This window comes from Protomyctophum parallelum (genome assembly GCF_964188405.1).
Source record: "Protomyctophum parallelum genome assembly, chromosome: 1".
Classification (NCBI taxonomy): Eukaryota; Metazoa; Chordata; class Actinopteri; order Myctophiformes; family Myctophidae; genus Protomyctophum; species Protomyctophum parallelum.
In genome coordinates, this window is record NC_139697.1 from 38,719,143 (window position 1) to 38,780,620 (window position 61,478).

Genomic DNA, 61,478 nt, shown 5'->3' on the forward strand with positions numbered 1-61,478 from the left:
GTATTAATTAATGAATGTGTGTTTTCTCTTTTTGTGTGATTCTTTAATGCAAAGCGCTTTGTTTTTCTAGTTTGCTTCACTCTGTGCTTTTTCTACATGTCTACTGTATATCTACATACACATACATAAAGCACTTTGACAATATATTGTATGAAAGGTGACAGACAGACCCACAGACAGATTGTCTGTCTGCAGGCAGGCAGGCAGGCAGGCAGACAGGCAGGCAGGCAGGCAGGCAGGCAGACAGACAGACAGACAGACAGACAGAGTCTAGAGTTTGAATGGACAGGTATCAGTCAAAAGGGAGACATCTATGAGGAAGGACGGGTGGCGAAGGATCAACATATGGAATGTCAGAACAGGTCAGCTCCATATATGGAGATCTAAGGGTTTGAGGTTTGAGGTCAGATGTAGAGTTGCTGGACGGCTCCATGATGATCCAGTCTTATCCATATATGGCTATCCAGGGTTTGATGAGGTCACTGTTGTGATCTTCATATATGGAGCGTCGATCATATATGGTGGCGTGACGTGTCACGAGGCATAACGGACTGACGACCATATATGGTGGCGTGACGAGTGACGAGGCGTGAGGGACTGACGGCCATATATGGTGGCGTGACATATAACGAGACATGAGGGACTGGGTGGCGTGACGGAAGGGGCGACGAGCGGAACGACGGACTGACAGGTTTTGAAGGTTTTCATAGTAATCTGCGACATACAGTCGCAATTGATTGATTGATTGATTGATTGATTGAAATATTTATTAACAGTTTGTAGAATTTACAGTACATTTTAAGCACAAACTCAATACAAAGACTGTTAACTGTGAGTGGACGACCCAATTAAGCATTACACTTGTTTACAACAGGGTCCACATTGTTCAATTCATCAAAACATTTAGAGACATACAAATAGACACTTCTATGTAGCTAAAGAACCAAACAGGAATTCATCATATAGGAAGCAAAAAGGGAAAAGATACATATATAGTGAGGGGAAATGGGGCGGGGGGGGGGATTCAGATTTTTACAGAGGCCAGTTTCGAATTGCAGCCATCCGTAGGTGCCCTTTGAGAGCGGTTTTGAAGGAGTCAAGGGATTCACATGTCTTAATGACTGTTGGTAGGGCGTTCCACATTTTGGTGGCATAGGAGCGAAAATAATTTAGTCCCTTGTTTGTGCCGAATCTGGGTTGTACATGGTTTGTTGCACTCCCTCTGGTGTTGTGGGTGTGGACTTCGTTTACATTAAGGAAGTATTTAGACAGGTACATGGGTATATTGGTGGTGTAACGAATCTTGTGGACCAGACCCATTGCAAGATGCTGTACTCTGTCGTCGACCCTAAGCCATCCCAGCCTGTCAAAGTGGGCAGGGGTGAGGTGGGTTCGGGGGGTGAGGCCAAGTAGGAGCCTGACCAGTTTGTTTTGGGAGGTCTGGAGCCTTGTTTTAAGGGCCTTTGAGGTGCTGTGGTACCAAGAGGTGGATCCATAGTCAAAGAAACCTTGTACGAGGGCTCCTGTTAAGGTCTTCAAGGTGTTTTTGCTGACCAGTGAGGAGATCCTGTAAAGGAATCTTGTTCTTTGATTGACTTTTTTGATTTTGATTACGTTGGTGGCCATTTTATCACCGCATTTTATCACCGCAACAAAACAGAATGTAACATTCAGACCAACACCAAAAAAAAGACAAGAAAAATAAACAGAATAAAGATTATTATTATTGTTACTATTATCGTCATATTATTTTGGGTTCCATAAGCCACAGTGCATTGTGAAGGTGTTAGCCGTGTGTCACACTAGACCGTAGATTGTAGCGACGGGGTGTCATGGATGGAGAGGGCCTCGTCTGGCTCCCTCCAACGGTTGCACCTCTCCCTCCGGCTCGCCATTTCAATTACATGTCAAAGAAGCCTCATTCACTTAGCACAGGTGTGCTGACGGTGGTGTCTTAACCACTTGAACCCCAGCGTCCAAAATCTACAATGTGTCGCCTTCGCAACGCATTGTGAGCTTGTAGATCGAACATTTTTGGGGGCTATGAGATTCGCTGTGGACAGAAAAAGTGGTCAAAGTAACTCACGTCCAGTATTCTAAGACTACAGGAGTTCAAAACAAACACTACTTGGTTTTGCGATGTTCTATATTGTCTGAATCAGCTTTGTTTGTGTATGTTCACGTGCTAAAAGAGTGACGTTGAGAGCTGTATTCAATGTAAGTGTATCGTTGTAATGTCAACAAGAAGCAAGTTTAGAATTATTTCTAATTAATGGAGTTTTTTTTTCGATGTCTTGTCCACCTTTGTAGAACATCATAGTTAGCAAGGTAACGACACAACCCAAACCTCTACCAAAGTGTTAAGAAACTGTAAAGAACGCTCATATCATTGAAGGCCAAATGATCAAGGTTATTAAACTAAACATCTATAGACCAAATCAAAGGGCAATACAATTATACACCTCCAAATACAATGTCTCTACATAACGGTGGTACGTAGTATACTAATTTTGGGATTCTCATGGCTATAACCGCTATGCATGTACTAATAGAGAACATTTGCTTGATTTAAAACGAGCATATATACCAAAATATCTACTGTTGTCCAAATATTATATACTTTGATAATGATATATACTATTCAGGAAATGAAAAGATAACATGTTTTTAAACCACACAATACTGCCTCATTTGACATTGTGACAAATGTCAGATACTTACATGTGTCCTTACAGGTAGGCCTATATTATCATCACTTTACCCAAATCCAGCAGCTTAAGTGGAGTTAGGAGGTTTTTGACCAGTGAATGTGGAGATAGTTACGTCCATCATTGATTTGAATGACGAAGTCAGACGAGATTACAATTAAAACCTGAATGGAGTTAGGTTTAGTCAGAAGCGCTTTTAAATACTTTTCATTGGTTCAATATTTGTAAAACACACACACAGACGTAAAGGGTGTTCAATAGTACTGATTCATAAATAGAAATGTTGAAAAACAGAGATAGGAGGTATGCGCCCAACAGCGACGACATATTTGTACATTGGCCTAATGTGTCAAAAGGATACAGAAAAGAGATTTCCATTCCATTTATACACGTTGCCATCAGGTGGAAAGTGCGTACATTCAAAACCGTTTATTTTATTCTTTTTAGAAAGTTTTTTTAAATAGTGCAAATAGCAATATGTACAATCTAGTCTGCTATTTTCGCTCCAAAATTGGTGCTATAAGGTGTATAAATGTTTAACTGTATTGTCATTCTCAGTAGTAAACTCTTGAATTTAATTCATTTTCTGTTTGTTGATCTCCAAAATTGAAAAGGCGTATAGTTTGCAATGCATTGACATGCTTCAAGTACAGTTTGATGATGAAATGTTCAGCGTGTCTTATGATCAGGTTAGTGTGAAAAGAAACTGAAACAGAGAGCAAAACTTTTGTGATATCTTTTTTAATTTATTATTAAATGACATAAATAAAACTCACATTGAGTTCAAATACAAATAGATATGTACATGTGTTAAGCGACCGGAGAGATTCTGTGAAGACACTTTGTTCTTCCATTAAGACCATAGGAGGCATTCGTTTGTTCATTCATTCATATATTGCAAGCGAAAAGGCACATTTGAATGGAACAACAATGAACGTGGACATTAATTTATTCTATATACACACATAATATACAAGTTTATATGTTAGCACGGCCAATTACTTCATATTATATATCTTTGAATAACAACAAAAAATAATCATAATAGTCAAACATAATGATAGGCCACTTGCCCACTTAATGACTGGGAAGGGGTATTTACTAAATGTGTATCTGGTATAAGGGTTGGTGAATATTTAGAGCAAGCAGTGTGACATTGTTCTTGATTTCACATGGCTGGTATAGTATAGATGATCAGTTATTCACTGCAACAGAATACATGTCCTTACTTATTAACCACTTAAACCCTATATATGATATATGACCGGTGTCGCCCAGGTTTCTATACTGGGTCCACTAGTATGTCCCTCTATCTCTTTGCTGACAATAGCCGAGCTACAATGGCCATTTTCATGTTCGCTTAATTGCACTTGCTCAGCAGCAGATTTCAACTGGAAACACCTGAGTATTGTTTCCAGTTGCTGAGCCAATCAAAAGAAAACCCCGGACCACCTTCTGGACAACTACAGTCATGCCCAGAGACGATAGGGTGGCTAGGGTTCAAGTGGTTAACTTTACGGTTAATAGAATTTAAGAGTCTTGATTCTAATAATGGAACTGTCTCGTTCGCACATGAAGCCCGGACCTGATCTTCTAGACATTGGTTCCAGTCCACCGACTGTGTCATCCGGGGCCAGGCTTTGTGTCCGTGCAGCTGTGTTGTCCTTCACACAGTCAAAGAGGAGTCGAGGCTTGAAAAAAAAGCCACGGAGCGGAGGCTTCTTCCCAGCTATAGCTCAGTAGCTCTGAGCCACTGGTGCCCAGGACGCTGTCAGCCTGGCGATGGAGCTCTCGAACTGGGTCTCGGGGACGCCCACCTCAGCCAGGCTCGGATCGTACATGGACGGCGAGGAGACGGGCAGCGAGGAGGTCAGGCCTGTGTAAGAGGAGCCTCGCAGGAACTGGGAGGTCAGACCTCCCGCGATGGAGCCGGAAGCGGAGCCGGACGGGGTCAGGGTGGTACCGGCTACTGACCACAGGCTGGGGTACTGGCTGTGGAGGGGAACACAACAAGTCAGATCTAATGAAACTATCCCACTCTGTTGTTGGTGAATAATATCAGTGGTTATTAGGTGCTGTAAATAAGTGCTGTTTTGTTGCTAAGCTACATGAATCGCCAAGAAGATATACGACAGTATAGCATCGCACATACCTGGAGTTGGATGTAGAGTTGGTGGTGTGCGACAGAGTCCCCATGCCCGTAGAGTTTGGGATTTGAAGAGCGGACCAGCTGTCGTGAGTGGGCAGAGATGCTGTGTTGTCCATGTAGTTATCTGAAAAAATCACAATGAAGAGCCATCGTTAATATTGTCACTTTCCCAATGCTTTATCAACCAATTTTCCCCAATTATTTGTCCTACTATTATTCTTCCTACTTCCGGGCCCCTTCCCTACTTTCTTCACAGGTGTTACCGATGATACAAATTAAGGCTCTGTTCTATTCTGTTCAAACAGAGTCAAGGTGCTGCTATTGTGCATGTTGGCTCACTGGAAACACTCTGCTACACCAGTGGCACTCAAAGTGTCCTTGAGTGGGTTCCAAATGGCCCTCAACGCGTGTGTAAAAATAAAATTAAAAAAGTTTGAGAACCACTGTACACTAAATAGAACAGAGCCTTAATTAGTATCACCGGTAACACCTGTGACAGAAGTATAGGGAAGGGGCCCGGAAGTAGGAAGAGTTATTCTGTGTGCATAGAGCCCATTTAACACTGAGGCTGTGACTTACTGGTGCTGGCGGTACGGTGTGGGTAGTGACTGGGGTACGGCGAGGCTCTGTGGTTCCTTAGGCTGGAGTAGCGCTCACAGTACGAGCCCGATGAGTGTCCCCCCGTTCCGTTGAACTGTGGGGGGCTGGTGCTGGGGCAGATGGGACTTTGACCTGGCAGGAACCATCCTCCCACTGATGAAGAAGAACAAGGGTAAATAGAGATAATGTTAATTTGTGAACCCTGTGAAAGCAGGTGGAGTGAAAATGCCACCGTATAGTTAGGTTTTGTTGTTGTCGTTTTGAATGTACAACTCACGTTGTGAATATCCAGACTGTTGGCTGTCTGTGCTGTGATGATCAGGAATGTCTTTATGGTCGCTTCTTTCTTTGGCGTCCAGGAATGCCTTAGCGAACGGATTGTGTTTGATCTTCAGAGCCGTAATCTGTGGAAAAGAAAGGACGTCATTTCAAACACTCAAAGTGAAGAAAGTAAGTGTTTGTGTGTTTGTGTGTGTTTGTGTGTGTGTGTGTGTGTGTGTGTGTGTGTGTGTGTGTGTGTGTGTGTGTGTGTGTGTGTGTACGTACCTCTTCATTCTGGTAGGCTGTAACAGCGATGAACTGTGTCTCTGGGAAGGACTGGCTGCTGATCATTTTCTGGATGCCTCCCACCTTCACAATGTGTATCCTTGGCTCATATTTGTGCAAAGAGTTCAACATGATCTGTAAATGAAAATGAATGTTAGTTCATTAGACTAGACAAACCATTGCATCCTCTATAAATGACCTGGGTTTCTAATTAAAACAAAGTATATCCACCCCAAACTTTTAAACTGCCAATACAATGTTGTCTCTGTCGGTTGGAACCCTCATGTCCATAACTGACATTTTTCAGGATTCAAATTCAAATCTACAAGCTTGTGTACATGCTACGTTTGATGCTAAGTAGGGTATTAATTTAAAAAAAAAAGCACAAAAAGTTTCAGATAAGAGGTTTCTGCCCGACAGCAACAATATTCTATATTCAATCAATGAAAAGAAATGGCTGGTGGTTTACCTGTCCTCCTCCGTTGAGTTTGTTGGACAGTTTGACCTTGCTGAAGGACACGGGCGCCTTCATCCAGTGGGCTCCGAAGTTGGGCGAGTCGGGGTGGATGTACACACAGCTGGGACTCTGGGGCTCGGGCTTGCCGCCGGGAACCCACTCTCCGTTCACGTACTTCCAGCGGTTGTTGTCGGCCGCCACAAAGTCCAGCAGCACCGAGTACATGGCGTTGGGGTCCAGGCCCGATACATTGGCCCTGAGCACTGGAAACATCCTCCTATTGAGCAGACAGGGCAGCAGATGGTTAAGTTACAATACTCCCCCCAAGTATTCAATAGTAGGCCTATTCATTTTCTCTAATTGTCAAAGCATCGATGTAGTGATATTTATGTTCTGTTATGTTATATGTTCGAAAAACATTGCAGAGACAAATAAATCAATTCAGAAGTAGAAATGATTAGAACTGTTCAAAAATAATGAAACTAAGCAGATCTGCTTATATCTGCTATTTTCATTACACTTGAAATATGGCCTACATGGTTATCCTATATTCAATACAATTTAATTCGATTTAATTTGATTTATTTAATTGCTAGCAGTCGTCACACAATAGAGGGTTTAAAAGATAATCAAGAATAGAAACACATAAGCCTTATTTCCATTGTGGTCCATCTTCTCACATAAAACAGATAGTCATAAATAAGTCTGTAAGTAAAGGCTAGCAAATAATACATACTATAACAACCAACAGCAGGCGGCTTGCTTTAAAATATCAAAATATATAATTCTAAATATACTCGTTTTTACACAACGAAATAGAATCTAAATTATAAAACATACATTTGGTGTGTTTGTTAGCCAAACAAGCCAGCTATCAGTATGCCCTATGCTAGATATAATAGGCAGGCCCGCAGGTGTGCCAACGCAAATTGGCCAACTTCACTTGTTACTGTAGAAAATATGGCGATCATAATGTTTGTAACTCTGAGTGTGCATAATAATGTAATGTAGGCCTGACTCTCAGAGTTAACCGAACGCTCCGTGGGCATTCTTAATTAGCGAGAGAACGAATTACAAAACTATTCAACAGAAAATAGTATCACGGACCATCTGGCAAGAAAACAGGCCAAACATCGTGTGCGTAATCACCGATAGCAACCAACAGCTTCGTTGTAAAACAGGCCTGTAGGCCATAATAACGAGCGGGCCTCGCCGGGCGGGACCTTACCTTCCAGTCTTGGTGACAATCATCTCGTTGGTCAACTCTTTGAACTTGGTCCACAGCTCGGCGTCCTCCAGACCCAGTTTAATATCCCGCTCCGAGGCGTCGCCCTTCTCGCTGCCCTTCTGGAACTCGCTCTCCACGGCGCTGAGCAGATGATCCAACCGCTGGTCTGGGTTTGAAGAAGACATGTTTTGTTGTGTTGTGTTGTGTTGTATTTCCAAGAGGGTATTTTCTGAACACAGACGGAGGCTGCTGGTGGATTCACGCAGACTGGCTATTAGCTGCAGTAGTGCTGACAGTGGAAGGTAGGTAATGCCTGTTGGTTAGTCTACTGTGTTCTGTGTGTGAGACCTGCGGCGTCCTTATCATTTAAGGGCCCCCAGGGACCTCATGGGGATCGTGGGCGTGGACTTCTGCGCGCAAACCACGCCCCCCATCTCTCTCTCATCTCCGGGACCGGGACCTGTTTCCAATCCTATACACACTGTGAAACAACTTAACAAGTGCTATTTTCTAACTCTGAGTGTACAAAATGGAACCAATTAATCTAGCGTACATTTAACTCTCTGTCTCTGTGTTATACATAATTAGGACATTAATGTGTAGAGTAAACAGCCAAGCCCAATATAACACAACGAATCGGTCTCTCTCTCGAAATTATAACATTGTTTTAAAATATATAGGCTATGAAAGAACATAGAAACATAGGATGTAATAATCTATCATTGAACCGCATTGGACGCACGCACGCACGCGCGCGCACGCACGCACACGCACACACACACACACACACACACACACACACACACACACACACACACACACAGGCCAATGGGTTCCCGTTTGATGTCTTGTTTGCTTGTTTGTGCAGTCATTAGAGAGATGCGCATGAATTCAACTTGTAGAAGGAAATATTATAAAGGTGTATAACTTCAAGAGTGCATATCCTATAATGTTAAACTTTAGCTCATAATAAAGTTTATTGGCTGGCTAAAACGTGGAAAAATGGACAAAGTGGGCCTGCTGTATTGAAACTGTGCGTCTTGCGCGTAAAACCAGATGAGAGAGGAAGAGAGGGCACCCGGCGCGCTGCCTTTGAACTCAGTTGTATATTTGCAAATAATGTGGATCCATTGTTGTCTCAAATACACATGTGAGAAGCGGTGTGTTTACTGGGGGACGAGGGCCATTAGGCCGCGGCTATTGACGGCTCCATTTTCGTGTCCTGCCAAAGTGTGGATGGAGCTCAAGTGATGTTTGAATTTGCGTAATGGGGGACTGCATGTACTCGCGCGTTGAAACACTGCGCTCCACTCTGTCTCATCATTATTCACCCTGCATTCATTCACATTGTTAAATGTCTGCAAGGTTATTTGTTCCCTATATTCTATTAGGGATATCCACTTCATCATTGACAATGATGGACTGCACTTAAAGGGATAGTTCAGTTTTGTTTTACTCAAGCTGTATGAAATACTTGCCATTAATATTGGTTGCAACTGTATTAATTGATTGCCTGAGTCCCGTGGTGTGAGTTCTGCTCTGGTTTTGGTGAAATATTAAGTAGTTCCGGTCATTTTTGGGGGGGCACTGCGGGGGCCACGCATTAAAAGTAAATTAATCCATTTGTATTGTTGACCTATATATATAGTGGTCAAAGTTGAACGATTGATTGATTGATTGCAATATTTATTAACAGTTTGCAGAATTTACAGTACATTTCAAGCACAAACTCAATACAAAGACTGTTAACTGTGAGTGGACGACCCAATTAAGCATTACACTTGTTTACAACAGGGTCCACCATGTTCAATTCATCAAAACATTTAGAGACGTACAAATAGACACTTCTATATAGTTATAACAGAACAGGAATTAATCATAAAGGAAGCAAAAAGTGAAAAGAAACATACTGCGTGGCCCCTGTGCCCCCCACAAAATGACTGGAACTACTTCATATTGACCAAAACCAGAGCAGAACTGTATACCACAGGACTCGGGCAATCAATGAATACAGTTGCAACCACTATATTAATGGCACGGTATTGCATACAGCTTAAGTAAAAAATAAAATCTGAACTATCCCTTTTAATATTTTGAGTAGCCTATATGCCTACTTTACTTGAGTAATTTTATTTGTATTTCTGGATTTTTATAGGCTAATCACTGCCAATCCAAGACAAATATTGCACACAAATATTGCTGGAAAGTACATTATGCCTAACGATGGTACTATTTCAAATATTTAAAAAATAAAAATAGCCGATGCACACAAGGCATCACATTGCCATGCGTTGTGAGCTTAGCTCAGCTATTAAATGTCAGATTTTTTTAATGTATATGCTATTTATTATTATTATTATTATTAAATTATTATTATTATTATTATTATATTTCTTTGGGGGGGGGGGGGTCTAAATGTTAACACATACAGCATTGATATATAAAATGTAGCCTAACTTTATAAATTGTGAATATTTACTTACGTACGTCTAAAAGCAATTATAATATTCAAGTATTTTTAGTACACAACATACTGTCAAGTACACATTTGACAGAGCAAACACTCACTTGTATCTGAGTAACAGGAGTATATCTATATACTTTGACTTAAGTACTGAAGTTTTGAGTTTGAGTATCTCTTGTCTTCTATCCACAGTTATTCCACACCATGCTATGCCCAGTGTTGCCAACTCTTGTGAGAGAAATTAGCCCACCCACCTCCAAAAACAAGCCCAAAACAAGCCAACTCTTGGCGAGAGAAATAAGCCAAATCTTCCCTCGAAAAACAAGCCCAATAATATCGCCATATAATACTAATAATACATATTTGATGTATCTCTTTGATGTATCCACGCCATGCTATAGGCCTACTGTATTTAATTATGACTTAAGCACCATTTGTACTTCATAAAGGCGTTGATTGAGAAATAAAACAGATGTATAGGTTACTGTTGTAGATCTGTGCTTTTTGGAGGGGTAATCAGTGCTAAGATAAGTGTATACCCTATCCCTCGCGATGTTATGCTTTTTGAGATATGTGTGTGCGTGTGTCTGTACTTTCATCCTTTCTGTCTGTCTGTCTGTCTGTCTGTCTGTCTGTCTGTCTGTCTGTCTGTCTGTCTGTCTGTCTGTCTGTCTGTCTGTCTGTCTGTCTGTCTGTCTGTCTGTCTGTCTGTTTCTATGCACAAGTGTGTGTGTGTGTGTGTGTGTGTGTGTGTGTGTGTGTGTGTGTGTGTGTGTGTGTGTGTGTGTGTGTGTGTGATGTACTTGGAATTGAGTGAGGGGTATGTGGAGCGTGACTCTGGCTTGTTTACTGCATGGGGCTACTTCCTCCATTTCCACTGGGGGTCATAAATGTAAAGAGTCCTCCTGACACCTATGCATCCCATCATAGCATTCAGACTCACTCTGCGTCTTATTTTTATTATTATTTTGGAGCCTGGGAGAAAGAGAGACAGAGACAGAGACAGAGAGAGTGTTATACTGCTACATACCCCCCCCCCCCCCCCCCCCGCCACACACACACACACACACACACACACACAAACAAACAAACACACACACGCTGAATCATACATATTCCATATCCAAATAGATACTCATGTTTATTAAGTGAGTCATGGCACGATATAGCATCGATAACAACACGGTTGCTAGGTCTCCTTCTGACCACCAATAATAACCAACACAAACAACCTTCAAGCACCTACAGCTCCGCTTATGAAATACAAGCCAGCCTCTACACTGTCAAATGTGTTAATTAATGATAATGTAACTCAGACATGTAACCAAATGGAACGATACAGGTCCATTTGGTTACATGTAACACTGATCATTTTGCTTGTGTACTGAATAATGGGATGGAGTCTACGAATTATTGAATGTGTGTCTGAAACATGCATGCTGGAATCTTTTCCAGGAATATTAGATTTGAACTAATATATTGTGGCTCATGAGCAGGTTGGTGGTGTGTTGCATGGTTTCCTCTGCTGTTGCTTATGGGTGAATGCGTGCTTGGATAAAGGGCCTATATAAATGAAGGCTGCAAGTTTAGTTCTGAGCTAATGCAGCAAGCAAGCAAGCAAGCAAGCAAGCAAGCAAGCAAGCAGGCAGGCAGGCAGGCAGGCAAGGCAAGGCAAGGCAAGGCAAGGCAAGGCAAGGCAAGGCAAGGCAAGGCAAGGCAAGGCAAGGCAAGGCAAGAGAGAGAGAGAGACAGAGACAGAGACAGAGACAGACAGACAGATCTAGCCTCAATTTCCTCAAATCAGTTTAACCACTTTAACCCTGTTTCATACTGCTCTACAAGCTCTACATGTCGTGATGCTACGTGTTGTGAGTTTGTGTAGATTTGTTATTTTTTGAGGGGCGCTAGCCCTTCCTATGTCCAGTTTTGAGGGTTCGTGTAAACACAAGCATTGAAGACAAAAGTTGTGTAAACACAAACAAAGACAAACAAACAAAGCTAAAAGTGAGGACGCCAGTTGTGATTGGCCGGAATGAGATAATGTATGATGATAAGAGCGCCCCTCACATCACACGGGTGTGATTTCTAAGTGTGTGAATAACAGATCTCTTATGGTGGGGGCAAACCTTGACTTATACAACACCAAATCTATTTGTAAAACTATAGCAGATCTACAGGCTATTTGGCTAATATTCCCCCCAGAACAACTGTCCTATATCTTTCTTGGATAAAGATGTATCTGACCTAACAACACTTTTAGGGTATATGGTTATTGTACTGATTGCACTGTGGACACGTCACGTTTCTTTCCCATTGCACTGGTTGTTGCACGGTTTGTCACCAACACTTTCTTTATTTTGGGGGGTGGGATGCGGTGAGGACACAGTGATGTTGTTTGTCAGCATAGTGCAGAGAATAGTTGTGTACTTTGGTATGCTGTTATTGATGGTGCTTCTTATTATTATTATTATTTCCTGCCTTTGTATTGCTGTATAACCGACAATAATTCCCTACTCTGTATCTGTAACTTTCTAGCTATAACTGCTGTGCTGCCTCTGGGCGACCCCCACAGGATCAATAAAGTTATCTATCGAGATTCTAGAAGATACAATATGGACGATAAGTTACAACCGAGGATGCAGCAGTGTGTGCAGGCGCTCCCTGCACTGGGCGGGGACGCGGGGGTTAAGTGACTCTGTCTTCCACTGGCATCAGCACACACTCACCTAGGTGAGAAATATAACAGAGGCCTGGTGCTTGACAAAGAGGACACTTATAAGCAGAGCATATTTTCCAGAGGACTTTGCTGGCCTAAATAAGTAAACACAGAGAGGCGGATGAGTCGACCATGGGAAGAAAAAACACTCATAAGCACTCACTCACGTATACCCGTCCACTGGAGTACCTTTTGCATGTGCGTGCACACACGCAGGGTTCTTCAAGTAATTTTTCAGTGGTTCTCAAACCTTTTTATGTCAAGGTCCGCCAAATAAATATGTATTCGTCTGTGGATCCCCATATCTGAACACATTTTGTGCCAGGGACACCCATAACACAAGAATAACAGATCTACAAGCTCACAGCACACACACGTTTGTAGACCTGCTATTTTTGAATAGCTGCGATGGGGATGGGGGGCGCGACAAATACCTTGACTGAACTTTCATTGAACAGTGGTGTAAAGTAACTAAGTACATTCACTCAAGTACTACAAATATACCTATACAATTTTGAGGTACTCTTATTACTTGAGTACCGGTATTTCAATTGTTTATAATCCACAACATATATCAGAGACAAATATTGTACTATAGATTTAGATTATTATTAAGGGGCGGCGGTGGTTCAGAGGTAGAGTGGCTGGATGGCAACGGCAAGGTTGCCAGTTCGAACCTGGGCTCCCCCAGAGTTGGTGTCGAAGTGTGCCTGAGCAAGACACTGAACCCCTAATTGCTCCTGATGTGCTGGTTGGTGCCTTACATGGTTTCCGACGCCATCAGTGTTTGAGTGTGTGTGTGAATGGGTGAATGTAATGCACAATCTCTGTAAAGCGCCTTGGATAAAGGCGCTATATAAATGCACCATTTACCATTTATTACAAAACATACATTGACCACTTAAACCCGAAGTCATACTTTAGGATATTCAAAGATAGCCGATCTGAGATTGTGGATCAACGATTCTGACACATCTAGGGAAAATGCAGTCCTTTTTACTTTGGTAGCACATTTGTACTTTAACTCCACACCATGCATGCCTTTTACTTGTACTTGTAACCACACTGTCTGTGAGTACAGACTCTTCTTTCCAGTCATACAGTCTCACCTAGGTGTTTTTGGCTCAGATCACTATACTCAATATAAAGAAATGTGTTTTCTTATGACAATCAGTACACTCACTGACTGACTGACTGACTGAACGTGAAGCAGAGAGCACACTGCATACAACAGCAGTTCTCAAACCTTTTCATGTCTGGGTCCCCCAAAATGATATGTATTAGGCTGCGGACTCCCGAAATGATATTAAGCCCAAACCACACCAAAGGGTCTGGTCAGGACGAGACGGTTTTAAGGTCAACCAACCACACCAATGCAACTCATTGAGTTTCAATGAGTTGCATTGGTGTGGTTCACCCATCGGTTGCAGACACCCATCTCAAAACACATTTTGCGCTGGGGACTTCTAAACGAAGCAAAGGTATGAGTATAAAAAAGGTTTGCTTTATATTGCGCCGGAGACGGGGACGGTTTGAGTTTAAAAAATAAGTTTGCTTTAAAAATGTGCATTATATTTTCGGAAGATTTGCACATATTTGAATAGGCATGTATGCCAAAGTATGAAATATGGTGGTTCAAATCATTGCGACGCTATATTAACTACTTTTGCTGGGGACCCCCTGGACCCCCCCCCAAGGACCCTTGGGGGTCACACTTTGAGAACCACTGGTGTACAACGCGTATATCTTTTCTACATCCGAGCATAGACATGGTAACGCCCCGCCTCTGATTGGCCTATCGACACTGCCGGCCTTACCAGAGCTTCCTCCGAGGTGGAAGATGCATGCTGGATAGTCTGCTGCGAGGTTACTCTGGTGGGAAATAAATAAATAATACAAGTACAATATAATACCAGAGAATGACAGCTTGGCACGCGCGACAGTAACTTTTATTTTTGTAGAAGAGGCAAACTAATATTGTTTATGCCGTTGGCCTGTTTATTTGTATACATGTGTGAACTTGAAACATTATTGTACTGTAAAAAGGTCTCTTTTCCCTTGATCTTTATCTTTTTTAGTATAATAGTATTAGTTTACTATAATTAGATTAATACACGATAATCAACACTAACACATTATTTTTTAACACAGCCAAATCAAATCATAGTACATTTATTGTGTTCAATCAATTATTCAATCTACAATTCCTGCCACTGTGTGTGTGTTTGTGTGTGTGTTTGTGCGTGCGTGCGTGCGTGTGTGTTCTCAATTTGACGACTCATCAGGCTTGAATTGAAGAGTAAAAATAAAATACAGTCAGTGGATTGTATTTTAATGTGGGTTTACTGCTTGTAACTGCAGCACCACACTAAAAATGTCCAGGTGTTTCTGATGACAACGACCCCCCCCCCACACCCCCCCCCCCACCCACACACACACACACACACACACACACACACACACACACACACACACACACACACACACACACACACACACACACACACACACACACACACACACACACAACACACACACTATCTCGGATGTGGATTGAGAGCCCTATAGCTGGCGCTTTCGTCTGTCACGTTTGCATTTTTCCACTTCAAGTTCAGGAAATCTAAACTTTCCTCTCGCTAATCACCCGTCACTTTGAAAGGGATAAAAGGAATTAGTGCTGGAAGGTAATTGCCCCCCCGCCCCCTACCCCCCCCACACCCCTCATCTAGTGGCCCTAGAAGTGGACCTTGAGACCTTTGGCATGCTAATGAGAGAGGAGGCAGAGGCTTTGACACCGACGGCTGATCAACATTTAAGCATGGTCGTGTGCAGTCTGCCTGTGTTTACAGTATGCTGATACGATAATGGCTTGAGTTTTTATATTTTTTATTCAATACGGTGGTTCTCGAAACGTTTCAAAATCCATAATTATTGCCGTATTTGACCTTTATTCCTATACACGCACTCTCTTCTCACAGAAGCAAGGAGTAAAGAGAACAGCTTAAATAGAACACGTAAAGATGCATGTCCATATAAAGATCCGATCAGAACACAGTTATAGGCCTACATGATATTTAGAACATTAGCATCATATGCAGTCATATGCAGGTATTATGCAGGAGTGTACATGTTATCATCATCATATGCAGAAACATTAGTATCATACACAGATGTGTGTCTTCTCTTATGTGGGCCCTTTGCGCACAAAATATTTTCAGATGGGGGGCCAGATACATAATTAATTTGGGGGATCTTGAGTATAATAAAAATATTGTTGTTTTGTTCTGTTACTAATCTGTAAAGAACATGCCAGAGTGAAGATACACTCCTTTCATAATGTGTCACTCGTTTGTGTACTGGTGTGAATAGGTAATATATCAGTTCATAGTTTAATTAGTTTCCAAAGAACCAGACGATTACGATAATATGTTTCTATTTGCAGGCTGGTATGTGATGGTTGTGGTCTCCTTGTTGGCCTGGCAACGGATGGCAGACTAGGGTGGTCTCTCTGTGTGTGTGTGTGTGTGTGTGTGTGTGTGTGTGTGTGTGTGTGTGTCTGTGTGTGTGTGTGTGTGTGTGTGTGTGTGTGTGTGTGTGTGTGCGTGTGCGTGTGTGTGTGATGGGTATGTGAGTATGAGTTACAACTTGTTTCTATCTGAAAATGTCACATGGCAACCAGGTGTGTGTGTGTGGGGGGGGGGGGGGATTTGTTACATTTCCAAACTTTTTGAGCGCTTTTTGAGCACTAAAACCCTTCCCCAAATACTGTAAAGGACAACAGAATGTCATGTTCTTTGACCTAAGGGAAAAAAAGTAACCCAGCGATGAGAGCATCCAGACAAATGTTGCCTTGGTGTACGTATATGTCATCAGATATAGGCTATCTTCAATAATATTCAGCTTTCCTTGCTCTGAACGGTAACCGGAAAGGCTCACCCCAAAACACACTCGCCCCTATTTTCTTTTCCCGCCGACTGGTTCAATATTTATAAAACTCAAAGCCAAATCCAGATTTATTCAAAAATAAAAAATAGAATAAACAATTTCCTTTTTTGTGACACTGGCATACGACAACGTATAGGACACTGTCATTGATTTACCCCCCCCAAAAACATGGAAGTTGCGATGGAAGGTTTCAGTAGGATATAGAAATGAAACAACTAAAACTAAAAACATTATTTTCTACTCCAGGTCTTCACAATTCAGATCACTTCACATATCCGTTTAGAATATCATCTCTGACGGGTGGGAATCAAAACTGTTACTTTTCAAAAGCATCAAGAGTATACAAGCTCCAAAAGTGGTGCGAAGTGAGTTTGTGTGATGCTGTGTATATAGTGTGAACACGTATAGGGCATTAATTTACGATAAAACACAAAACTTTGATACAAAAGGCCTTTGGTTTCCTCACAGAATTAGTATTTCTCCCTACAGTATGTATTCCTCTGATACTGTGGCTTTCAAATATGTGCAGCTGAGGTCAGCAGACACAGTGGTGTGAGAAAACACTGTTAAATTACCTCACTGCATGGGCTCCAGCTGAGTGCACGCACGTGCACGAACGTACACACACACGCACACGCACAAGCGCGCACGCACACACACACACACACACACACACACACACACACACACACACACACACACACACACACACACACACACACACACACACACACACACACACACACACACACACACACACACACAGACAGCTGAGTGCACACACTTTCACATATTGTACACACACAGGGTTGGATTAGCTGGGGAGTTGTTGGGGGATACTTCTGCTTTTGATGTCCCCCTCCTCTCTGGTCATTCATTTTTCATTCGGTAGGGGAATATATTTTATGCCTAATTCTGGTCGTTCTCAATGAAATATTGGAAAATGACTGTCCGGGATGTTTGATAATATCACAATTTAAGTATTTATTTTCATAGGCAACTCCTCGCACGCACACACATATATATAGGGATATCTGAAATAACAATATTTGCTTATTTATCTTTATCCTCTTTCTTTCTTTAAAATGATAAAACCTACTGTTTTACACCTGTAAATCTGAGATGATTTAAATAAAGCTGATTCTGAATAACATAGATATTTATAGATAGACATGCTATCCTATTGTTTCAATGTACAGATTATAATTTTGATAGCTATAGTTTAGCATAGACTGATGGGTTCTTGGTTTGCCAGCACTGACTGTCTGTCCATTCTCATGTGTGTGGTTTCTTTACTTTATATTGTAAGTCGCTCTGCATAAAAGCATCTGCCAAAAGCCTATATTTTAAATTGTAATTATACATCACTATAATACAAATAATATAAATTATTCATGTGATTGCATATTGTCGCTGTTGGGCGCAATATGTTGGGCACGATATCCTATCTCCGTAATTCAACCTTTAGATATTATTTTAATAAATCAGTGCTATTGAACACCCTTTACGTACTGTATGTGTACGTGTTTTACAAATATTGAACCAATGAAAAGGAATGTCCAACTCCATTGGACCGGTCGGTCAAACCACCTAAATCCAACTATTTTCCTGTCTGACTTTGTTATTTGTCATTGTAATCAATAACAACAACGATATAACAACAACGATCTCCACATTCAATGGTCAAAAACATCCCAACTCCTCTCCACTAAAGTTGGATTTGGGTAAAGTGATGATAATATAAGAAAGTTCATATTTTGGTTTCTGCCCGACATCAGAGTTATAGCTTGGCTTAAGTTTAGCTGTGTCGTGTGTGGGAGGGTTTGAATGGCCAGACCAGAGATCAAAAGGAGAACAGAGAGAGGAACCATTTTCACTGACAAACAGTAAGTGTTAAAGTGAGAGAGGATTAATGATGGCTGGAAGCTCCAGGAACGTTATTTACCCAGTCAGAGAGAGTCACGCAAAACGTGTGACAACGTCATTCTCTTCCTGTATCGTCACCTCCTGTCCCTCTATATAAATGCACAATTAAAATGAGACGCGGAGTGTGACATCCTCCATATGCATCTGAGCTTAATAATAATTTATTTATTTCAGAGTGTGACATCCTCCATATGCATCTGAGCTTAATAAGACATCCTCCATGCATCTGAGTTTAATAACATCCTCCATGCATCTGAGCTTAATAATAATTTATTTATTTCAGAGTGTGACATCCTCCATGCATCTGAGCTTAATAAGACATCCTCCATGCATCTGAGTTTAATAACATCCTCCATGCATCTGAGCTTAATAATAATTTATTTATTTCAGAGTGTGACATCCTCCATGCATCTGAGCTTAATAAGACATCCTCCATGCATCTGAGTTTAATAACATCCTCCATGCATCTGAGCTTAATAACATCCTCCATGCATCTGAGCGTAATAAGACATCCTCCATGCATCTGAGCTTAATAACATCCTCCATATGCATCTGAGCTTAATAATAATTTATTTATTTCAGAGTGTGACATCCTCCATGCATCTGAGCTTAATAACATCCTCCATGCATCTGAGCTTAATAAGCAGTGGTCGAAAAAGAGCTTTTTCTTTTTTTACTTAAGTAAAAACTAAAAATATCAATACCACAATATTGAAATACTCGGTTACAAGTAAAAGTGCTCCAATCCAAATCTTACTTGAGTAAAAGCATAAAAGTATATATCAAAATAGACTTTAAGTAAAAGTACTAACATATTCCAAAATATATCTAATATATACATCATATCTATATATAGTGCATGCTTGTGCCTTATTGAATATTCTATAAGCCACCTTCCTCCGTCATATATATCAGTTATTGTTATGTTGCTTGGATCTCACATTACCACAGTTGCTTTTCACTGTAGCTTCTACCTCTATGAATAGTGACACATACACCTTGTTATTTTTTCTGTTACAGTGTAAAGAAACCTAAAGAAATTGTACTCTAGTGCGCTCATATACAAATACAGAATCTTGAATGTAAGGCGACTTGATAAAGGAGACTGGTATATTCTCTATCTATGTGTTTCTCTATAATATCCTTATTTGTTTCTGGTTATTTGTTGCTGCTACAATGTTGAGGAACCTAACCCAGATAATTGTACTCTTGTGTATACTCATATTCGTATATGAGGTGCATCTTGAATCTTGAGTGCATGGTGACTTGATAACGGAGACTGGCATATTATTCTCCAGTAGATATCACCTCCGTCGGTGTCAAAAACTGTTAATTTTCATGAATCAAAAAGTGTCAAAAGTAGCAGATCAAACACAAAATGCTTTGTTTCGAGCTTGCAGATCTGCTACTGTTAATGCTTTTGTGTGACGCTGTAGGGGGGGGGGGGGGGGTAACACATAAAAAGTGAAAATCTGGAGATAAGAGTTTTCTGCCCAAAGCACCAGTCATTTCCTGCCAGTCAGGCCCTCTGTGCATGGTGGGTTTCCGGGGCCTTCAGAGAGAGGAGCAGGGGACCCCAGCCAGCCAGCCAGCCAGCCAGCACCGTAAACGGGGGGCAAATAAAGGAGGCTGAGCTCTTTCTTTTACAGCCTTCCCACGCCAGGCCAGCCAGCCAGAGGACTAGAAGTGTTATACCTGGATTACGCTGCTGCTGTAACACTGCCAATGTGAGGCTCTTACAGGAGCCCTCACAGGGGCCCAGGTGTACAAACAGTAAACAGTGGCTGGGGCCCACATCAAAGGCGCTCATTAAAAGACAATAGATTCAGTCCCCCCCACCTTCCCCCCTCCTCTAATCCAAGCAGGGCTTTTTTGTTGTTGTTGTTGTTGTTTTACCTAAATTGCTCTCTGGCCGGTAGAGCGCCTCCTACTGTCCGTTCTCCCTCATGGTTGTGACTGATAGGGAGGATAAGGTGTACATGGGATTGATTTGATTTGGTTTACGCTCTCTTCATGCTCCAATTTAAGGTTCCCAGCCCGTAGGAGCTTTAGCATTCGGTTCAGTAAAATTCTCAATGGCAATCTTGCCCCAGAATTATATAGCGTTAAATCAATGACGTCAACAATGTCATGTTGTCATTATAAGAAAGTACAATTCCACAATTATTTCAGCCACTGGAAAACAAGCACCATCCATCCATCCCTCTCTCTATCTCTATCTCTCTCTCCCTGTAAAATACAAAACAATGTTTATAAAGGTGCGTGTTGTGTATTAGTGCATAGTGTAGTGAGGGTTGTTGTGAGCGTGGGCAGCCTGGGAAAGCAGTGAGCCTCTCTCTCAGACATAGCCTCGGCGTATAGCTTTGATGGGGGGGTGGGTTGTGTGTCTCTTTGTAGTTGACGGTGGAGATGGCCTGTTAGCCTGTTAGTCAGTAAAAGTGAGGGCATAAATGGCTCCCTAACAGGAAGTGGTTTACACGCTGACGTCCACCCTGCCTGTGGCCCTCCATTGTCCCTGTCCCCGCGTGCCACTTCATTACCATCTCCATAACAAAGGACAGTAATTGCCTCTTTTCTTTAGCTAGCCCTTCATCTTGGAGAGAGCTCTCTCTCTCTCTATCTGCTCTCCCCCACCTCCCCTTGCCTCCCTCGCTCACTCCTTCCTATCTGTCCTCCCGCTCCTTCTCTCTCTCGCTCTCTCTCTCTCTCCCTCTCCCCACTCTCAATTCAATTCAATTTTATTATAGTGCCAAATCACAACAAGTTGTCTCAAGAGTAAGACACTTAATAGAGCAGAGACTGAGACCCAACACATTCTCCACTTCAGACTCTCTCTCAATTCAAAGGGCTTTATTGGCATGAGAAAACATACGTTCAAATAAAAACAAAACTATTAAAAGGGAATAAAAATGATGTGATACACAGCGCTGTTACAGCGCTCTCTCTCTACTGTAGCTCTACTGTAAGGAAATGTGTTAAACAGGGCTGTGCAACAATGCAACTCTCTAACTCTGTTTCTGCAGTGTCAGCTGCACTCTGCTCCGTCATGGAAGGAATAATCACCACTGTGCATCAGTCCAGGTCAGATGCAATGTACAGTAGAACGTCATACTGTTGTCTCTTCTGCTCCCCTTAGCAACACAGTGTATGTGTGGTGGTCCATGTGTGTGCGAGACCCCCTGACCTTTGACATGACCTTTGGCAGACAGGGCATTTACACACCAGTGCTTTGAAAAACACTGTTTTTATTTAGTTCAGAAAGTATAGCTGAAACAAATGTGCCTTGGTTCCTGAGCGGATCCTTACATACAAATATTTTCAACTATATACTCTTGTCTCTCAGGGTTAAATGTTAAAATGCATGGTAAAGCATGTACGAATGGAACCAAGACATTTTTTTCACTACTCTTTCCTGTGACACTAAAGGCTTAGGTCAAACTTTTTTTATATACCATAGGACCCCATTTAATGGGGACATGTTTTGGAGACCCCCCACACACACATTTATTAGTGCAACTCTAAAGTTGACCTATCTTGATGTCCCGGCCCATAGTTTGAGAAACCTCTACTTTTGAGTTGTCAGTGTTTGTTTGCACAGTGTGTGCACTAACTTTAGTGTAGTCACTCTAGCCTGGGACCATTAACTTCAACTTGTCATGCAGTAAGAAAGACCAGGAAAATACAAGTGTACAACATAACTTAAACGGTAGATGATGTCTGATATGTTTAAAGTTATTTTGATTAAAGGAGTATTTTACCCCCAAAATAGAATTTGTTTTCTATCAATCACTCACCTCGTGAAGCCTGAATTGATTTGGTTCAGTTTCTAGGATTTGCACGTTTGGTTCAGCTTCATGAGCATTCACTGCACTGGTCAGTTTTGCGTTTCTTTGATTGATTGATTGATTGATTGATTGATTGATTGAATACTTCACAGGAAATACAGTTCAATAACAAGGTCTGCTAAAACCCAATAAAGCGGGTCTGGGCCGTGGCTCAGTGGTTCAGGCACCTTGGCTGGCAATCCAGTCTGGCAGTGTGCCCCGGGTTCGACTCCCGACGGCCCTTACTGCATGTCACCCCCCCATCTCTCTCCCCATTTCCCGTCAGCCTACTGTCTGTCCCTCCATGAAAAAATATGAAATAAGAAAGCCACAAAAAGAAACATAAAAAAAACAAAAAAAACAAACAATAAAGCCTACAGCTTTTTTCTATTGGGGTACCCCCCCCCCCCCACACACACACACACACACACACCCTCCACACACCTGGGCCCACCGTCCAGCTCCCATTCCGCATCCTCCCACTTTGAACTTCCGGAGGTGACAATGCTAAGAGAACGATCAATCAACAACCTCTGCCTGTGTGTGTACTGTATCTATATATCTGTGGTCCCATCAGGATCCCGGCATGAGGCCTCGCAAACTCCTTAGCTTATACCTCAAACATGTCAAACATATCCGCTCCATAGGACGTCCCACTGCATGCAGTCTGTCTGGATAAACACCCTTTCTCTTTGCTGTTGCACCTAATTAATGTAAACACCTTGACACGCACACGCACGCACACACACACACACACACACACACACACACACACACACACACACACACACACACACACACACACACACACACACACACACACACACACACACACACACACACACACACACACACACACACACACACACACACACACACACACACACACACACACCTCAGTGTGGTAATACTTCAGCAGAGATGAAGTGGTGTATAAGAAGTATTAAACAAAAAGGAAGAAGAAAAGCTATACGAGGTAGAAAGGTAGAAATCAAATACTCCGTTACAAGTGAAAGTCTGTATAAAAAGTACAATAAACACATTGAAAGTACAAAAATCATTGCCATCAAAATGTACTTTGGTACTAGCAAAGTTATTTCTGAATAGCTGAATTAGGCCTATAAAATAGTGCTTAGGTGGTTAATGTATATTTTAATAACAATCTAAATCTGCAATGTAACTTACCTAACTAAAGCTGTTAAAAATAAAACATTGTAGTGGAGTGGAAGTATAAAGATTAAACAATAGGTAAACACCCTTTCTCTTTGCTATAGCTAGCACCCATTTAATATAAACACCTTTCTCTTTACCATAGCACCTTTTTAATGTAAGCGCCGTTCTCATTTATATAGCACCAATTTCATGTAAACACCTTTCTCTTTGCTGTAGCACCTTTTTAATGTTGGCACATCTAAGCAATTTGATGTGAATGTTAATTCACCTGCATGGGGGCGGCGTGAGGATATTGAGAGTTACGTGCATTTGACATGTCAGACGCAATGATGTGCGCTAAAACGCAGGTTGGCCGTGAGTATTGAGGCTTTTTTCACACCGAGGTTCAAATCTGATGTTTAGGACTGACCTACCGTCCACACCGTTATCTGACTGTCCACATTAGGACTGACTGACTGACAGACAGCGTTCATTTTCACAGTAGATTTTCCATTTAGTTTTAGTCATACTTTAGGCATCTGAAATGTTTTAGTCTAGTTTTGGTTGACCAAATAACACAAGACTTTTGTTGACTAAATCTACATTTGATTTTGTCAAAAGAAATACATTTTGACAGGCTGTGATATGCCTCATTATAACTGCTGAAAGTAGATCAGCTATTTTCAGAGTGCACCCACACAAACAATGACGTGTATTCTTTGTACTGGATGTCTTCTCCACCAGTCCCTCAGAAACATTTCAGTGTAGTTTTTGATTTGTCGATACAAATGTCAACATATTTGGTAATAGTTTGAGTCATTATAGTGTAGTTTTTATTTCGTTTTTGTCAGTGAAAAAAGGTAGTCGACGAACATTTTTCATAGTTTTAGTTGACTGCTGACTTCCCGGTTCACCTCCCTAGCCCCAGTGTATGTGTCAAAGTGCCCTTGAGCAAGACTCTTTTAACCCCTAACTGCTCCCCAGGTGCTGTATTTATGACTCCCTCTGCTCCTAATAGACGTGGACGTGTGTGTCTCAGACATCACCAACCTGCTTTGGTTGCTGTTGTAACAATGTAACGCCATAGGCGTGAATTATGCTTACCGTACGCACAACACAATATGGCGACCCATTGTGAGCTCGTACATCTGCTATTTTCACTGTCATTTTTACTGTCATTATGTAAAAATATAAATCAGCTTTGTGTTCAGACTGAAGCAAATCTTTATAAATCAGATTTGAATCTTCTTCAAACCCCCTAGGAAAATGATTGAAATCGGCATTTGTTTGTTTGTTTGTTTCAGACTTGATAAAACCAATCTGATTCCAGTGTACATATGTAAAAACAATAATACAAAACATAAAGATTTAGGCTGCCAGTCTAGGCTGCCCCATGGGCGTGTGTTTTTCCCGGGCAGGTTGCATGGAGGTTGTGCTCCTGTCAAGGAAAGGGGAAAGGGGAGGGGCCCACCCACAGACCCCCTGAGTGAGCTGAGCTGTTTTAACTGGTGGGCCCCATGTGGCCCCTGACAAAAGAGCTTGGTTGGAATCAGCGTCTGAGCTATTGTTGCCCTGGGAGCCACAGAGGCTGCTCTTTGGCTGGAGGTACAGTCCCTGGATCAATTAAATTCAATAAAGTTCAATTCAAAGGAGCTTTTTATTGGCATGAGAAAACATACGTTTACCTTGGCCAAAGCAAAGTGTCAAACGGAAACAATTAAAATGAATACATGTATGTACAATTAAAGGGGAATACAGAAATGTGTAGAGAGAGCGGTGTCACATTTGCGATAAAACTGGCTTACAAAACCCACAAAAAAATGTTAATTTGCTGTTAGTTTATATATCATCTCTTACCCGGGTTTTTACAGTGACTTGGTATAAAAAGCTTTTATTTTATGGGTCCCCGGTAGGGAGCAAGAGAGGGGCTGTGGTTTGGTTCAAGGTACAGTGACGGTCCCCAAGACTCCCCATGGGACCCTGGGAACGTCACCACAGCAGGTGACAGCGGCTCCTCAGGCCGTTAACTCTTCATGCTATATAGACCAGTGGTTCCCAAACGTTTTGGCCCATGACCCAAAAGAGAAATTAGATGTTTTCCCAGGACCCAAACTATTGAAAATAGCAGATTGGTAATTTTTTCTCTACTTCTTAAACATTTGTTTTCAGATATATGGAATTTCTTAGGTTTTTCTTTTATTCATTCATGAAATTACTTTCATTCATTTTGAATTAATGAAAATCTTTGCTTTTTTGGAATATATCTTTTTTTTTTAACAAATAAAAACAAAATATACACATTTGTCCGACCCACTGTTTGGGAACCAGTGGCCTTTAGGGCTGTATATGCAATCAATGCTGCGGTGTCACATTAAGCTGCTATATAGTTGACCCTGATCTACGTTGTAAGAACTGCAGTATTAATTGAACTCTGAGATACTCAAGATGCATGGGGATCCTGATCTAGTAAAGGTTGCGAAAAACGGTTCTATAGCAATGATTACTATCACAATAGTTACTTTTTGTCTTAAAAAACCCATAAAAACAAAAAACACGTACAATGACAAAAACTGTTCTATAGCAATGATTACTATATCACAATAGTTTAAACCTTTTGTATTAAAAAAACTAAAACCATGTACAATATCTTTAATAATATAACCCTGCACATGGAAATGTGTTGATAGGCTACACTTTCTGTATCAGAGGCAGCCACTATCTAGACTCTAGAGTCTAGACCCAGATACTGTATATACATAAACTTCCGAAGTTGTTTTTTAAGCTACACATGAGCAATTTCACACACCAGGAGGACTCTGCTAGCCGGCATCAGCTAATGCATGTCACCTTACAGCCACCAAGGCAGTGACAGGCCTCTCACCAGCCTGACAGACCGAGTCAAGTGGAGCTGTGGACGATCGCACCGTGGAGCCAAACAAACTGAGTCCTCGGTGTAGTAACACACTTAGCAGAGACGCATGATGTGCAGTGTGCTGTATGCGTGTGAGAAACCATGTCTTTCCCCTCATTGGTAAAAGCATGATGATTATTCCTAGTGCGTTCCCAATGAGCTGTCAATAGACGTCCGATGCTTGCAGCTTAGTTTTAGGTGGCGTTTTCTTGTCAGTATTCTGGGGGCAGTGGTTCTCAAAAAGTGTTTTGGGGCTCAGTAAGTAACGGGGCTCTGTAAGTAACGTTTTAAACCACAGCTCCCCTGAATTACACTACTGTGCTATGTGCTGTATACATTTCTGACTAATATCCCCTGAATTACACTACTGTGCTATGTGCTGTATACATTTCTGACTAATATCCCCTGAATTACACTACTGTGCTATGTGCTGTATACATTTCGGACTAATATTCAATCAATCAAAACTTACATTTATGTCATACTATCATATACGTTACGTACATGTGGAAATCTTCTTCCCTGAGATACAGTATGGCCCCTTTCCAGCAAAATAACTTTGGTTCTATAGAACTGGTTCTGTTCTACATTCTCGGAACGCTGAAATGGTTCAAAATGGAAAATTAACTGAAACGGTTTAGCCCCATGCAGTGGAAAAAGGGGCCTATGTGATGATGAGAAAAACTTGAGAAGAGTTTCCATTAGGACAGGTAGAAATTAACTTTATACTTGACATTTAATCACCCAAACCCCGACTTTCTTAGTCTGGGGGATCCTGAGCTTGTAGATCTGCTATTTACGTTGAAGAGATTTGGTGTAGTAGATTAAAACAAAATGCACCAAGTACAGTGGCACACTGGCAACTCTGTCTGTTTTAAGTATAGGGTCCAAGTTGTTAAACCGAGGTGATATAAATTAGATGAAATCCAAATAATAACAAAATACGGCAACCCTGGACTTCTGCACCCTGAGAAACCCATACTTATATGCAGTGTTAATTGTGGCGACAGCATGTATATAATTAAGTATAAATAAGGCATTACTACACTATTAAGGCCTGCCAGAACACAATCAACTGTAGATTTAGTCGAGTAAAACTAGACTAAAATCGATCGAACATTTCAGATGACTAAAATGTAGAAAAGTAGAATTTTATTCAAAAGACTTTCCTGTCAAAATGAACACTGCAGTAGAGTGAAAATAAAAAAGCATATACTATGTATAGTCTGCTTTTTTTTTTTAAATTTTCATTATGCACATTACTTATTTGAGGTGATCATGAAGAAAAATAACAACATAGTGTCTTTTTCTTTTTCTATCTACAATGAAATATATCCATTAAACAATAGGTCAGATATTACATGCCATGAGAATGGCAATGGTATTAGGCAGTTATAAAAAATAAAACATAATTAAGCAACGTATAATGATGTAATGAGTGAAGGAATGGGCCAACTGGGGACTCAGGTCAACTAAGTATTTAAGTGGTTAAATCAATTTAAAGAAATTGCAGTAGGCCTATAAAGATTCTGGACCTAAGCTGAATGTGGTTTACTTTAATGGTTGCTTCAATGGTTACTACAGAAAAGGCAAATTCATTGGAGATTTGAAAATAAATAGTATACTACAATGGAAACAAGTCCCCAGGACGTTTTCTGCGTTATGCTTTTAGCTAAAGGTTTAACTGTACCTTGTGCTATCTATATTTCTCACAAATAAAAGTATTCAGTCAACCAAAAAGAAGGGGATTTGGCCATTAACAAAATGGTCTGCATGTAATAGTGATAATAATAGTAGTAGGCTAGTAGCAGTATAGCATGGTAACAAACAATAGCTTTTAGATGAATCTCATCTCTAATAACTCCAGTTAGGATATGAGATCCTATGATGACATAATAGGTACAAATAGGCACAAACAAGGGACTAGATTATTTTCGCTCCTATGCCATGCACCAAAATGTGGAACGCCCTACCAACAGTCATTAAGACATGTGAATCCCTTGACTCCGTCAAAACCGCTCTCAAAGGGCACCTACGGACGGCTGCAATTCGAAACTGGCCCCCGGAAATTCTGAATCCCACCCCACCGACCCCTTTTCCCCCTCACTGTATAGGTTTCTTTTCCCTTTTTGCTTCCTTTATGATGAATTCCTGTTCTGTTCTTTAACTATATACAAGTGTCTATTTGTACGTCTCAAAATGTTTAGTTGAATTGAACAAGGTGGACCCTCTTGTAAACAAGTGTAATGCTTAATTGGGTCGTCCACTCACAGTTAAGTCTTTGTATTGAGTTTGTGCTTGAAATGTACTGTAATTCTGCAAACTGTTAATAAATATTTTAATCAATCAAACAAAGGTAGCCTAGGCTATACTACAGTAGGCCTACTTTACTTTCAAAGGGAGTGCTTGCTCAACTGACAACATTCTAAGTAGAACACTGCCCCCTTGGGGATTGAAATAAAACTACATTACAACTTTTTGTTTTAGTCATTCAGGGATGTTTGAAAAGAAGCTCCTTTGATATGTCAAACAAGGCAGAACCTTTTTGAAGTGAAAGTACCTGAAATAATTTTATTCAATACAGTACAACATGAGTAAATGTACATACCGTACAACACTGCCAAAAATTATGCTTGGCTCTGGCCTCAACATTTACAGTATTCCATGTATGACATTTCTCCTGTCGGGCGGAAATCTTGCATCTCCAAATCTCACCTTTTGTTTTTGTTTTGCAGAAATAAATGCCATACTATGAAGAGCTAAAGGAGCAGATGTACAAGCTCACAACAAGCCTCATCGCCATGCGTTACAAGTGTGTAGCTCGGCAATAATTGTTTTGATTTGTGAAAAACTGTTCAAATGAAAATTAAAGTGGTTAACTGTCTGTGGGTTATATAAATTGGTTCTATACCAATGCAAAGTATTAACAAGAGCTTGTGACCAAATAACTACATTGGAATACAGGACTTTTTTTTACAGAACAGCTTTGGACATGAAATGTTTCTACCCACCCGCAACAATTTGACAATTTAACATCTGCAGGTCCAATACTGAGGAACCCGGAATCGGTCCCATCACATTTGGAACCGTTTCCGGAACCGGTTTAATCACATTGTCAGAGCCGATATGTGTACTCTGCTTAGCTATACAATTACAATGACGGTGGTTCTCAAACTTTGTAATTACAAGGACCACCATATCAGACCTGTAAGGGTCTATTTGTAGGAATCATTAAAGGGAAATGTTAAGACCGTTGAGAGGAAATCATTAAGGAACCAGAATCGTTAAAATCCTAAAGGATCTCAATCCATATACCATCAGTAGAACAGGACAATACCCTCCAGAAAGTGACGCAAAACACATTACTAGCTTCCATATTTCATTTATTTTTACAAAACAAAAATGACACGCAAAGGTCCAACATGGCAAACACAGTAATAAAATGTTAAAATGAGGGGGGGAAAAAAGAAAAGAAAAAAAAAACACAAGAACATGATTTCCAAACCTTGAGTTTACAAACAGAATTTCCAAAAGATATGAGAGAGAGATTCACAATTTTTTTCATTTCAAGGACACCTTAGTTCGATATACATACATACCCGAGCACACCAAACTCCAAATCAACAGTTGGTTTTGGCAATAGATGATTGAATATTATATGAATATGCTTTGTTCAATGTTGTTCAGAACAAGGACCCCTTAGCTGAGAGAGCTGAAGCAAGGGCCCTCTACTACATGTTGTATAAAATCGTGTTGGATACATTTTTACTTTTTCCACTGTCAGTAGATGCTTTATATCCATCTGAGTAAAATCGCAGGGCTGGTGTGTTTATTTTTGGAACAGTTCTTATATGATGCGATGATAAGATGACTATGTGGGAGAGTCAATAACATTATTCAGTGATCCAGGGGGATAGCAGCCTCTAGTGGCAGTGATGTCAGACTTTGGTTCTCTATTGAGGGTCCGTGACCGGGGGTCCTTGAAATAATCAAAAAAAAGAAAAAGGTCGAGAATGGCTGATGGCTAGGATGAGATGGAGGGAGGGAGGAAGGGCAAGTAGGGTTCTCAGCTGAATTTGGCTTTAGAGAAATCCATCTCTGGATGCTGAGACATGAACCTACAGAAACACAAAAGAGAGAAACAAATATTTACAATTAAGAATTTATGAGTTATTTTTGTCATTGAGAACTGGAACATAACATATCAATAGAAACTAAATACATTTGTTTTGATTTTAGGATTTGAAGTTGCACAGGGCAGATATGTCATTATGTACTTTTTCAGAATGTCTTGTTTCTTCTGCTCTTCGGAGGTGGGCAGGCCCATGGACTTCTGCCTCTGGTCGTACATCATCTTCTCCACCATGCCTCGCGTCTCTCCGTCCAGGTCTGACAGCTGTAGGAAGCACAACACAGAAAACACCCAGGTTCATTTCGGCGGAAAATGTTCGTCGTCCTCGTAAAAAGAAAAAAAAATCACAGGGGAGTTATGACGAATAACTGAATATACAAAGAAATTTACCGACATTGATTAATGTTATACTTTTAATTGAAAAAGCAACATCATCTTTTCTACCTTGGAGTTCTCAGGGCATATCTTCTTGGTGTTCAGCTCTGGATCTGTGGTCACCAGCTTGTTCCACCACTCCATCTGATTGATCTAGAATGGATCAAAAACAATGACTGTTTAGAACAAAAAACCTGTGACTGCCATGTAGCCAGCATGCAAGTCCATACATATACACTATATATATATATATATATATATATATATATATATATAGTAGATTGGCATGAAACAGTTTGAGAGCCACTAGCCTCTGTCCCAATTTTACTCATCTGCAAAGAGAAAAGGCTGGTCACAACCTAGGGTAGGGGTCTGCAACCCAAGATGTTGAAAGAGCCATTTTCTACCACATTTTCGACCAAAAATAAATTCAAAATCTATCTGGAGCCGCAAAGAAAATTACACATTATAATGCAGCTTGCCAAGCTTTATTATCTCCCGGGTTGCAACGAAACTAGCAGAATTTAGCATGCTTTCCCTGGAAATGTCTTTCAACGTTACTTTTGTAAATTTTAGTTTAGTTAAGTTTTCCAATTTTGTAAAAATGTGTAGAATAAATATTAAGAATGCTCGTCACGTTTGGCCTCCTACAGAAACCATAAATGAAAATTAATTTATTGCTACTTTTAATGCTACAGGGAGCCACTAGGGGTGTGCTCTAGAGCCGCATGCAGCTCTAGAGCCGCCTGTTGCAGACCCCTGACCTAGGGCTATCGGCGGAAGTATCTGCGGAAGTTCGGACTGTAACATCCGTCAGATGCATTTCCCCCGGATACGATATGTTTTCGACCAATCACAACACTTGTTTCATTCACAGAGAATGTAAACTGATTTGTAAAGGCGTCAACGTCATTTCCTTGAGCGGTAGTTCCGCCAAAATCCCGCCCCCAAAAATGATACTGTCTACAGCGTAGGGCCGTAGGTCTTGCCCAGCGTGGACAGCTACTGATTTAGAAGGCGTTTGTAGAATCGGCCTCAGGTCTTAACTCATTCGGCGCCACAGCGCCATCTGATGGACGGCTCTCACCACCACAAGTGCATTTTCAACAGCGAGCACCTTTAGATTGAAAGCCAGTTTGGCCCGGATACCGCAAATCAAGGAAGCTCTGAGAAGGAAGTGAAGTGGTCACGTGACTGGGCTGCGCCATGACACTTTCATGGACACTTTAATGGGAGCCAAACTACCCAGAGTTTGGCAGAATGCACTGGAGTCAATGAGAGCTCAGTGACCAGCTCATGAACAAACATTTATGAACAATTGAGACCTTTTGTAAAGTAATCACTTCTGGAAAATAATACATTGTCTGCTGTGTTGTTATTCGATGTGTACACTGTGTGATTTTTATAGAGGTATGGTATCTAAAGAGCACAAAGTACCTTTCTGAACGTACCAAGTATCGTGAGACTTCAGAGCCAGAAATGATACCTGCTGCTGTTTAGATCCTCAGATAAAATGATATACTGTGCACATCGAAAAGTAAGTGATTAGAATACAACCACATTGAAAAGTAAGTGATTAGAAAACAACCTGTGATATGTCTTCTGTTATTTTCCAGAAGTGATTACTTTACAAAAGGTCTCAAATTGTTCATAAATAATGTTTGTTATGAGCTGGTCCAGCCGGCTATATTCACTGCCATGTATTCATTGCACTTCCGGTGTGAGTTTGGCTCCCATGAAAGTGTCCATGAAAGTGTCATGGCGCAGCCCAGTCACGTGACCACTTCCCTTCCTTCTCAGAGCTTCCTTGCCGCAAATCAGGGAGTAAAAATCAGCTATTTAACATGTCCTGCGATTGTTATTTAATCCACCCAAAACATACTTTTTGTAAGAGAGGATCATATACTCATGTTTTGAGAAATGAGGCTTAAATCTAGCTCGTTTTTACACAGAAAGAAGAATCCGAGATGTTAGTGTTAAAAAAGCGGCGTCTCTCCATAGACAGCATAAGCCAGGGATTTATTTTTTATTTTTTTCCAACGGACCGCTACCGAGTGTTATGAGGCCATACTGGACGCAGTTGATCACTGTATCGATTGATATAAAAAAGGCATCAAAATGCCCAATTGTCGACGAGATACATAAAAAATAGGCGTCAAAAGGCGCAATTATCGACGGGTGAGTTAATGGGTTTAATATGTCAATTAGTTCCGCCTACCTTCTCCAGGTGAACGGTGACCACCTTGCCGTCCTCTATGAGCCAGGAGCTCTCCTCCACCTTCACCTCACTGTAGAGCTCCGTGTCGATGACGGGAGGATGGCCCTTCAGGCCCACCTTCAGCACCTTCCGCTGGATGTCCACCACCACGTCCTTCCCTTTGATGCGGAACTTCACGTCAAACGGCACCACCAGCTGTGTGGGGAGGCGGAGCACTGTTCATTTTGTCCACTAAAACTCAGACACATTTGTGTTAAGACTAGTGGAGACTAGCTTATAATTATGGTTTTATGTGGGGGGCTGGGCGATATGACTTCATTATATCACGATTTGCCAAAAATAGCCGCACAGCGTCTCAGCACAGCGTCTCAAAAATAGCATGTTTATTTCAATCTATTTCGTTCCATATGGATCAATGAAAAGAGGGAGTGCCACATATTTTTTATTTTTAAAATAGTCTATGAGGTGACAGTACAGTTCATTAGACACCCTGGAGTTGTTTTTATGTGCAATGAGGGTTTCTTCCTGGAAGCTGAACCCTTGAAAGTCAAACGGGCCAATATTAAACAGTAATATAGTGACATAACACTATCAGCCCGTCCCCTAACCCCTCCCCCTTTATCATACAACTACAGCTGTGGGTACTTCAGTTCAGGTGGATCACCACCCACCAGGCAAACCAGGCATACTTAATGAACTGGTGGGCGTACCCAAATAAAAACAATTTTAACAAATACTATACACTTTTTTGAAAAAATATACCTCCACACTTTTTTGAAAAAATATACCTCCTTATATAACAATAAGACCTGATGATCATGTTTTAGGGTAGAAAAAAAATCACGACACTCCATCTTTAACATAGTATACTTTGTTCCCATTTATCGGTAGCACAATGGAACTCTTTTTTTTCCAAAGTTTTAAACACAAATTATTTTTAATGCACTTACATCAACTTCAGACAGGCTCTGTGTCCACTTATAGTTTGGCAGGTCAGCTCCGTTCCCAGCGTTAGGCTTCATCTTGCCTTTGTCCTTCTCATCTTCCTCTCCCTCCGAGTCAGACTGGACCAAGTCAACAAATGGAAAATACGTCAAAACGAGTCACGGTCTACAAGGGCTGGGAAATTAACCGGAAATATTTCGAAACCGATATTTAGAACCAATTAAACAACTTATTTATTTTACCCTTACAGGTCCATTTGGTTCCTTTTGTACACTTTCAGTGTACAAAAGGATTAAGGTTGGCGAACATGCGTTAATATTAGGACCACGCTGCGACGTGCTTGCGGTTATGTTTAGGGCAGGGTATGAGGAGGCTTGTCGTTTTTAGTAGGCAGTAGATCAAAACGACAGGATTAAGGTTGGCGAACATGCGTTAATATTAGGACCGAGCTGCGACATGCTTGCGGTTATGTTTAGGGGAGGGTATGAGGAGGCTTGTCATTTTCAGTAGGCTCAGTAGACCTGACTAGACCGATAAGATCAACGCCAATCGCAGCCAGTAGGCTCCAGGCGAGCCGATCGGCTGGATAAGATCGGCGTAATAAGTAACCTACTGGGAATTATCGGTTGATTTTCGGTCAAAACAGCTACGATATCAGCACACTGACTCTGTTTGACCAGAATGGAACAGAGTATGGTTTGGTAAGACCCGTGAAGAAAGTAAGTTTGTTTACAATATGGTACCACGTAATTCATCACAATGATGACATTTCATTTACAGCAATGTTTTGAATGAGTCAGATGTTGCACGACTGTTTTATACTTGTGTACTGTACAATTCACATTACTAGGCTACAAAGTTGTAGCTGCATTCAACAATTATATTGACTTTTTTTCCCCCATTTCTTTCAAGGACCAGCATAACTCTAACAGTGTACAAATTGAACCAAAAGGGTCTATTTGGTTCCATTTGTACACTCTCAAGATTGCCTAGATTATTTTAAATTACACACTGGGTAAATGGGTATTGGGAAGGAAAGAATGGTACGGGTAGCGTCGGGTACATCTCTACATTTCACGCCATCCTTAACACCCTGAGCGCACAGGTCGAAGTTCTCCGCCTTTTCAATTAGTAACGCCCAGGACGAAGATTATTGATATCAAAACCGATCACATCGCTCTTTTTTTAGATTATGTCGGCCCACCGCGGTCCCTTCACTTTGCGGTAGAATTAATCATACCTCCCGTGGTTGTCGATCACCTCTAGAGTGTTTTGGCTACATCTAGCTGCTTCAGTCACATCCAGGATAACATCCGGTCCGTCGGTAAAAGTGCTCCTCTGCTATAAATCGCTGGGCGCTATGATTTAATGGATTAAATAACCCCAGGCGTTCGGGGTGTTAATGAACTCACCCCCTTCTCTCCCTTCTCTGCCTTGTCCTCCTTCTCAGGCGTGCTGTCATTCGTCTTCACCTCCTCTTTTTTCACCTTTTGTTGATTTTTCTGAAACGTACAGTTAACAAAGTACAGACCAAAGTTATTATACGTTTGTGTTTTTACTTTAATTTGTTTATTTGGACGGGACATTGCATATTAATGGACATGACATATGAATGCAACGTAAATACAACATTTGTTTTCAATTTCATTCTGTTTTTAAAGTGGGAACTCTAGTGCTACACGAGTCTTGCTCAAATGTGAATCTCGATTGAGATCAAGATCCTCACACTTTCCATGAAAATATTTATTAAGAAAACAAAAGATTAACTAAAATTAATTTAGACAGCCACCTAAGTACTCTGTGGTGGTAAACACCTGTCCACGCACCACTGCAGAGTCTAAGGCAGTGGGGTTCCCAAACTTTTTCATCTCGACACCCAAAATGTGGTGTCTCCCAGGGACCCAAAGTTACAAACACACATGAATTAACTACTTAAGCCAAAAATAGCCGATCTGCAAGTTCACAATGCTTTGCAATGTAATTTAGAATGACAAATGGATTGCTAGATATAATGTATTATTCTGTATTTGTCCATTTCATTCAATGATTTTCACAGCATCAATATACTAATTCTAACTCAACAGCATCTGTCAATCTAACAGCTGACCTGACTTCTCCATACTTACCATCACTATGCCAGCGAATGTGTACTTGTGAAACTATTTGTGCATCGCCCTTATCATTAGAATATATCTGTATATGACCATTTAGTATAGCATCTCTGTTAAGAGTGGATTATAAGGACAGTCTGAGAATGGGGTTGGGGAAGCCTGAGCTCAGGGTGGCCATTTGGCTCCTGTGAGGGCATGGGAAGAAGACTGGTCTGCTGTTAGATTGACAACAGCGGCGTGAGCTTGTAGATCTGCTGCTTTTTAAAATTATTTTATTATTTTTTAAACATTTCTGAAAAGAAAAATAATAGAATTTCAATGTAACAATGGGGTATTTTGTTGTAGCGATTAGTGGGTTCAAGTGTTTACTTCCACTCACTCTTGTGACACCTGAGCGCCTCTGGAACACACTCATTTACCTGGTCGATTTCAGACTGAAGTTTCTCCGCCTCCTCATCGGTCAGCTCTCGGATCTGGGGGCCATCTTCGTTTTTCTTCTTCTTCTTCTCCTCTTCCTCTGCGATCTTAGCAGCTCTCTCTGCCTTCTCCTTCCTCTCCTTCTCCTGTCTGTCCTAAGATGAGAAAAGATAATTTGTCAGCAAAGTTTGATTTGGTTGTAGTCATAGTCTTTTGAATAAAATTCCATTTAGTTTTAGTCACCTGGAATGTTTTAGTTTGGCTGAAGGAAGAAATACCAGCACTCACGTTATACGTTAGGGGAAAATCGAAATGAAACGGATAACGTGGTATTTATTCTGGTATTTATTCCTTCAGTGTATACCTTCCAGAACCGTGCACCCGTTACATCATTACGTGGAATTATTCAACTGAGCGCTAGCTCTCGCTTTCTTCTGCATGTTTTAGTTTCGTTCATCAAGTTTTAGTTGACTAAATATAAGATTTTAGTCAACTAAATCTACAATTGATTTAGTCGACAAAAAAATATTTTGGCTGACCATTTGTTGACAACATTATCAGTGCATTTAGTCATAGTTTCAGTCATCATAGTTTAGATTTTATTTTGTTTTTGTCAGTGAAAGAAATGTAGTCGACGAATATGTTTCGCCATAGTTTTAGTCGACAAAATTAACACTGGACTGAAGACGTCACACAAAAGAATCACCGTCAATAATGACTCAAATATCCAATATACCTGTTTGGCTTTGTGGTCTTTCAGTGCCATTTTGCTGTGGTGGGCGAAGGATTCTTTCACCAGCTGAGAGAGAAGATGAAACAACAGAGAAATATTGAGAAGATCCGTTTGTCCATGTACAAAATGAAATATATATAATGTTATAATACCAAAGACTATAAAAATTGGCCCCAAATTCCCCAATGCCTCCCTGTTTGGTATTCTCAGCATCAAAGGTTAGATTGGGGCCAAGACCCTGCGACATAGTAGCGTCATGTCCAGGGAGTCTACTTGTACATCAAGCTGCCTCACGCTATAGAAACATATATTTGACGACGAGCGAAAGCAGAATTGACACTGTTTAAGGGACTCCACTTAACCATATAGGGTTTAAGAGGTTATGCGATTGAAACCAGTGAAAGAGAACATCTTTGCCATATGATATCACAATATGCTAAATCCCAGACATCTGGCCTCATATCACAATCGCAGAAGGTCCAGATAATACGACCGGCATCCGACCCTTTGACTCACCTTCTCGGGGGCGCCGCTATCCCCACCCGTGAAGAAGTCGGTCTTGCGCCGGAGGAAGCTGAAAAATGTGTTGACTAGCTGTTGAGATAGGAAAACAGGTTGGAGGTGAGTCAGACGACACTTGTTCTCACCCACTACTGACAAGGCAGGCATACGGTATCATTACGGAATCATTGCATACTACTTATTTTTTACCCATTCCCCCCCCACCCAATTTAGTCATTATGCCAATTCATTCCTCCCACTGCTTGCCACTGGGCCACCTGCCAGTGAGGAGACCCCCCCAAATGTGTAGACAGTGGGCCAAGCTGAATGTAACGCAGTGAATTAGAAGCCCTAGACTCTGGTGGACAGGTACTCTAGTCCTGCACCACCCGGACACTTTGAATATACTGTTAGTGCACTGGGACTATATGTATATCTGTTACTAACTAGAGCATACAAAACACTAGCTCTGGTCCATAGCCTTCTACTGCCTCTACGATTCTGCCCTGCGCAGTATAAGGCTATGGGACTTTTTCTGTTTAGAAATCTCAAATCGAAATCAGACCAGCCTCTCCTCTTTGGCGTAAATAAAAATAACGTTTTTGCTACTCACCAAAACAAAGGCGGGTTGTGTCATTAGAAAGCCTACTTTCCTTAGTGGACACACTCTGAGCCCCCCACCACACGTATAAACGGTACTTTTTGGCCAAAAGGGGATTTTGTTTCCACCGGGGAAAAAAATACTTTTAGTTACTCCAATGCGCCCTCAACCGATATTGCCCAAGAACTGCCTCATAGAGAATATTTTCCCCCCGGTGAAAAGAAATCCTTTTCTGGCCAAAAGTTACCGTTTATACGTGTGGTGGGGGGCTCAGAGTGCGTCCACTAAGGAAAGTAGGCTTTCTAATGACACAACCCGCCTTTGTTTCGTTCTTTTTATTTACGCCAAAGAGGAGAGGCTGGTCTGATTTCGATTTGAGATTTAAAACTGAAAGTCCCATAGCCTTATACTGCGCAGGGCAGAATCGTAGAAGCAGTAGAAGGCTATGGACCAGAGCTAACAAAACACTATTGTTAAGCGGTCTAAGTGCAGAGGGCCAAGCAGTTTACATAAACCTCCTTTGGTTAGTTGTGGTAGTTTATTCCCAATCCCTGTGTGTTACTACCGGCTTACTATTTTACTCCTAGCTGTATATGTGTTTAGTAGCTGTGGTATTGCCATGACAACTGACTGAGTTCCCCCAGAATGAAGACCTGTCTGTCTCTTACTCTCTTGTCTGATTGGCATTATTATTTCACATTATGCAGAATGGGTACATTTCGCAAGGCAATACAAAACTGTTACTGTGGACGACCCCATGATTAAGCATTACACTTGTTTACAACAGGGTCTGTCTGCAATCAATCTATTCAGATATCAGGGTACTCGAGTCTAGTCTGTCTGTAGTATCCATCTATATTCTATCCCATTCATTGAGATGCTCCCATAAGCTTCTATTTCATGTTTATTTTTCTTGTCATGAACAAAAACGACTAGGCTGCAAGTTTTACATCTCAGCAAATATCTCATTATATTACATCTCAGCAATATTATTTATATCTAAGGTCAGTTTCACATTGATATCCCATCTGTAGCTTGAAATAGGCTATATGTAGGCTATAAATATGCACAGTGAAAACAGTACACATACACGTCGTAATATAAAAGTCACCGTGACATGTTGTAAACTCAAGGTGCTCTAGTCTGGTGGTCAATATGGAATATTATATGACGTACTTTTTGATCATGAGGACAGAGGAAGATTTGAACCCTAATGTTAGCATTAAAGCTAGCATCGTGGCTACTCAACCCATCCATTTATTATTTACCTCCTGGACGCCTCCTTCGTGTTGCTGTGCCATAACCAGCAACATGCCGTCATACTTCTCGTCTTCTTCTGCCATGACGGGGTGAAATAAATTAACTAATTCACTGGTTAAAGAAAGCGGCAAAGGACGAGCAACAGTGTGAATGATCAGGCACAAATTGAAGTTAGCTACAAGACAAGCACTGCAGCCAACAAACAACGTGAGAAAAGCAGTCACACTGCACTGCACTTCCAAACCAGCACTTCCTGGTAACAAGCCCCGCCTACGCTTAGGTCGCCCAATCGGATCATAATGTGTTTTGAGTGACAGTCGATTGAGCCATTGAGAGAAAACCCTACAGTCTCCGGAGTAAACGATTGGTAACCCGCTGAAGAGACGAGACAGTAACTGGCCTCTCAATCAAGGAATGGAATATTCTAGATACTTGATTTAACTATTATCTTGGAATTTTAAAGCACAAACTTTACTGTCTATTCTATTGGATTCGGTTGTAAGAGAAACGTTTTTTCTGTCTGTCTGTCTGTCTGTCTGTCTGTCTGTCTGTCTGTCTGTCTGTCTGTCTGTCTGTCTGTCTGTCTGTCTGTCTGTCTGTCTGTCCGTCCGTCCGTCCGTCCGTCCGTCCGTCCGCCCGTCCGTCCGTCCGCCCGTCCATCCATCCATCCATCCATCCATCTGCACCAGAACTGGATCCCCGAGCAGACTTGTCAGGCCATACACAGTATGGGGCCATCGCCCATCTATAAAATAAAACAAATGGTGAACCAATTCTAGAGCCTGGACCTACGTGGAGGTCAGGGCAGGTCCGAGAATTAAACAGCTTCAAACTTTTACTTGCAAATAACATTTTCAACCTTTCAAAACTTTTTTTTCTTATGATGACAATAAAAGTTTATAAAATAGGCCTATAACATATTTCTCAAGCCCCTCTGGGCTCAATGACAATCCAACTATAGTTCAGTCAGGACAACTCAAGAATGGATGGAATATATATTTATTGAATATAAGATGAAAAATATATTTATTATGGTTTGGCAATGTATTGGATCTGCTTTTTAGGTACTCAGATCAAGCGCATCCGTCCCGACCATAGGGACTCTGAATCCCCCATAACTAAACAGTAGATCCAAAACGACAGGTGGTAGCTGGGGTGGAGGTGGGTGAGCAGCAGGTTTGTATGATTGATTGATTGATTGAAATATTTATTAACAGTTTGTAGAATTTACAGTACATTTTAAGCACAAACTCAATACAAAGACTGTCAACTGTGAGTGGACGACCCAATTAAGCATTACACTTGTTTACAACAGGGTCCACATTGTTCAATTCATCAAAACATTTAAAGACATACAAACATTTAGAGACATACAAATAGACATTTCTATGTAGCTAAATTCATCATATGGGAAGCAAAAAAGGGAAAAGATACAATATACAGTGAGGGAAAATGGGGTGGGGGGGTGGGGGGGATTCAGATTTTACAGAGGCCAGTTTCGAATTGCAGCCATCCGTAGGTGCCCTTTGAGAGCGGTTTTGAAGGAGTCAAGGGATTCACATGACTTAATGACTGTTGGTAGGGCGTTCCACATTTTGGTGGCATAGGAGCGAAAAGAATTTAGTCCCTTGTTTGTGCCGAATCTGGGTTGTACATGGTTTGTTGCACTCCCTCTGGTGTTGTGGGTGTGGACTTCGTTTACATTAAGGAAGTATTTAGACAGGTACATGGGTATCTTGGTGGTGTATCGAATCTTGTGGACCAGACCCATTGCAAGATGCTGTACTCTGTCGTCGACCCTAAGCCATCCCAGCCAGTCAAAGTGGGCAGGGGTGAGGTGGGTTCGGGGGGTGAGGCCAAGTAGGAGCCTGACCAGTTTGTTTTGGGAGGTCTGGAGCCTTGTTTTAAGGGCCTTTGAGGTGCTGTGGTACCAAGAGGTGGATGCATAGTCAAAGAAACCTTGTACGAGGGCTCCTGTTAAGGTCTTCAAGGTGTTTTTGCTGACCAGTGAGGAGATCCTGTAAAGGAATCTTGTTCTTTGATTGACTTTTTTGATTACGTTGGTGGCCATCTTATCACCGGAAAGATTGGCCTCCAGGATGGAACCTAGGTAGGTAATTTGATCTTTTCGTGTGATAATATTGTCACCCACTCTAACCAAGAAGCCATCTGCCTTGCTGAGATTACTATTTGATCCGAAGAGGATGGATTCAGTTTTTCCCAGGTGTAAGGATAGTTTGTTATCAGCGAGCCAGGTGCAGATTCTACCGAGTTCAGAGCTGAGGGTCTTTTCAACCTGCAGTTTGTTCCTGTCCGAGACCAGCAGTGCTGAGTCATCTGCGAACAGGAACAAGCTGCAGTCACAAGCTGAAGTCATGTCGTTAACATATATTAGGAACAGTAAAGGCCCTAGTATGCTTCCTTGTGGGACGCCACAGCTCACTGGGAGGGGAGGGGACAGTGTTCCGTTCACCTCCACCATCTGTTCTCTCCCCTCCAGGTAGGATTGCATCCAGCTCACTGATGTGCTATCAAAACCAATAGCTTTAAGCTTGTTAACCAGTATGGAGTGGTTCACGGTGTCAAAAGCCTTTTGGAGGTCCAGCATGACCATGCCGCAGTATTTTCCAGCGTCCACCTCGTGTTTGATGTGGTCGCTCAAATAGAGGAGGCATGTGTCAGTGGAGTGGGATGTTCTGAAACCAGATTGGAACTCGTACAGCAATTTATTAGTGGCAAGATACTTTTCAACCTGTTCATAGACTATTTTTTCCATCACTTTCGAGATGGAGCTTAGAATAGAAATAGGGCGGTAGTTGCCGGGTTCTAATTTACTCCCTTTTTTGTACAAGGGGGTTACTTTGGCCAGTTTAAAATCTTGGGGGACCTGTCCCTGTTTGATGGAGAGGTTAACTATGTGGGTGATGACTGGAGCTATGGAAAAGGCTGAGTCTCTGAGAAATTTGGAGGGGATATTGTCATGGCCAGTGGCCTTGTGGGGTTGGAGGGCACTCAGTTTTTTAAGTACCTCCTCGGTTGTTACCATTGCCATTTTGAAATCATCTTTACAAACACCAAGGTTTTTGTAGAAGGCTTTGATGTGCTCTACACCAAAACGCCCAGAGTGGGAGGGCAGTTTGCTAACCAGCTTTGTTGCAATGTTTGTAAAGAAGATGTTCAGGTGGTTGGCTACATCAAGCTTGTCAGTGATGAGGGTGTTATTCGATTTGATGTTTATGTTAGTAAACCTGGTTTTTAGTTTCTGACCACAGCCTAGTTGGTTGTTTAGTAACTTCCAGAGTTCCCGAGGATTGTTTTTGATTTCCTCGGCTTTATCATTGATAAAGTTACATTTGGCAGATTTGGTCATGGCAATTACACCGTTTCTTAGCTTGTTACACTGGGTTTTTAGGTTGCACAGTTTGGTATACAGCAGCACACTGATACAGCAGCAGCAAGCAAGCAAGAGGAGGAATGCAAACCGCCGGTTAAAGTAGCCGGTATGAAGATGGAGTGAGTGTGTGATTGGTTGAGTGAATTATGTGAATGAGAGCGTGATGCTGAGGTGGCCCAACTAACAGCCAGCAGCAACTGCACTGAGGTTCCCTGACTGAACTTGCTCTGTGCATGTCTACGACAGGCACAAATGCTCATTTCACTACTTTTTTGTTTGTTTTAGTTAACCTGAAAAAGTCATCCTCTGTCTTGTTCTGAGATTCTAGTAACTCTTTACAATCAGTCTGTTCCACTGTATTATCATGTGGAGAAGCGTTAGATGTACACAACATATGCACATGTATGTATACATGTATACAATATATTTACAAGTTGTTAAAAGTTACACAATGTAAGAACAAAGTGAGCTCACACAAAAGCAGTGCCTGTGTTCTTCAACATCCTGTTTAATTAATAATGACGTCCTCTATCTTCAGCAGCAACTCTGTGACCTGAGTGTCATCATCACCCCTGTTCTCATTGTTGAAGACATGATACCTGTTCCCACATTTATCAACAAGCCTCTCTTGAGGGCCTCTCCTTCACTCTCAATGTACTGCTCCATGGATTTATCTCCGGACCTAGATTGTCCCCAAAAGTGAACAGTATTATAGTGTGACTCCACACTCTCTGACTGAGAAGCTGCATGTGATCCTCTATACCAGTGGTTCGCAAACTGTGGTGTGTACCACGTGTCATGTGTACCCCTTGTGGTGCACGAGTGCCTATAGGTGGGTGCCTGAAATGAAAAGGCTGTGGTGCTATGGTTTTATTTTAGACCCTGTACCAACCTTAAATCATTCAAGAGTCAATCACTGCAACTTTTACTATCAAACCTAAGTAATACATCTTAGCCACCCTGCTGTTCACAATTCATACAGCCTATTATTTTTAAGTGGTGCAACCACTTCCTTAAGTGACTACCGTATGTGTGTGTGTGTGTGTGTGTGTGTGTGTGTGTGTGTGTGTGTGGGTGGGTGGCTGGGTGGGTGCCTGCATGTGTGCGTCTGAGCACGAAAACAGCATGGTTGTTTTTCACCACCTGTGCGCAACCTAACACACACACAAACACACTCACATATTAACTGTATATATGGTGATTTCGGGTGTGCCAGTACAGTACAGTGACAGTACAGTGGATGGTACAGTAGACTAGTAGAGGGACCCCCACACGGTAACTCTGTCATTTCTCAACCATTTCGGACCGGCACCCTGGGTGCCCCCCCGGGAACCCCACATGGAGTTGCACCACTTACTTCACACAGGTGTGATTTTTTAAATTATTATTGCTGTTATTATTATTACATCATAATTGTTTGTTGTTATTATCACTATTATTATTACTTACGTTGTTACTGGTATTATTATTATTATTAGTAGTAGTATTATCATTACTAATATCATCATTACTGTTTGATATATATTGCTACTTTGTTGTGGTCGATATAATCCCCTATATATATATTGACAGCTTAATTCATGCTTGATTGTAGCACTTAAAATTTTATTCGTTTTTTTGTTTTGTTTTTCACTTAATTTTTATTGAAGGAAGAACAGAGAAGAAAAACAATAAACAAGACTATACGGAAAGAAAAAAATCAAAGACAAAGACAAAAAGCAAAAGAAACAAGGATGCATTTTTCATATTACAAAATACATTCAATGAAATTCTATTGCAATATCGCTAGGCTGAGAGAAGAGATTCCACTTTTCCCACTTTTTATAGAATTTATCCTCTTGTAGTCTAAGTATGAATGTTAGTTTTTCCATAGCATACAGTTCCTCAATAATGTCCATCCATTGATCTTTCGTTGGTGGGTCCTGTTGGCACCAGCGTTGTGTGATCGCTTTTTTACTTGATGCTAAGAGGATCTTGATTAAATATTTATCATGTATTAGAAACTCTTCAGGGATATTTCCCAACAGTAGAAAATAAACAGTCAGAGGTATCTCAAAACACAGAATGGTCTCCAAGGTGGAGTGGATATCCTGCCAGTATTTCTGAATTTTAGACCAGAAAATATGAGCGTGGCCCGCCCCCTTATGGCCACACTGTCTCCAGCATGGCTGTTCTGTTTTCAATTGTCTTTACTTGATTTTCGGTGTAATAAAAAATCTCATTAGGTTCTTCCAACAGAATTCTCTCCACATTCTTGAGTTGGTGGATGTAATTTGTGTTTTGCACATGTTTACCCATTCCTCTGATGTGATGGTAATCTCCAACTCTTTTTCCCAATTAGTTTTAATGTACTCTGTGGAGTTGGCCCTAGCTGAAACCAGGGCATTGTATATACTGGACACTACTCTTTTGTACTCATGCTTATATGCCTGAATAAAAACCTGTATGAGATTGTTTGAGGCCACCAGCTCGGACGCTTTGAAGTACTCTCGTATTTGGAGGTATCTAAAAAAGTCCTTGTTATCTATACACATATTTTTCAATTGTTCAAAATTCAATAACACATTGCCTTTCATGGCAGTACAGTAAGCTTAATTGTTTTCCTTAGGATAGAAAAGGCAAGGATCGTAAGGGCGCGGGCCACCTCAACCCCCTGATTGTCCTCTCCATTCTGAACTGTTTCACGACTTTGAACCAGGTATTTAAAGTAAATATTGTGAATGGGTCTAAAATGTCATAGTATGACTTAGCCTGGTCTTTGTTCCCAATTAACGGCTGAATAGGGATGTTGATTGATTTAATTTCCAAAGCTTTCCATTTAGCCTCGCATTTATCATCACACCAACATATTAAATGTCTTAATTGTGACGCATAATAGTAATCCCTCAAATTTGGAAGGGATAGTCCCCCTCTTTCTTTAGGGAGTTGTAAATTTTGGAATCTGATTCTCGGTTTTTTTCCGTTCCAGATAAATCTAGATATCATTTTGTCCCATTCACAAAACTGTTTGGCAGCTAGGCACCTCCACTGGTAGAGACTGAAAAAGTCCAAGGGTGACAGAGACCATCTCTCTATATCTTTTTTAATTTGTGTGATTATGGGTTGATAATTTGCTTCATAGAGTTTAGATAGGTCCCTAGTCAACCTTATTTTTTTGAACAAACTCCAATAGAAACAATAGCAAAAAAGAGAAAGAAAGAAACACACATACAGTACAAACGTGAAAAACGTGACATTGCGTATCAAAACTTCACATATTCCTAGGCATTTTCTGTTGTTCCCCATTGCCCCATACCCTTATTCTTTATGTTCGGTCTTAATATTGTCCATTTGAACCATTTATCCTCCATTTGTTCTTCCTGCAGTGGGTATGGGCACATCTAAGATTCCATGCGCGGACATAAGAAGCTGGAGGAAGGCAATTACATCATTGGCAAAAAGCCCTACCTTGTGTTCGCTACCATTTACTGTCACACCTTGTATGTCTTCATTATCCCTCACTGCATGTGCTAAAGGTTCAATAAAAAATGCGAATAACGTAGGTGAAAGACAGCATACTTGTCTAGTCAACCGTTGTAGGTTGAATTTCTCAGACAGCTATACCATTTATTTTAAGTTCTAGCCGTAGGTTGTTCACACTGAGCTGTTCTAAACTCCTCTGTACTCAGGATGGTGTTTCCTCATTAACTCTCTGAAGCTTTATGTCCCAGAAGCATAATTCCCATCTCAGACAGATGGAGGTCATCACCTGAAATAAAAGAAAGACAAATTCAGTGTCTGTCTGTTGTACTAAATTATGCAATTAATAGTTTGTCTGATTCCTTTAATATCATTCACATGTTCATGAATGTATTTGCTGTGCTACACCATTTTTCAATTTAGAAGCACATGTGGTCATTAGAAGAAAAATAAGTTACAGTACAGACCTGTCAGTGGCAATTCTCCTGACCTTTGTAGGTTTAATGCAAATAACATTTGACTGAGTACAGGCCTCTCAGACATCAGGGCACTTATATTGAATTTAAAATCCTTGGCCTTAATCATCTTTAGATAATTTGGGACCACAAGTAAAGGGGTTTGTGTAAAATTGATTGTAATTGGTCCATGTGGTCTCTTGTTTTGCTTTGTTTTTATTTCTTCTGCTTTTTTTTTCTTTACACAGGAGAATGTTATTGACAACACTGCTTCATAACATTCATTATGAGGAATATTCTTTTCAGACATATAAGCCTGTTACTGTATTTGGACGAAAAGCCAAAAGGGTAAAATGGGCTGCTTGCCAGGGAACATGGAGGGTTGTTTTGGTAAGAGAGATGAGTAGTAGTAAGTAAAAGAGGAAAATGCATTAAAGCCAGGGGAGAAATGAGGCTGAGGATGATTCTTTATTGTCTGCTACTGCACATGTGTAATCAGTATCACCTTTAATGTGTTCAGACTTCAGGTGATATTGCACCAGTTTTCTGAGGTTACCTTTCTCCTGTAGATGTAGCTGTGGATACATTCTTCAGGTCAGTCAGTCCAGCTTGCTGATATATTGCATTACATATTCATTTTCAGCATCCATCCATGCAACCTCCTGATGCTCTTCAGACTCATTAGCCACAAACGATTCCTTTAAGAATTATGATCACAGGCAGTTATGCATTTGATCTAAATTTGACAGAAAACAATAATTGGTTCCTAAATGGTTCTTTAAAATATATGTGGTTCCACGAAGAACCGTCACCTCCTAAAGAAACATTTTATTTTGTGAATGGTTGGCATCGGACGAACGCGTGCCGGGGTGCATACATTAGTAATAGTTAGACATACTAACAGTCGGACAGCCATTAGTCCGACAACACCGTCGTTCCCGACATACATGGCCGGTTACAACTAACTCGTGGCAAGTTAGGTTAGGGTTAGGTTGGCATCGTCTGTAAGTTGCTTTTAGTATAGAAGTGTGCATATGTTTCATAGTTCATAGGTGCATCATTCTTATATGTGAGAAATGTTTATTTAATATGTTAACTGCTATAATGCAGCCATGTTAACAGAGCATGCTAATTCATGTTATAGCCTAGTTTGTTTTTATTTAATTGTTTAGTACGGTACATTTGCTGACATGTAGACACACTTAAGATCTTTATGTACATACATTTATACATTCACTATCTGGAGTAGCAGCAAATTAGGCTGTTTGTGTTGGTGTAATGTTAGGCCTTACTGCCTATACAATGCTTGTCTGTTAAGTGTTAACAGTGTAGTGATGCAACATGCATAGTATCATTTTCATAATGTTGAATATTATTCTCATTTCTGTGTTCCTGTCATTTTGTCATTCTGCAGTTTCACACTTACTCCAGTGAAGCAGCAATGAAAGGACAAGGTTTTCTCAACCAAGGTTCATTTTTTAGGTTGTTATTAGAGTAAGATGAGTGTTAGCTTTCTAATTTGCTGCTTTCTTTTGTTTTAACGATTTTAGCAATTTTTGACAGGGGGGTGGGGGCATTCGAACATGGGGCTAAATATCTTCTTATCGTCTTTTTTTAATCTAATTTTAAACATGAACCTTGGTTAAAAAAAAGTTGTCCATTAACTCAACACGTCGGCCTATTCTTTGGAGCTTGATTAGGAGAGTGTTTCGCTGTCTGTCTAACTGAATATACGTTCACGGGGACAATGCCTTCTCTCCCCACCACCCCACAGCCATTGTTCAATAGAACCTGTTAGAACTTTGTACCAGCCCCTGTACCTGCTTTTGGGTCCTATTCTTTTTTCTTTTTTTTTTTCGGCTTACGCCTTTTATTGATTTTTGAAGGGACAGACAGTAGGCTGACAGGAAACGGGAGAGAGATGGGGGGATGACATGCAGTAAAGGCCGTGTCGGGTCCGGGAGTCGAACCCGCGGCACACTGCGACTGGATTACCAGTCCGGTGCCCAGACCGTTACGCTACGGCCTGGGCCTTGGGTCCTATTCTGTTTGGTGCACTGAAGAATCATTCTCAGTTCCAGTTAGCACTTTAATTTTCTGTGTAGCTCTACTTTCTAACCATAGTTTCGTAATTAGGGTTCAAAGCAAAATAAAAGCTTTTTCACAGTTGACATTAAATCCCTAATAACCACAGGTGTGTACAAACATTACTTTCACCTCTTTGATGCCCTCCATTCTCCCAGCGTCCTCCACCCACTGTGAGAGTCTTGTGTCTTCATTGACCTGGACTAGGGTGTGTTTCTGCAGTGCTGGGACGGTGTAGTGTTGCCTGACATGATTTTCACAGTAGGAGGCGCCACACGTCACACAGGTCTTGACAGCTCGGAGCTTGAGGCTGGAGCAGATATCACAAGCTACATCTCCAGGTCCAGCATGTGGCAGAGTGGGACAGGCTGGACTAAAGCTGGTCTTCTGGAGAGCCTGAAGTGTCCAGTTCAAGGCTACGTTAACGGAGAGCACAGGACGGGTTGGGAAACCTTTCTTACACTGGGGACACACATAGTCTCCTGTTGGGCCTGGCTGGGACCAGTAAATGGTGATGCAATGTTCACAGTAACTGTGTCCACAGTGAATGGAGACAGGATTCTTCAGAAAGGAAGAACACAAACTGCACCTGACATAGGCTGAGGTCAGTGGACTGGAGCTGAAAGAGGGGAGAGAAAGGGAGATAAAGTTACAGAATTATTTGACTGCATGTTTTTTTGTAAAACATCTTTGTATGACATTCTACCCAGAGTAACACTTTGTAGAAAAGGTAAACAGGTGATGAGAATGGGCACATCTGACCGCCTGACCCTCAATACTGGAGCGTCCCAGGGTGTGTGCTGAGCCTCTCATCTAATCTTTGTACACGTAGGCCTATGACTCATATTGGGTAGATTTTGAAGGTGCGTTTTACCAATGGAAATACATAAATTGGCCTCGCTCTGCGCACATTCGTATTATGAAAGGCATATCGGCCCGTGTTGAACGCACTGACCCGTGTTGAACGCACACACATTATGGCTTACCGCGGTCCTGAATATTTTAGCATTGTGGGAGTGTCCATATGTTAATTATTTTCGCTTTGCGCAATTTGCTATTAAGCCCCTTGACCTAAAGACACTCAGCGCATAACGATTAGACGTGGGTCTGACCACCTCATAAACGCAAAAAGCACTGTTTGATTTGACACTTGAGCGGCTCTGGGAAGCTGGTAGAGTGTTGCCATGTCTGTTTATTATAAGCGGCTTATTTTTCTGTAAAGTTGCTTTCTGTGTGGTTGTTTTTCTTGTTTCTAAAGTGGTTATTTGGGCTTTTCTCCTAATGTTGTTTAAACCAGTGATCCTCACACAGCACATTCCCATGTCAAGGATCCCCAGATGAATGCATTTGCCCAACTAAGGACAGCTAATCCAAAAATTAAATAAAAAGATTACTTTTGAAAATAGCAGATCTATACCAGCTCACAATGCATCACATTCATTCATTAAAACTATGAACTCTGACTGCAGGGGGATATATAATGATCATTATAACAATGTGCAAGAACATATTTAAAAAGAAGGAAGAACTTTATATTTGTGGACAATCAAAATATGTTTTTTTATTTTAATGTGGTGTCATTCAAATTAATCTGGATATGGCAGACTCACTATTTAGAAAATAAAAACATGGCACTTCATTTAAAATAGGTTACAGACCCCTGTTATATGCGCTTATTTTTATAGACCTATTTACTTGTTTCTATGAGACATGGCAGTTTTGCGTCTTTTAAAAAAAAATGTTGAGATTAGAAACGGCCATAATTCTTTCATTTCTCAACCTTAAAAATAAATAAAAACATCTCCATAATCCGTGGGAAATGTGCTTTCATATGCTGTATCACACCCGATTCAAGTCTTCTTCAATAAAATGCTACGAGCGAACTCAGCGAAGACCATACCATCGGGGCCACAGCATTACGCAGCACGCATTCAACTCATTCCTTCGTCGTGACTTGAATGAAATAAAATATAATAAACGTTATTTTACTGGTGTTTTTCAATAGAAACAAATAAAGAGCGTGTGTAGGCTACTGTGTGCAAGTGCAACAGTGCATATACATGCATGCACTAGGCTATATTTCTTCCGTGTCGGGATGGTGATTGAGCTCTTCAAGTTCACAGCCCGTTTGGTCTTTCATAAAAAAACGTTGATATTAGCCTATAAACACTCATGGTTCTCTCATTTCTCAACCGTTTTATTAAATGTAAAAATCTCCATATTCCTTAGGAATCTTGCTTTCATTCGCTGTATGGTACATGGTTCTATCGTTATCGAATTAATTAATTACGCATGGATTTGGATTGGATGGCCAATTTGCCAATATGCTGCTATCTACTCGCAATTCCATTCCGATCTGAAAGGTGGGTCTGTTCTTTTGAGGCATAAAGGTGACAGCATGCAGTGCAATAGGAATAATTAACCCAAATGTGACAAAGGCATGTCATGTCTTCTATGGTGCCAGCCTGAAGAAATGTCATACCACGATCCCCAAAGTGCGCATTCCGTATGTGACATCAGCTGACTGGTAAAGAGAATAGTACGGACATGTTGATTGGGTACGTCTCAAACACGCCTTAAACACACCCATGACTAATTCAAGGCCGTTTTGCGCACTCCGCGGGGTGTCAAAAGCGCTTCTTAACATGCCCAAAATTGCAATATGACATACTACACGCCCCCAGATCATAATACTGTAATTAGATTAGTAATATAGAAGTAAGTAAAATAGAAGTCCTAAATCGACCCCATAGACTGTAAAAAGAATAATATGGACAAAGCGTTCTCCGCGTCTGATATGGACGTAAGATGAAGCCTGTCAGTCCTGTAAATCGCCATCTTTCTAGATCCGTTTGGGCCCAGCTGGCCATTGGCTGGCCCAGACAACGAGGCGGGACTTCCCCCCTTCTTCATTGGTTTTTATTTTGACTCGAACGGGGGGTGGATCCCGATCATAGACTGTAACCGCAGCCACGCCCCTCAGAACATACTCAACTTTATGGTCATATTTTGAATAAATGGGACCATAATTTGAGAAATGAGACTTTAAACTAGTGACTGGAAGCAGAAAGTATTCATGACCATGTTTATTAAGGTAATACAGTCTAGGTGAAGTTGGGCCCAAATACATGGACCTCTATGGAGCTATGGGGTTTTTTGGGCCCAATGACAGCGCCACAACAGGCCATTATATGAACTTTCAGGAAGTCCCGATTTCCTTAGTGGCTTCACAAAATATCTGTCTGACTGCCCCCCTGATATGACTGCACAGCCACACATGACTCCAAAACCATCATAAATTTCGCAGGCGACACGAGAGTGATAGGCCGTATCGTTGACAATGACGAGTCCGACTACAGAGACGAGATCACACTGGCACTGGGGTCGGGAGAGTTTTCTTTGATAACAGCTTTAAGCTCATTTATATGAGCTTAAAGCTCATCCTATCTTCCCACACCTGAGATAGGATTTTTTGATCTTCATGATCTGTATGCCATCATCAAGATAAAAAAAAGAAAAAGGTTTTAAATATTTCACTTTATGCACAATTAATCTAGATTAGAATATATAAAAGTTTCACTTTTTGAATTATATTACGGAGGGACATTTTTTGAGAAGGAGCTGTATTGCACAGTACACACCGGCTGCACCTTATATTTATAGATATTTACTATCTCAGGTACAACGTGTAATTGTCTTTGTGGAAAAAGAGACCCCCTTGGTTGTACGGCCGTACAGCCTGTAATAAATAAGATAAGAGAGACCCTACAGTTGTGACGTTTGTGAAACAAGCTTGTAAATATCTGGTATTGAAAATAACATAAGAGAGACCTTATACGGCTGTGCCGTTCATAAATAAGCTAAAAGAGAGCCTGTGAGTGTGCTGTTTGTTGAACAAGCTTCTAAATTTTCTATCCTGCCTTGATCTCCTTACCCACCCCCCTCTTTTCTTCTCCGTCTTTGTCTCTTGGAAAAACAATAATAATAAATAATCGAAACTATGCACAAAAACTAATTTCACCTACTTTTTACTTGTAAAACTGTGATGTGACAATAAAGATGATTCTGATACTGAACAAACATGACATCTAAAATTAAGCCATCAATGTGAAAGTTTGATGTACAATATACGGCCTGTGAATAAAAAATTACATGTAGTCCTTTAACAGAAACACAGTAATGGTGTCTTACTTTAGGTATTCTCTAAAGTTAATAGGTTGACCCATGGACGACGCGTCACTTTTCATAGATAGACTGCTAGGTACAGGGGACTCTCTCACGCTGAAACAAAGCAGAAATGTATGCTGGTAACCAAAACATCAACAATGATTATTATTATTGTTGTTATTATTATGTGATAAACATGTATATATAGTTGTGTAGGCAACCATCTAGTTTCTATAACTGAAAAAGCATGTTGTTCATTCTCACCCTGAGTCTGAAGTAGTGGGTCCTCTTTTAAAGTTATAAGGGTGATCCATGGACCAGTCACTTTTCATGGACACAGCAGGAGACACCCCTCTACTCAGCTTCATCCTGACGTGTACACACACACACACACACACACACACACACACACACACACACACACACACACACACACACACACACACACACACACACACACACACACACACACACACACAGTTATCTGTTCCTTTTTTCCTTTTTTGTATGATTTCTGTAACTGTCATTGCAACTAAAATGTCCTTGTAGGATCAATAAAGTAGTCTGTCTGTCTTGTTTTCTTTGGGCTGATACTAAGTCACACAGTTATGTGGGATAGCTAAAACTGAACATTGTTGTGGTCCAACCTCTTGTCTGGGATCCTGGCAACTGTATTGAAGTTATCATTTGGAGCCATAGATGGTTCACTCTTCACGACCACATCACTGCTGACAGACATCTCTGTTCTCTGCCCTTCAGTCTCCTGGATGATGCTGTGAATACCATTGTTTATGTTTTCATTCTTTTATTATTATTCAACATTAAACTCAATGACAATTATGATGCTGATGCCAGTGTTTATGATTAAAAAAATAGATTGTGACCAACCTGCCACTCTTGTCACCAGAATGGTCATGATCCATGACTTCCAATCGACTTCAACAACTTAACCGTTCATATGACCTAACACACACACACACACACACACACACACACACACACACACACACATTAAACATGTAACGATACAGTAACTGCATCGATGCATTCATTTTAATTTCAACGATCCAACTACAGTCAAGCTCTCCTGGGGCCTGTTTCACGACACTTGGATTAACTAATCCAGGATTTAGGCCAAAACCAGGCTTTTTCAATCCTGGTCTTTACAGCCTGGTTTATTCCGTTCCACTAAAGCCAAGCGAGGCTCAGAATTGGCGGATTTGGCGAGCCGGGATCAGCAAGCCAGGCTTAATAGACAGTCTGGCTTTTTGTCTCTAGATCCATTATGTGGATCACAGATTTACTGATCCTTCTTCTTCATGGGGTATTAAGGCAGTTTGCATACTTAATAGTTGCATTACAGCCCCCTTCTGTATATCTCATTATCTTTACTAATCTATTCAAGACTTACTGATACAAGGACTTCTAAAATAAATACTGCTGCTGTAATTAAAGAGAGAACATACTCTCAATAGTGGATAGTGTGCTGCCCTTGCAACACGTGCCTATGTGCAGCTAGACAGCTAGTTAACACTTTCTGAAATCCTCCAATAAAGAGACAAGGCTTGACTTTTCTTGAATTTACTGAAGTCTCCACAGGTAATTTTGTAAAACTGAAACAGTACAGAAATAAACATAAAAATGAATTAGCACACATGTACTGTAAATAAACAACAAAGGAATTACCACACAGGTAAATGTGTGTGAGTAATAGTAAGCCTTGTAGGCTATTTGCATTGAACTAGTAGGAACACAAAGTTGAAACACAGAAAGCACTGCAGCCACTGCTGCAGTAAGCTAAATGTTGTTAAGCTAATAGGAAAGTTGCAAACATCATTCATCATGAAATATAAACATCCCATTGATTAACTACAACTAAAATGTACTTACAGACAAATAATGTCCAAGGCAAAGGCATATAAGAAGAATTCTCAGCAGACCATGTGCACAGCTCACTGTTCTGTGGGGAAATGCTGACTCAACTGAGTTTCGTTTTACTGGGAAATGCTGGCCCTACTGAGTTTCGTTTCACTTTCTACTTCCACCACTGGAGGGCAGTAAAACCTGTTACAATACACTTCACCTTTTAATGTAACTTAATTAAATGACAGAATTATTAAACATGTACCAAACTGCCATTCCAAAGGCAGCACAGATAGACTGAATGATTAACTACCCCAAAAATATAGTTTACATTTTACCACTACTATTAACTTAAAACAGAATTCTTAATATTGTAAGCATAATGATATTGTCGCATTGTGATATTTGACCATAACTCCCTCCTCTGAGGGAGCTACCTTTGGGGAAGGGGGTTGTTGTCCAGACAGGGGCCAGACTGGTGAGGGTCATGGGTTCATGTAGCATTCCAAAGTTTGTGCTATTGCCATTGAGAATGCATTGGGCGTTTAAGTTAAATAACTCAGAAACTACAAAACATTTTAAATTAAAAAGTTCCAGCATGTGTCTCCACAATAAGCTGAATTTTACAAAGTGTGAATGGAGTTTCTAGGTGAAAGTGATTTTTTTAAGTGCCACTATCTGCCTATAAATGTCTCACTAGCACTATATTTCTAAAACTATGAAACATTTCAAAGATTCCTTTTCAGGCACACTTGTCCACCGTAGGATGAACCTAAATAGGTTTGAATGGTGTAAGTATGTAGGACTAGTAGTGGGTGAAACGTTACAATGGTAATATGTATAATAATAATTATTATTATTCTTAACCGTGCACTTGCATGACAGAAAACCTATTCATGGGGAACATTCACCAAAAGCAGCTGATCTACAAGCTCACAAGCTGTCATGATGTTGTGCTTGTGCAGCCTATATATTTTGGTTATTTGATTTTATATAGTGCTTAAATTAGTCCTTTAATGCAGACTGATACAAATAAGGCAACATAAACCCATAATAATTGAATAAATCTGGAAAACATCATTGGTTTGTGATCAGTTTGACTGCAGTGCTTAATGAACAGTAAAGACATCAGGATTAGGTTAAACCTGGCTGTTAGCCTGGTCCAGAGCAGGCTAAGTCCAAAGCATTAGTTTCCATGGTAACTAATGTAGCATCACTTTCATGAAACCGAATCAAGCCTCAACATATCCAGGTTAACTGGTTAAATTAATCTGGCAAGATTAACCAGCTTTCATGAAACCGGTTAATCGCTGATCCAGGATATACTAAGCCAGGATATGTGTTAAATCCCGGTTTAATCTCTAATCCAAGTTTCGTGACAGGCCGACAGTTCCAGAGAGGCTGACAGCATCACTCCTCGTCTTCTTGAGAAATGAATGTGATGAAATATTGTCAAATGTGAAATGTCATGTTTTAATGTTCTATATGTTGACAGTGGACCCCAGGAAGACTAGCTGCTGTTATGGGGATCCTAATAAACTCTAAAGTCAGATTGTCATATCATTTGACTTTGAATCATATCAAGTTGTTTTGCAATGCAAATAATCGATTGCATCAAATCAATACTAAGTACTTGTGCGTTGTATTTAGCAATTTAAAAAAGAAACGTGTCCATATCTGTTCCAGCTGCACGCTGAACTCATTCAGTTTTATTTCAGGATACAAACTCAACCCTGGTCAAATAAACGTTTCCCTCTGGTACAGCCCAAAGCTAAGCTTTACATAAGGATAGCTTTGGGCTACTTTAAAAAAAAATGTGAGGGGTGAGGGGCACTCTTATCATCACATTCCGTGCTCAGCCAAACGGACAGACAGACACACCCCTCAAACTATGTACGTAATACTTCCTATACGGTAAATATATGAGCATCAAAGGAACATTTTGAATATTAGCACATTCCATAGGGCTGGACACACATTGACAAATGAAATCATCAACTTGCAACATGAGTTGTCCCTATTGAGTGAAAGATTAACTACAAAAGATTAGCGTGCAATCCAAAGTATACAAGGCACGGGTATTATACGGACGCGTTTTGGCACCTGGCCTTCCTCAGCCCACCATCTCTTCTTGGCTGTGAACGTCATGTGGATGAAAGCGTTTGTTGTTACATACAACTTGTATGTAACATGTTACATGTTACATACAATGTGACATCTTACATACAACTTGTATGTAACATGTTTTTACCAGATCTTGAGAGGGTGTTGCTGGGACTGAGAAAGGTCGTTTTAGGTCAAGGCCACTTGGCCACATGATTGTTGTTTAATGGCACAAATGCCAAAAAGCCTATACAAGCACATGCAGAAAGGTCATCTTATAAAACAATGATTTTAATTCTATGGAAATAATTAATTAAACTACCAGTAAATAGAAAAGCTGTTAGGGATAGGGATACTTGATATAGGGATTTACAAATTACCAATATTTGTACCCGAAAAGTTCACTCATGCTCAGCCCATCTAATCGGAGTGCATGGATTTATTTGAATCTCTCTGAACCAAAGGAACTGGTGTTTAAAAAAACTGTATTGACAGGAAAGAATGAATCTTTCAGAGATTCTGCCATATGTGCCAATAATCACATTCTTTGAGACACACATCCGCGTTTTTGCGGGGTCAAACAAAGAATCACGTGCCGTTGATCCCCTTCCCTAATTCGCTCATTCTAAGACATGACATAAAATGCCTATAAAATGCTTAAAATGCCTATAAAGCTCTGATCTAATATGTAAAAAATAACAATTATGCACATTAGTCCACTTGCCAGAATGTGAACCCATGGGCATGTTGAGTAGGCTACACCAAGGTTTTATGTTAGAAATATTGATGTAGATGCTAACTTGCATATGTTGAGCAATTTTCATAATCGTTGCAAACAGATGGTTTTTCGATGGTTTTTGAAAACCTTAGTTAACTATTGCACGATCTTATGTTGATTTTGGTAATTTTTTGACTAATTGGCCCCAGCAAATATGTGCAGGCAGGTAGAAGAATAATGCAGCAGCACAATCTAAGGCGTTTTGGATAAATATAGGTTAGTAACAACCAACTTCTGGTATTGCCATGGCATAAGAAGAAATGGCACACAGTTTTCACATTAGCCATCCATGGCATAAGAAGAAATGGCACCCTTTTCACATTGGCCTATTATAGCGCCACCAGGAGGCCACAACCTGACCTGCCCTGGTGGAGCGCCCCCCCCCCCCCCCCCCTATAGTCTAGTAGTTGCAAAGTAGGCACTACTAGGCTATGACTGAGTCACGTGATTTCACGTTACTACAGTTTGGACTTTGGTTTAACACATTTTCTGTCATCAATGTAACATCCGCGTTGGGGTTCTGCTGTCAAAAAGTTGCAGAAATTAACTGTGGTCCATAACGCAAGCTAACTCGCATCGTATCGTGGGAGGAGAGAAGTATAGCCTTATATTAGCTCTGGTCCATAGCTCTAAATGCGTTTAGCTATGGACCAGATCGAGCTATAGCCTTACATTATTAAAACATAGGCTAGCAAGTTGCCTCTAAACAATAAAGTCATGTTATACTGTAAGCTATAACTTACCAGAAAGAAAATGTCTTATAACTTCTGCTGCGCAACAGTTTTATTTTTTGTCTTCAAAGGGAGAGGTTGACAGCTGTTTTACGCACAACTACCCGAAGTAGTAGTCCCGGAAATCGTCTGCATTTGTATGCTACTCTATGATGCAATGTGATTTAATTCAAGGGGGAGTGGTTAAACCTGGCTATAGTTTTAAATAGGCTCTGGTTCAATTTCAATTTAAAGGGCATAAGAAAACATACGTTTACATTTCCAAAGCAAAAAGTGGAACAATACAATCAAAACAAAATGTATGTACAATTGAAAATCAGAATCTCCCATAGTGGGCTTTCCACCTCGGAGGAAATGGAAAACCTGTGCAGATTGCACAGTGTGCATTGTGCAATGAAACCTGAATGAAACCCAGACAGTGTTTCCCTTTTGTTACATCACCGCTAGATGGCAGCCCTGCGCTTTTATCACTCAGAACAGCACACAAACTGAACATGCATATCAGACAAAATGACAGAATGATCCAGGTTGAAAACAGACTTGTGAAAATGTAAGCTATGTGTCCATACTGGCAAATACAAAGGATACAAAGCATATTTGTAGATTGGTATATTTGCAGCTGAAGTTGAAACCAGCTCAACTTTCTTTTTGTAGCATACAAACATTGGATGCACCCAATTGTATCTTCATGTCCCTGGCTTCCATTGGAAAGTTCCCAAATGCATAAATCATCAAGTTCAGTTAATTAAACATCTACTGATGCATGAACTTGGACACATCATCAGTGTTGTAAACCTGCATGGATCATTGGGTGTTTCCTATAGTCCCTAGCAGGCAGCTCCTCCAGGTGACCCAAATTTGATCAGAGATCAGATCCCGGCCCGTGTCCAAGTGGCGATTTTAAGGGGGGCACCCCTGGTGGCAAAAAAAATGTGACTGAGTAGCAGTAGGGGCAAAAGTGGCCAGAGTGTGCCAGAAACAGAGAGAGAGAGATAGTGCTGCTGCACTGTTGCCTGCTAATGAGAGAGGGGGGGGGGGGGGGGGGGGGGAGTTGCACCACTCAGTTCACACAGGTGTGATTTTCATTTAATTTATGCTTTGTAATGAACGGTTTTGCAACATGTATGTATTATATAGTTTTGTAAATTCATCCCCTTCCCCCCGAAATTGTAGTTCTAGTTGTTTCATTTAGTCAACTATAATAACCCTGGGTTCTGGTGCAACACCCCTGGGCCTAACCTGTGAGACCGCCTGGTCCGTCAACAGACCCTGGTCCCTGGAGCACATGCAGGCTTGGAAGCAACCTGGCAACCCAGGCGCAAAAACAAGCTATTTGGAGCTGGGACACATCACAGAGCCCCAGCAGTCTTCATTAAGCTGCTCTACAATGTGATGACATTAATCCTAAACTTACTTAAGGCTATAAGTGTCTGCACTATTCTCTGGATAAAGTAAGACCTTTATTGTTCCCTGTGGGGAGATTTAGGTGTTGTAGCAAAAGCAGCAGCATGAATACATTAGATACAGGTAGGCCTACTGTATCTAGAGTTTAAGATTACATTTTTGAATTAATTAAATAGACCTAGAGTTTGACACTATACACATCTTCACTTGGTCTGACTGAGTTAAAGTGGGATGTTTTGGTTGAAACAAAACTTGTTTTTGTTGTTTCGTTTCTGTTAAAAAGTTACAGCTCAATATTCTGATAATCATTGCTAGTTCTGTAACAGGGGTTTCCCCATCCTCCAGCTCCAGTTAACAATAATAATAATTAAAAAAAAACATACATTTCAGGTGGTTTCACGAATTTCATCAAATCAGGAAAGAGAGGCTCCAATTAATTAATTTTCTTCATGTTCTTTTATTTAATTAATTTTTTTATTATCCTGTGTCCTGTTTGTCTGTTTCCCCATCAGTCTGTCATCACTCATCGGTCTGTCAGTCTGTGAACAGCTAAGCGACTGTTGCACCAATTGGTAAAGGATTTGCTATTAAACACTTTTTAACCCTTAAATCACTAAACACAGGCATATTTTACCCAACGTAAAATATTCCATTAAAAAAATCATCAAAATACAGATATCAAGTATGGTATGGTATGGTATGGTATAAAATTAAATCAAATTAAATCAAATTAAATCAAATTAAATCAAATTAAATCAAATTAAATCAAATTAAATCAAATTAAATCAAATTAAATAATAAAAAGCCCATTGTGGGTGTATGGGGTTTTTCTCTATCACTCTATCGCTAAACAGGGGTGAAATTCACCCGAACACCTAGCCTGTAGAAAATGTGCAGGGAAACACACCTTCTATGACGTCACTGAGCATCATGAAGATACTGAAAGACCCACCCACCTCAGCAACATTATGAAAATTACAAAAATATAATGGTCCGGGTGAACCCGTGTTTAGTGTTAAATATAGGCCTATAGCAATTACTCATTATAGACTTTGACCCTTATTGTCTCCACCAGGCCGAAGGCATGGGGAGAGACTATAGAGTATGTTTTGCACTCCGT

At 40.8% G+C, this 61,478-nt stretch overlaps 3 protein-coding genes and 1 long non-coding RNA gene across 4 annotated transcripts; all 4 read right to left on the bottom strand.

Annotated features, from left to right (window-relative positions):
* Positions 1-4,444: 4,444 nt before the first annotated feature.
* Positions 4,445-7,873, bottom strand: tbxta (T-box transcription factor Ta; the record flags this gene model as incomplete). The annotated part of the gene is made up of 7 exons (XM_083784985.1): positions 4,445-4,700; positions 4,861-4,981; positions 5,437-5,610; positions 5,735-5,861; positions 6,004-6,138; positions 6,473-6,737; positions 7,689-7,873. 7 exons carry the CDS (start codon positions 7,871-7,873, stop codon positions 4,445-4,447), a joined length of 1,263 nt encoding a protein of 420 aa, XP_083641111.1.
* Positions 7,874-29,992: 22,119 nt separating this feature from the next.
* Positions 29,993-40,153, bottom strand: nudc (nudC nuclear distribution protein). Its single transcript, XM_083784996.1, has 10 exons — positions 39,928-40,153; positions 38,074-38,151; positions 37,561-37,623; positions 36,827-36,979; positions 35,709-35,798; positions 34,302-34,415; positions 33,352-33,546; positions 31,203-31,286; positions 30,904-31,022; positions 29,993-30,744 (listed from the first exon to the last, which is right to left on the bottom strand). Exons 1-10 carry the CDS (start codon positions 40,000-40,002, stop codon positions 30,693-30,695), a joined length of 1,023 nt encoding a protein of 340 aa, XP_083641122.1. The 5' UTR covers positions 40,003-40,153; the 3' UTR covers positions 29,993-30,692.
* A 6,561-nt stretch (positions 40,154-46,714) lies between these two features.
* LOC310869785 (E3 ubiquitin/ISG15 ligase TRIM25-like) lies at positions 46,715-50,125 on the bottom strand (the record flags this gene model as incomplete). Its single annotated transcript, XM_083780698.1, has 4 exons — positions 46,715-47,061; positions 47,784-47,925; positions 49,445-49,931; positions 50,019-50,125. The coding sequence occupies 3 exons, from the start codon at positions 50,123-50,125 to the stop codon at positions 47,827-47,829; spliced, it is 693 nt and encodes a 230-aa protein (XP_083636824.1). The 3' UTR covers positions 46,715-47,061; positions 47,784-47,826.
* A 3,378-nt stretch (positions 50,126-53,503) lies between these two features.
* Positions 53,504-59,075, bottom strand: LOC310861064. Its single transcript, XR_014569455.1, has 5 exons — positions 58,967-59,075; positions 54,368-54,442; positions 54,127-54,252; positions 53,744-53,848; positions 53,504-53,593 (listed from the first exon to the last, which is right to left on the bottom strand). It is a non-coding gene; the product is annotated as an uncharacterized lncRNA (long non-coding RNA).
* Between the last annotated feature and the right edge of the window lie 2,403 nt (positions 59,076-61,478).

What these genes read in the sequence shown, in the direction of transcription:
- nudc (XM_083784996.1), bottom strand. Translation starts at nt 40,002, where the DNA reads ATGGCAGAAGAAGACGAGAAGTATGACGGCATGTTGCTGGTTATGGCA. An exon ending in ACGAAGGAGGCGTCCAGGAG is followed by an intron (nt 38,152 to 39,927) that starts GTAAATAATAAA and finishes CTATCTCAACAG; the next exon opens with CTAGTCAACACATTTTTCAG. An exon ending in ATAGCGGCGCCCCCGAGAAG is followed by an intron (nt 37,624 to 38,073) that starts GTGAGTCAAAGG and finishes CTTCTCTCTCAG; the next exon opens with CTGGTGAAAGAATCCTTCGC.